The following is a 53,745-nucleotide window of genomic DNA, read 5'->3' as shown; positions in this document are numbered from 1 at the left end:
TTCCAGCCCTCTGCTTACATTATTCTTTGTTCTTACATGTTGACTACTTTTCCCATTAAAACCTTTAGAATATATATATATATATATTTTGTATCTAGTCATTATTTTTTATTTTTTTAACATCTTTATTGGAGTATAATTGCTTTACAATGGTATGTTAGTTTCTGCTTTGTAACAAAGTGAATCAGTTATACATATACATATGTCCCCATATCTCTCCCCTCTTGCATCTCCCTCCCTCCCACCCTCCGCATCCCACCCCTCTAGGTGGTCACAAAGCACCGAGCTGATCTCCCTGTGCTATGTGGCTGCTTCCCACTAGCTATCTATTTTACGTTTGGTAGTATATATATGTCCAATCGTAGTTTAAAAAAATTCCTTGCCGAGACTTCCCTGGTGGCACAGTGGTTAAGAATCCACCCACCAATGCAGGGGACACGGGTTTGAACCCTGGTCTGGGAGGATCCCACATGCGATGGAGCAAATAAGCCCGTGTGCCACAACTACTGAGCCTGTACTCTGGAGCCCGTGAGCCACAACTACTGAGGCCCACAGTCCTAGGCCCATGCTTGGCAACAAGCGAAGCCACCGCAGTGAGAGGCCCGCGCACCACAACGAAGAGTAGCCCCTGTTCGCCGCAACTAGAGAAAGCCTGCCCGCAGCAATGAAGACCCAACACAGCCAAAAATAAATAATAAATAAAATAAATTAATTAAAAAAAACACAACTAACCACCCCATATTAAAAAAAAAATTCCTTGTCTGATAATTCCAACATTCCTGCCATATCTGACTCTCCTTCTGATGCCTGCTCAGTCTTCTTAAAGTAGTTTGTTGTCTTTTTTGTTTGTTTGTGTGGTTAGTTTTTGGTTTGGATTTTTTTTGTTTTTGGGTTTTTTTTTTGCCTTTTAGTATGCCTTGTAATTTTTTGTTGAAAGGTAGATATGATGTACTGGGTTAAAAAACCTACTGTAGGGAATTCCCTGGTGGTCCAGCTGTTAGGACTCTGCACTTTCACTTCGAAGGGCCTGGGTTTGATCCTGGGGAGCTAAGATCCCACAAGCCCTACAGCACTGCTGAAAAAAACCCCAACCAAATGAAAAAATAAACAAACAAACAAAAACCTGCTGTAAATTGGCCTTTAGTAATGTCATGGTAACTGTGGAGGGAGGAGAAGTGCTTATAGTACAGTGATTAGGATTCAGTCTTTTTTTTTTTTTAAATTATTAGCACCTTTAATTATTATTTACTTATTTATCCATTTTTTTGGCTGTGTTGGGTCCTCATCTCTGTGCGAGGGCTTCCTCCAGTTGCGGCAAGTGGGGGCCACTCTTCATCGCGGTGCGTGGGCCTCTCACTGTCGCGGCCTCTCTTGTTGCGGAGCACAGGTTCCAGACGCGCAGGCTCAGCAGTTGTGGCTCACGGGCCCAGCCACTCCGCGGCATGTGGGATCCTCCCAGACCAGGGCTCAAACCTGCATCCCCTGCATTAGCAGGCAGACTCTCAACCACTGCGCCACCAGGGAAGCCCAGGATTCAATCTTTTGATGAGTCTGTGCCTCTGGACAGTGAGCCTCACAAGTGGTTTTTAGCCCCTCCCGCCTCACCTCCTTCAGTGGGTTAATACAGTTGGAGGGGCTGGAGTTGGGTATTTCCCTCCCTTGGGTCAGTTAGGTTCTGATAAGACCCAAGCAGCTTAGGCTGTGGTTAACTAGTTTCTCCTGAGAGCAGACCTTGTTAAGGAAACCAGAATGCTCTGGTGTATTTAAAAATGGTTACCTCTCCTCTTTCCCTGCAGGAAGTATGAGGCGATTTTTCTCCTGTATTCACTGTGAGAACCTGGTCAGGCTCCTGGAGGTAAACTCACAAAAGCGTGGGGAATGCCACCCCCCTCCATGATGGGGTGTCCCTGGAGTTTTTGACTCTCAGACTCATCCACACGGAGCCTCCAGCGATTCATCAGTTACAGTTCAGGTTTTCTTACCCTGGATTGGTCCATATGGAGGTTTCTGCTCTGGTAAGTTGTGATTCTCTGTATTCACCTCTCCTTCCAATTTTGGGGGGCAGCTGTTTGCCCTGTGACCTCACTTTTCAGATGAATCTAGGAAGATTGTTGATTTTTCAGTTTGTTCAGCTTTTTACTTGTTGTGTGGATAGAGTGGTGACTTCTACGCTCCTTACAGCTGCCATGTGTTTTTCAGATAAACAGTTGACTTGTTGGGGTTTTGGAAAAGTGGGAACACAGTAGCCTTGGGGGAGGATTAATCCACCTCCCCTGGAGGAGATGTTGAAGGAAACATTTAATGGAAGACAGTGCAGGTTTTAAAAGAAGGAAGGCAGATTTTTATCTAGGCGTCTGAGACCCACAGGAGTGGGGTTATGCAGAGTTTTTTCAAGTTAAGGATAAGAGATTTAGTTTTTTAAATTTTTCTAAGAGGAGATTTCATTATGGGACATTGATTTCTCAGTTGAAGCTTAATGATAACAGGGGTTCATATAACTGAAATCTGGGGCTTAATAGTGTTGGCATTGTGTTATTTTATTTTATTTTATTTTATTTTTTTTAATAAATTTATTTATTTTATTTATATATTTTTGGCTGTATTGGGTCTCCGTTGCTGCGCGCGGGCTTTTTCTAGTTGTGGCGAGAGGGGGCTACTCTTCGTTGCGGTGCACGGGCTTCTCATTGCGGTGGCTTCTCTCGTTGTGGAGCACGGGCTCTAGGCACACGAGCTTCAGTAGTTGTGGCACGCGGGCTCAGTAGTTGTGGCTCGTGGGCTCTAGAGCGCAGTCTCAGGAGTTGTGGCGCACGGGCTTAGTTGCTCCGCGGCATGTGGGATCTTCCCGGACCAAGGCTTGAACCCGTGTCCCCTGCATTGGCAGGCGGATTCTTAACCACTGCGCCACCAGGGAAGCCCGGCATTGTGTTATTTTAAATGTGCTGTCGTTGGTTAATCGTTAAATTGTTATTGTCTCAAGAAAGTATGGGGCTACCTTATTATCTGGGTGAGTTTCCATGTTTGGAAAGAGATTTGAGACCGAATGTGAGATTTGGAGCTGCTCTCCTGGGCAATATTTCTCAAAGAAATGAGTGAGAAAGCCTGTTGGTTTATTTGCTTGTTTTGTATTATAATCATTACAGTTTTTGATAGAAGTATAGTTGATGTATAATATTATACAAGTTACAGGTGTACAATATAGTGATTCAAAAATTTTAAAGGTTACACTTCATTTATCATTATTATTAAATATTTGCTGTCTTCCTCATGTTGTACATTATATACTTGCGGCTTATTTTTTACTGAATAATTTATATCCCTGAACTCCCTACCCCTATCTTGCCCTTCCCCGCTTCTCTCTTCCCATTGGTAACCGCTAGTTTGGAGAAATCCTGTTTAATAGTTGCTTTAGGGATTCCAAGTTCAGCTCTCCAAATGGAGATGCTGAAGGAACCCCATCAGTTCCCGTGGAAGATGGCCCAGTTTTCGGCTATGGGTAAAGGAAAGCAAATGCTACCTTGCAAGCCATGTATTCAGGATTCAAGGTGCCTATTATCTAAATCTCTAGTCTGATGAGGCTGTAATTCCTTGCCCAATTTACATAAACTACTGGATTGGATTAAACCAGAGGTTCTTAACTGGGGGGCAATTTTGCTTCTTTTCCCTCCCCTGAGGATATTTGGCAACGTCTGGAGAAATTTTTGGTAGTAAAATTGTGGAGGGTGCTACGGGCATCTGGATCCTGCTAAGCATTCTGCAATGCACAGGACAGCCCCCAGCCCCCAACAAAGAATTATCTGGCCCCAAAAGTCAATAGTGCTGAGGTTGTAAAATCCTGCTCAGTGGTATATATCTGAAGGTGGAATTGCTGGGGCACGGGGTATTTGCATGTCCAACTTCACTAGAGAATACCAAAATGTTGCCCCATGCAGTTGTGTTAATTTCCTCCGGTAATTAGTGTTCCAGTGATTTTACAGCCCTGCTCATCCTTGGAATTGCCAGTGCCAGTCTGGTGTTTATAATTTGCATTTCCTTGATCATTACTGAAGTCGAGCACCTTTTTGTGTCCTTAGTTGTCCATCTGGGTTTTCTCTTCCTGAAAGTGCCTTCTCAAGTTTTTTTGACCTCTTCTTTTTTCTCTTGCATCATCTGCTTCTTTCTTATTGATTTGTAGGCATTCTTAATTCTGCAGATGTTCTTTGAAGTTATACATATTATTGATATCTTCTCCAACTCTATGGCTAGTTCATTCATCCTCTTACCGTGTCCTTACGTTTGATACAATCTTACCAATCATTATAGCTAATGGTTTTTCTGTTTTTCTTAGGAAATTCTCTTCCTCATTCTAAAATCATGAAGATATTCTACTATATCTTCAAAAAGTAATATAATTTTGTCATTCTCAACTAGGCCTTTTGGATTTTTGACCTTTTCTACTTTTATTTATTTTCTTTTTCTTTTTTTTTTAAACATATTATTTATTTACTTTTGGCTGCGTTGGGGCTTCACTGCTGCGCACGGGCTTTCTCTAGTTGCGGCGAGCAGGGGCTACTCTTCATTGCGGTGCACAGTCTTCTCATTGCAGTGGCTTCACTTGTTGCAGAGCGTGGGCTCTAGGCGCACGGGCTTCAGTAGTTGTGGCACACAGGCTTCAGTAGTTGTGGCACACAGGCTCAGTAGTTGTGGCTCGCGGGCTCTAGAGCGCAGGCTCAGTAGTTGTGGCACACGGGCTTAGTTGCTCCGCAGCATGTGGTATCTTCCCAGACCAGGCTCGAACCCCTGTCCCCTGCATTGGCAGGCAGATTCTTAACCACTGTGCCACTGGGGAAGTCCTATTTATTTTCTATTTTATCAGTTTATCCTCCAAACTTATCATTTTCTTTGTATCCTTTTTCTTTCTATTAATTTCTTTGGGTTTAGTTTGATGTTCTTTTTCTAAAATTCCTAATATGGAAGCATAAAAATAAACACACTAAAATAATAAAGGCAACTTCTATGTTGAAGAAGAAGAAATTCTGCAAGTCAGAAGAAAATGAAATGCTTCTTTTTAAGTGCTGAAAGAAAAAAACAAAACAAAATAAAATCCTGTTGATGTAGAATTCTATACAGTGAAAATATCTTTCAAAAATGAAGATGAACTTTTCTTTCCAGTGAACATAGAGTAACAAGGACCAGATTTACTCTTTGACTTGAAAAAAACAAAACCAGACAAAATGTATGAAACAATTATTTGTGAGACATTGGACATCAGGAAATGAACAGTGATTCCTGAGAGCTGGGATATTAATGAAGGAACTGTATGCTTGCCCCAGCTTACAGCTTTGGGAGAGTTTTCAGGCTTGGGCATAAAGAGGGCAACCCAGGTGAAGTCCAGTGGACTCCCTGAGTTGAAGGACTGAACCTGAGAGTCCAGGGAGACCAAAGTAGTTGGAGTTCTCAGGACAGAGTGCCAGAGAGGGCTATAATAATAATGATGTCATATAATATCATTTGAAGATAGATTATGATAAATTAAAATGGATACTATGAATCTAAAAGAACCACTAAAATAAGAAAACAAAGAGTTATAGCTAATAAGCAGACAAAAGAGATAAAATGGAATTGCTATAGACTGAATGTTTGTTTCCCCAAAATTCAAGTGTTGAAACCTAACCCCCAAAGTGATGGTATTAGGAGGTGGGGGCTTTGGGAGGTGACTAGCTCATGAGGGTAGAGTCCTCATGAGTGGGATTAGTGCCTTATAAAAGAGACCCCACAGAACTCCCTTGCCCCTTCCACCATGTGAGGACACAGTGAAAAGACCTGCATCTAGGAACCAGGAAGCAGGCTCTCACCAGACACTGAATATGCTGGGACCTTGATCTTGGATTTCCCAGCCTCCAGAACTGTCAGCCACCTGATCTATGGTATTCTATTACAGCAGCCCAGATAGGCTAGGACAAGAATTATAAAAAATATTCAATTAGGGACTTCCCTGGTGGCACAATGATCAAGAATCCGCCTGCCGATGCAGGGGACACAGGATCAATCCCTGGTCCAGAAGGATCCCACATGCCACGGAGCAATTAAGCCCATGTGCCACAACTACTGAGCCTGTGCTCTAGAGCCTGCGTGCCACAACTACTGAAGCCTGCATGCCTAGAGCCCGTGCTCCTCAACTAGAGAAGCCACTGCAATGAGAAGCCCACGCGCCACAAGGAAGAGTAGCCCCCACTGGCCGCAGCTAGAGAAAGCCCACGTGCAGCAACAAAGACCCAACACAGCCATAAGTAAATAAATAAATAAATAAATAAATAAATAAATAAATAAATAAAGTTATTAAAAATATATATATATATATTCAATTAATCCACAAGAAGGCAGGAAAAGATGAAAAGAAGAAAGAACAAATGGGATGAACAGAAAACAAATAGCAAGATGAGAGATTTAAACCCAGCCATATTAATAATCATATTAAATGTGAATGGTCCTTGTATGATTTTATATATGATTACATGGAGGCAGGGGAATTATATGGAAGAATAGATACTAGCCTATTTATATTTGTTACTTTGGAACGTAGGGGCTGAGGAATTAGCTTTCTCTATATATTTGTATGGTTTGATTTGTTACACCGTACGTTTATTATGTTCTTCAAAGAAATTGAAAACATAAAAACCTATCATCAGAGCAGTTAGATTCCCTTGTCTCCAGCTCTATCCAGCATATCCAGGTAAGCTATTACTGCTTATCATTTCCACCCCCAAGATTAAATTTTGTCCTGTAGTGAAATGGGGTAAATGGATAAAATTCATTGCTGTCTATAGTCCAACTCAATGAGGTGGGGAGAGGTTCATTGTTCATGTCACAACCTGCTTCATTTGTTTGGGTGGCGTTCTCCATGATTGCGAATCCTCTCTTATCTCCTACGGCAGAGACTGCTAGTTACCTCCCTATATCTATTCTTTCCTTCTGTAGTAACAGAATCCCTGATTTTTGGCTGGGAGTATTGCCCTCCCAGCATAAAGACGTTTTTTTCCTGGTCTTCCCTGTAGATAGCAGTGTTCATATGACTAAGACCTGTCCAGTGGGATGTGAGCAGAAGTGACTCATGCCTCTTCTGGATTGTGCCCTTAAAAGAAAGGACATTTTACACACTTTTCCCTTCTTACTGCTGTTTGAGATACAGATGTGGTTGATGGCGATCTTGAATCATGGAGAGGAGGAAAATGCCCTAGAGATGGTAGAGTAGTCATTTAGAAGAAGCCTAGTCTTCTAAGTTTCTTAGATGGGCTTATGAGAAATAATTGTCTATGATTTTTTTAAGGCACTATTGTTTTAGTGTCTCTATTACAGCAGTTTCATCCATCTCCTAAGCAATATAACTCCATCCCTTTTTAGTTCTCATTTTATAATTAGGATTGGAATGATCCCCTTCCCCATTTATTTTAAAGTAGTTTCCATGTAATCTCTTTTTTTTTTTTTTTTTGAGCATTGGTTCTTTTTTTAAAAAATAAATTTTATTTATTTATTTATTTTTCGCTGCATTGGGTCTTCGTTGCTGCATGCAGGCTTTCTCTAGTTGCGGCGAGCGGGGGCTACTCTTGGTTGCAGCGCGTGGGCTTCTCATTGCGGTGGCTTCTCTTGTTGCAGAGCACGGGCTCTAGGCGCGTGGGCTTCAGTAGTTATGGCACGTGGGCTCAGTAGTTGTGGCTCGCAGGCTCTAGAGCGTAGGCTCAGTAGTTGTGGTGCATGGGCTTAGTTGCTCCACGGCATGTGGGATCTTCCCAGACCAGGGCTCGAACCCATGTCCCCTGCGTCGGCAAGCAGGTTCTTAACCACTGCGCCACCAGGGAAGCCCAGTTTCCATGTAATCTTGATGTTAGAAGATGATACCTGTAAGAGTTTTATTTTCTCTCTCATCAGAGAAGAAGAGAAAAAATAAATCTAAAGCTTTCTCTTTGGGAAAAAAATAAGCGATAAATCCCTGGTTGTGCTAATCAATACAAAAGAGATACCAATTCTTGGAAAACTCTCTAAAAATACATCTGGAAATTTTAAATAATTCAAAGTAACAGACATGATAAATAACATAGTAAAAAACTTGAAAGTACTGAATTAAAAGACAATTTGGAAGAAAAAAATATATTACCAAAGTTGATTAAACAGGAAAACAACAACAACAATAAAAAGACATAAAACACTCAAACAATTATCCTGTAAAAGGTTCTGTACTCAAAAGGTTCACAAATGAATCTTTCCAGACTTTTTTAAGGAGATGATTTCTATTGTTTATAATTCTCTCTAGAACAAACCAAAAGGTAGAAAACTATGTAGCTGAATCTGCAAAGGACTCAAATCCCTGATGTCCAAACCTCATACAGGAATTAGAAAAAAAAGGAAAAGCAATCCCATGTTACAAAAAAATAAGATTACTTTTTTTCAAAAAGAGCATGAGCTGAACCTAACAGCATATTTTAAAAGTTCTTACAGGTTGTTTCCAATAATGCAAAACATTAATTGATATGAAACTTACTATTTGAACATATTAGTAAGTAGCTTAAATGATCATTTTATAGGTTTTTCAAAATCACATAATGACGTTCCTTACCCCTAACATCCCCCTCCAACACACACACACACACACACACACACACACACACACACACACACAAGATACATGTCACAGAGAATATCTATTTCAGACCAATATTGTATTTGGTGGTTTAAACTCTGCAGGCAGTTCTAGCAACATTGTAAAATAAGAAGTCAAATTTATTAACACTATTATGTAATATAGGATATCCTAAAGTTTTAAGCTTTAGTAACTTTAGCAGTATAAATGTTAGAAGCATATGAAAAGCATCATTTTATTTTTAAATTTTAATACTGTTTTATTTAACTCAGTGTGTCTAAAACATTGTTCCTTCAGCATATAATCATTATGAAGTTATTAATGACATATTTTACATTCACTTTTTTCATATCAAGTGTTCAAAATTCAGGGTATTTTACAATTAAAGCACATCTTATTATTTTTTTTTGCTATTACATGTATTGGGTTGGCCAAAAAGTTCGTTCGGGTCCCCACCCTCCCCCCCCCCCATCTTCACTGGAGTATAAACGCTTTACAATGTTGTGTTAGTTTCTGCTGTTCAACAAAGTGAATCAGCTATATGTATACATATATCCCCATATCCCCTTCCTCTTGAGCCTCCCCATCCCATCCCTCTAGGTCATCACAAAGCACCGAACTGATCTCCCTGTAATGCACATCTTAATTTGGACTAGCCACCTTTCAAGTACTCAATAGTCACATGTAGTTAGTGGCTACTGTATTGAACAGCACAGATCTATACAATCACAAAGGAAAATTTTCTTCCAATAACCTCTGACCCTCCACTTGAAACCCATTACACTTTTCAACAGCTCTAGGAATCCGAAAGTTCTTCTTCGTGTTGCACTGATAATCTGAAAAGCATCATTTTAAGTTTAAATTCCTGTTACCTTCACTTAGTGAATTTTGAATAATAAATTTTAATAGCAAATAATGAGAGGAAAGAATGAGAGGAAAGCCACACAATACAGTAGCTAGTCAAAATAAGCAGAAACTACAGAAAAATATTTACCATTAACTGTATCTTTGAAACTAAATGAAGACCAACCAAATGAAAACAGGCAAGGCTATTTGTTCAGAGCTTGTTAGAGCAAATGAGACAGTCACTGTCACTTGTTTCAGTAGAGACTCAAAGACAGGCAGAGGAATGCGAGAGTTTTACAGTGGAAAAAGGAAGATATCTGGTATGCCCTCTTTGGAGGTTCTTGGTATGGGGAAGCTGAAGGCTGGCTTAGATGCAGGGCATCCTATGAGCTTGGTTAGGGGAGCATGTTTTGCTTTCTTTGGTTGGTCCTAATTAGAAGCAGGTACAAAAACCAGGGAAGCTGTCAGTTATTGATCCAGTCCTGGTCATTTGGAGCCAACTGCTATAAAAGTCACTGTTTAGCTTCCTGGAATGTGACTAGAGATAGTGGTCTGGCTTCCTGGGCTTTTTACTGTAGGTAAGGGGGTTGGTTTCTTGGGTAGGTCACGGAGGTGGTAGGTCAGAATTCTGGTGTTAATTATTATTTTTTTGCCTCGCGGTATGTGGGATGTTAGTTCCCCCACCAGGGATGGAACCCCCGCCTCCTGCATCGGAAGCTTGGAGTCTTAACCACTGGACCGCCAGTGAAGTCCCCACAGTTCCGCTTTTATATGTGGTCTGGCCACTGTCCAGTTCATATATTCGGCATCTCATATGTGTGTATGCATATATATATCGCCATATTCTATCATGAGCTGCAGACATAATACTTAGGCAAGTGTTCCCTGAGACCTGAGAATTATTTCAAGGGTGCCTCCAGAGTAAAAATATTGAGAAAGGCTGCTTCTGATTCCTCTACCCCCAGACGGGGCTAACAATACCTATTTCGGGGATTGTCATGAGGGCTGAAGGGCAGGCATTTTTTACAGAATAACACATCCGACATGGAGCTCCTCAGAGAGCAGACTTTCTGGGACAAGGCCTACAGCTAGGACCAGGTTGGACTTTCAAGACTGGGGAGCCCATAACCTGCCCCTCAAAATGGCGCCGGGATGGAACGGATCCGATCAGATGCGGCGGGAAACCACCAGGGTCACTGCCGGCCCGGCAACACCGTGAAGATGGTGTGTTCATGGCCAGCCCGCAGGTCCATCGGGGCTGCCAAGAGACACGCCTCCTTGCCAATCCACGTCGCCACGCGTGCCCGCCCACGCCAGCCCCTCCGTGGCCGGAAGCGCCTCTGGCTGACCGGAAGTGCCTTGCCGCGGAGGCTGCCGGGAGTTGTAGTTCCACCCCAGTCCAGGGGCGCCTACGCAGTGCAGGGGTGTCCGAGTGTGATCTGCGCACTTCCGGACCCCAGGCTGGTCTTACGGCATCCAGCACCTCGGACCTGGCCGGTTCTGAGGTCTCCGCGGCACCTCGGACTGGTGGTTCCCTCGGCTCCTGGCTGTAGGGAGGGCACGTGTGGCGGAATCCATGGCTGCATAGCCAGGCGGGCCGCTAGGAGGGGGGTGCTCTGTGCGGGGGGGCCGGGTGGGCGGCTCCGTCTGACGTCTTCTGCGGAGGGTCAGGGTTTCTGTCTGGTGTGGGCTGGGGGCCACAGGCTGACTAGGTCTCACTGCTTCTCTGACCTCCCACAGCTCAGCCTCTTCCGAGCCCACCATCCACAGGGGGCTACCGCAGGGTACCCAGTGATAGCCTTGGCCTCAAGGAGCGGGGGACTAGCTCTCCCGCGAATGGTCACCGCTTTTTCCCGACGGTGGATTTGTTTCTGACCTTTGACCTGGAGCTTCTCTGCCCACCCAGGTCCCTGAACTCCACTCAGGCGTCCAGACCTCCTGTGGGTGAGGAGGGAACTGCTGAGGAAAGGCCCCCCTTCTCTCCGACCCTCCCTCACTCCTGCGGACCCTACATCCAGCCAAGGGTAGGCTCTGAGCTATGAGGGCAATTAAGGAAGTTTGTGAAACGATTGTTATTTCAGGGGTCCACAGTGTCAGTATTCATCTAACAAGCCTTTAGAGTGTCTGGGTCAGGCCCTCGGGAAGCACCGGGTCCCATCCGTGGCTGGGGTCCTATGGAGATGTCACTCCTGTGAACAGATGAGGGCCCTCAGGGTGTGGGTGCCCTGGTAGTTATCTCTACTGGATGAATGGACATCCTGGGAGGGAGGGAGGTTCCTACTGGGGGAGGCGGGGCTAAAGATCAGACTTAAATAGGGTCTGCGTAGGTGGAAGGGGGCAAAAGGGTATTCCAAGCGGAGGGAACCGCATATGCAAAGGTAAGAGGCTTAAACCGAGGGGGTACGGCTGGATTCCGCGCTCTGGAGGAGCCTTGAGGTGGTGAGGGAGCAGATCAAGCTAGCTTAAGGGGTGTGGACTGGGTCCTGTTGGTGCCTGAAGTGTTTTAAGCAAGGCAGTGGCGCGGTTATACTTGTTTTTTGGTCAGAATGTATGAGCGGCTGAATAAGGTAGTGAGAGAGGAGTAGAGGCGTCGTATCTCAGATTTGTGAAGCCGTAGCAGCGCCGGGTCTCGGGAGTGAAGGTGCGGTAGTGTGAGCGCATCTGTTTGCAGACAGAGAAAGTTCAGTGTAGTCTGTTCTTTTAAGGCAGTTGGTGAAGAAAGAGAGCAACGTGAGGGTGGGAAGTGATGCAGAAATGATGGAGGATTTGTCTTTCTTTGATTCTTTTTTGTTCAAGTTGGCACAGATTTGAGCTGTGGGGAAAAACTGAAACCGGTACTATAGTTTTAAATCTTGATAAGGTCAAATGTATCAGGTTTTTCCATTATGCCTTGAACTTGGGTTTTATTGAAGGAGTTTCCCCTACTGCAATCCATAGTTCTATATATATATATATATTTTCTACTATTTATAATTAGTTATATTAGGAAATATCTCAAATGCAGCATGCAAAGTAGAAAAAGAAAGAAACCTTTGTGCTTATCATCTAGATTGAGCAAATGTTAAAGGTTTATTTGCTTCAAATTTTCTGAAGAACTAAAACCTCATAAATACTTGAAGGCTTTTTGCATCCTGCCTATTGCATTTTCCTTCTTCTCACTCAGAGGTAACTTCTGAAATTGCTATGTATCCTTTCATGTTTTTATTTACTTACAAATATGAATGTAGCCACAAACAATATATATGCTTGTGTTGTATATTCATTACTTTTGCCTATATTTCTTTTAGATTTTTTTCTTATTTATTTTTAGTGTATTGTCTAGATACAAATCCATTTTGCCTTGTGCACATTGCAAAAATCTTGAATGGAATTTGATTGGACCTAATGTTTCTTTGATGGGTATATTTTTGAGTATGGATCCATTTCACTTAATGTTCTGTAGTTTATTTGGTTTTCTGTTGCTTTGTTAATTTGATTAATTTATATTTTTCTGGAAAGTTGTCCAATTTAATTTCAACTTAATGGCATTATTTATAATAGTCTCGTAATTAAAAGAAAACTCCAGTATATCTGTAATTGTCTCCTTTTTCATGTCCAAAAATTGTTTCTTTTTTGCCTTTTCTTGTTTTCTTGATCAGTCCTGCCTGAAGTTAGTCTATTTCACTAGTTTAAAATACAAAACAACTATTTTATTAGTTGTAATAAATCCTTTCCAAGAATTGAATTTAGTTTTTTCTTTTTAATTTTTCATTTTGGGCACAATTTCAGAATTACAGAAAACTCATAATAGTAGAATGGTGCAAAGAATTTCTAAATACCTTTCATCTAAATTCCCCAAATACTAACATTTTACCACATTTGTATAGGGGGTTCCAGGAACTGGAGGGATTTCAGGGCCAGTTAAGGAAAAAGATGTAAACATGAAGTGGCAGGAACACATACAAAGATTATTTACGCATGCGTGAGGGAGAAAGGGGCCTCTTGCAGCATGAGCCCACCCAGAGGCTGGGGCCCAGGGGCCACTTCCCAGAAGAGAGGAGGACGAGGGAACCCCGGGGGTATCTCTGGGTCAGAGCCACTTGGGGTCTTTATATCCACATGGTTTATAGCTATCAGAAACTGGGTGTGGTTTCACAGGGTGGGTAAAGCATGCAGCTTCTAAATGACTAAAAATGTGCTGATATTTGGACTGTGTTTAAAACATTCACATGTGTTGACATTTGAGTTTGGGGCTGCTAGTCTTTTGAGCTATTGGTCTCAGTCTGCTGTGAAGAAATAAACCACCCAGGGGCCATCTTCGGCTCATTGCTAATACAGTTAGCTTTATCCTGCTTTTCCTCCCCCCTCTATACATATATGTGTGTGTGTAAATACTTCAATGTGCATTTCCCAAAAACAATAGCATTCTGTCACACAACCACAGTATAATGATCAAAATCAGGAGATTAATGTCGATGCAATACCATTGTCTAACCCATGGATCTTAGTCAGATTTTACTAGCTGTCTCAATAATAATTTTTCTAGCTAAAGAAAATCCAGGATCATGCATTGCATTCCCCCCCACATCTCTTTACTTTCCTTTACTCTGGAACAGTTTCCCAATCTTTCATTGTCTTTAATAACATTGATGTTATTGAAGAATACAGGACAGTTATTATAGAATGTTCCTCAATTTAGGTTTGTCTGGTGTTACATCATGATTAGATTCAGGTAATACATTTGTAGCAGGATTTTTTAAAAAATCTGCTTAATTATTTCTTTTATTCTTTTAAAATTTCTTCTCATACTTGTTTTTTTTTTTTTTTTTTTTTACGTCTTTTGAGTTTATTCTCTTTTTCTGTGCTAGCCTCCTGCATTGAATGTCATTAATTTCCAGTTTTAATTTAATGCCTATCTTAGGGCTGTAATTTTCCTTTAAGTATGTGTTTGTAAATATCCACCAATTTTGGTACGTAGTATTTTTGTAGTCGTTGTAAATATTTTTGCATTCTTTTTATTTTCTGATTTTATTACTTTTTGGTTTAGAGAGTGGTATCTATGCAGTATTGATTTTTAAAAGATTTGTTGAGGTTTATATTTTAGCTTGTCAATTTTATAACTATATCAGATGCACTTTAAAAAGTGTATATTCTCTAACTATTGAGTTCATTCTTCTGTCTGATCCAGTAGGTCAAGCTTTTAAATTGTTATTCACATCTTATATATTCTTACTATTTTTTTTTGTATCTTAGATCTTCGTTTCTAAAAGTATATACTAAACTCTTTTTGCTGTGATTGACGATTTGTCAGTTTCTCCTTGTTGCGTCGCGTCAGTGTTCAAGTGCATTTGAGCTGCATATGCATCGTGTACATTTGCTGGGGACACGGACCTAAGATCTAGTTGACTTATGGTCATTGCTTTGTCTCCTTCCAGTGGGTCGTTCTTTCTTGTTTTTTGTCTGTCTCCGAATTTTTAAAATGAATGCCGCGCATTGTGTGTTGGGGACTTCTGCTGGGCCGTTTCAGTGTGCGGAGCTGGGAGGGCAGGAGTTTGGTTGCGACAAGACTGGTCAGCAGTTGCGAGTTGCGCAAGGCAGGCATTTGTTGTCTCTATGGTTACCGTCGGCCTCGGCTGGCGTGGCTCTGTGCTTGGAGCCGGCTGGTTGCTGGGTCCCCCTCCGCGGCCGGCTTCCCCCCCACCCCGCGCCCCTTGACTCTCCTCCTGCTGGCACTCCCGCCTGCTCCTCGGTGCTGGCTGGCCTGCTGGAGGAGGGGCAGGGTGCTCTTTGTGTCTCAGTCTCAGGAGGGCCCTGGGGCCTTGGGGATGCTGCCCGTCCCCGCGAGGTTGGCGGCTCTAAAAGTCTGAGCCCAGGACCTATGTCTGCGCCTCTCCCATGGGGATAGTGTGTGTTTGTTTGTTTGTTTCTTTTTCCTGCCACATGCGGTGGGTCTTACCAGTGCTCTGGGAGCAACAGGGTTTTGCTAACCTTCCCCCAGCAACACAGGGCTTTTGTTCCTCAGGAGAGAAATTTCTGGAAGGATGGGGCTTCCCGCGTTTCCAGCAATGGCAGCCACTCCCCTCCTGTAGGCCTTCACTACCCAGGGAGTCTCCACGTGGTCTCCAGCTCCGCCCTGTCTGTGTTCGTCCTCTATATCTGTATAACAAACAAATCACCACACATTTAGTGGTTTAAAGCAGCTCACAGCTCGGAGGCCAGAGGTCCCGGTGGGATGGCCACGCTCTCTGCTCGGGCCTCCAAGGCCAAAATCAAGGCACTGGACGGGGCGGCCTCTTCTCCGGGGCTCCGGGGGAGAGTCCGCTCCAGGAGTTCGGGGTCAGGCGGAGTGAGTTTCTGGCGGTTTAGGTCGGAGGCCCCTGCGTCCCTGCCCGCTGTCGGCTGAGGGCCTGTCTCAGCATCTTCTCACACTCACGTCTGTCTTCAAAGCCAGAGGCGATGCACCGGCTCCTTCTTGGGTTTTCGCTCTTCCAGACTCCCCCTCTGCCCCCCATCCATTTCCAACTCAGAGGTGAAGTGTCCTGCTGATATTTTGACCTGAGTCTCACCATGTCGTCTGTTTATTTTCAGGTTCTCTTAGTGTCTTTGCAAAGGCTTAGAATCGGACTGTAGCCAGGGCGGCTCTGTCCTGTCTGCATATTCAAGCTTCTTTCTACCCGCTTCTACCTGCAGAGTCTCGGAGGCCGGAGCTGAGCCTCCAGCTGACGGTAAGTCCTCAGCAGGAGAGCAGAGCTGTGGCGATCGGAATAGGTCCCAGTCCTCAAATCCCAGGCGTCCCAGAATAGAAAAATTCTAGTAAGGAAGGTGACCCGGGGAGCAGCCATCTCCTTGCCAAGAGGGATCCCTCTCTCATCCCGCTCCGTAGCTTAGGGCTGAAGTTGGAGGCTCACGATCTGGGGCAGCCCCCCGAAAAGTGCCCCTACAACAGCCCAGGACCCGCTTGCAGGCAGAATTTGGGTGATATCATTGCCTTAGGGGATCATCTAGGACTTGATTTAGGGGAAGGTCTGGTAGGAGGAGAGGGGGGGGTCTCCTTTAGGGTGTGAGAAGCATGAACTAGCAGGGAAGGGACCCCCATGGCTCTGAGGGTGACCCCCCCCAACCACCGATTTCTCTCCACTCATTCGCGTTTACTCTCATTCTCTGCTGTCCATCCAGCTAGATGTGTAGCTCCTCCCATCCCACTGTCACCTCCGCACCTGACTTCTGGTGACCTGTAACCCCACCCCCCCTTCTAGTTGAGTCAAGGCTCAGACGTTGCTTTCTTAACCTAAGAGTATTTCGTTTTTCCTTCTCCTGTTAAAGACGAAAGAAAATGGGCGTGAGAGAGGTGTTCAGAGCCACCCAGCTTACTAGAGGCCGAGCCAGCACTAGCCCCCAGGGCTCCTGTCCGGAGGAGGCTGGGCGGGGCCCTCATCGCTAAGCCCCGCCCCTCCCCACCCTCCACCCCTTCAGACCTTCTCATGGATTTCCTCTCCTCCAGGGGCAGGACTCTGATAGGAGGTCATGGAGAGAGAACCCAGTAAGATGATATATGTATATTTTTATGCCATACTTAAGTATTAAACAATGAGCACGTTTACTGTTGAAAAAATTAGAAAATGTGAAAAACAAATCCTACCGTGTGAAGGTAACCATTGCTAACATTTTGCGTGTTTTCTATAGAATTTTTTTCTTTACATGTTTATGAATACCCATTACATGACGACGAAGCAGGAAATGGAGTAGAGGGTCACAGACCACTGTTTTTGACCCACGCTGTTGGGCCCGCCTTCCTGTATTAGCTTCCTGGGGCCGCCATCACAAGTACCACAGACTGAGTGGCTTACACAACAGAAATTGAATCTCACACAGTTCAGGAGGCTGGAAGTCTGAGATCAGGCTGTGGGCAGGGTTGGTTCCTTCTGAGGCCATGAGGGAGGACCTGCTCCAGGCCCCTCCCCGAGCTTCTGGAGCTCTGCTGGCAATCCGTGGTTTCTGCTGCATCACCCTGACCTCTGTCTCCCTCTTCGCATGAACTTCTCGCTGTGTCTGTGTGTCCAAATTTCCCCTTTTCATAAGGACACAGCCATATTGCGTTAAGATCCACCCCAGTGACCTCATTTTAACTCGATCATCTGCAAAGACCCTCTTACTAAGTAAGGTCATGTTCTGAGGTCCTGGGGGCTAAAACTCTGACATAGCTTTTGGGGGAACACAATTCAACCCACTGTACTTCCCCTCCGGGATGCTATCTCAGGGAACCCCATAGCTGTTGGGTCACTTCAGGTTATAATAGAATTGGCCCCCCTCAGTTGCCAACTGTCTGTGAACATCTTACTCTCATGTCCAGTTTCCAGCTTCTCCCTCCCCCGTGTGGAGCCAGAGGTCTGGGACCTCCCCATGGGAAGGGCATGTGATCTGTTCTGTCTCTGCTCCTCAATTCTTCCTTCTCATTGGATTTCCTTCTTTCTCCTCCAGGGTCAGGGTATGAGGAGGGAAGAGTAGAGGAAAAAATAGCTCAAATTTTCCCCTGCTTGGTGTTATTTGTAGCTCTCACCTGCCTAGTGCTGGCTGCCCTCCACTCCGCAGGAGGCCACGTGATGGCCCTTTGTTGGGGTGCCCAGCCTGGGACACCAGCGGTGGCTCTCTGAAGACCTCCATGCTCTTGGCTCAGTGGTCCTGCCCCTCAGGACCGGCTCTCTTCACCCTGCCAGCAGCCTGCTTCATCAGCGTCCCTGCAGTAGGGCTCAAGCCCACTTAGCTTCCCCACCATCCACTTGGCTCCCCCGGGAACCCTCCCATCCTTGATCCAGCAAACGCAGGCCGTGCAGGTGGCTTCCACCCCTGCGCCCTCCCCTCCCCTGGCTGCCGTGGGGAGCCTCTGACTTCTGAATTCTTCAGCTGGAAAGCTGGCTCCTGTTTCTGGGTTCCTGCATGCCCTAAACATTCAAAGGAGCCCCCCTCTGGGGAGTTTCTGCAGCTGGACATACGCCAGCCTGGGGGTGTAGTTCTCCCTTTTTCCAGGCTCCCTCCAGAACCCATGAACAGTTTTCTTGGAGCACACCCCCTCTTGGCTTGCAAGGGGAGCAATCCCCAACTAGGACGGGAGGCAAGCCCCACGGTACACTCCCTCAATAGACAGCTCTCCTTCGATAATTTCCCTCCCCCAAAGGAAGGAATCTGTTAGGGTGTGTCTGGAAGCTCCTCCTTAGAATTTGGGGTGTTTGGGATTTAGCTAAAATTTCCAGGCACGTGGGAAAAAATCCCATCCATTCTCCTGTTACGCATCTGTGAATCATATGCTATGTATCCTGCTTTTTTCACTTGCTGGTATTGTTGGAAGATCATTCCATGTCAAATATTTATAATATTTTAAGTTGATTCATAGCTTGGCATGCTTTAATTGTATCATAATTTATTAACCAATCTCTTATTTTTAAGCACTTAGGTAGCCTCCAATTTTTAAAAAAAGACACCCTCAGAATTCTTTATGGAGTTTCTGTAATTCTAGAGTTTTAGTGTCTCTGCAGAATTCTTGGATCAAACTCCAGTGTGTCTCTATCCTGAGTAGGAACTTACCTAGGACCAACCTCGTGTCTATTCAGGAGAGATAGGTGTGGGGTCCAGTTGATGCTTCCAGCCACAGTAAATTTGCTCCTGAACCTTCGTGTTCCTGTTCCCTGGGAAAATGAGGAAAGGAGGAGGAGGGCTCAGGAGAAGTCATCAGATCTTGTCCCATATTTGGTAAGTGGCAGAGCCAGACCGGGACCACTTCCTGGGCAGAGATCAGCACAGTTCAGCCAGCCCAGAACAGGTCTTAATAATAAAATTTACTGTCGAGAAACTACAGCTACGAGAGGAGAAGCAAACAAAACTTAGCAGGATCCACGGATAGAACTGAGCGCCCCAGGTTAATCGACCTCCAGTTGCCTTAGCTAAGTGCCATTGAATGGACTCCGCCTTCTAGAACCCATTTTTATATTTTCCTGTGAATTTCCTCAACACCAGGGGCAGGAATGGTGATAGAAGCTTTGGGTTAGAAGATTAGTAGGCTACAGATATTTTTAAAATGATCATTTTAAAGGCATGATCATATATGAAATGCCCATTTGTCATAGAAGAGCTTAGAAAATTCATCTAAGTACAAAGAAAAAAATGTAAAATTGGGCATTATCCAACTATGCAAAGCTAACTACTACTTGCATTTTGTCTTACATCATTTCAGAGACTATTCTGTGTGAGAGAGAGTGTGTGTGTGTGTGTGTGTGTGTGTGTGTGTGTGTGTGTGTGTGAGAGAGAGATCAAATAGTTTTCAACCACCTTTTTCAGTTGCCAGTATACGATCAATAAATTGTCTTCTATGGTTTTATTTTTATTAGCTACATGATGTCTATTTCCCTTTGGTTGTGGTATATTCATTTAACTCATCCTCTATAGTTGGATATTTAGTTATTTCTGTTTTTTCAGAGTTTTACCAGATTGTAATAAATATCTTGGCCACTAAATCTTTGCCCGAACTCATGACTGTTTCTTCAGAATAAATTTCTATTAATTAAATTTCTGGGTAGTGGCAGGGGAGGGTAGTAAATTGCACACTGATTACTGCAACACAGGGATGTGTATTCATTAAGTAGAAAAATAATTCAGGTTCAAGCCTCAAAGTTGGGTCCCCATCACATTCCAAGGTGAGGGCTTTGCTCTGATAAGCGGGGTTCTTGGGAGGAGCCCCCATGCCACCCCGTGCCTGGGGTGTTAGAGCAGTTGATTCTGAGGCTGGAGGCAAGCTTGGCCTCTCATGTCCTCTTCTCCCCCCACCCCAATCTCTGCCTCCACAGGTGTCTGCTTTTCCCAGACCAGCAAGGAAGGACCATGTGCCAGGTGAGTGTGGCATTTCTTTCAACTGCGCTTTTTGTTTTACCATGGATTTCAGGATGCTTGTAAGAATTAATCCAATCAAACACAATGCAAGCAGAAATCAGGATCCGTGAAAATAGGAAGAGAGTGGACGATCAAGGCCATGGGAAAGGCAGTGTGGGGGCAGTACAGAGGCTGTTGGGGTTTATTAGCTGCCCTCTAAATTTATGCGTGACATGCCTGGCACTTTAAAAAGACAGATTCCATCCCATATATGACTTGTGTTGTCTGGGACAAGCATATCACCTTCTCAGGGGAAATAAAGCTTTTTAGGATATTTAGACATTTATGTGATGGGTCTCCATACGTGAGATATAGCAGGCAGATTCCTCAATAATAGGAACATTCAAATAAACACAACAGCAGATCTCCTGTGACTTTTTTTTTTTTCCAGTGTAAAGAGTGGATATTGTGCCAGTGCAGAAATCTGTGATTACAGTTGTTGGAGGAATCCAAACACTTAGGTCTGCATAAACAGCTGTATTACGGTTCACACTGACCTAGATAAACACTGCATGATCTAGAGGAACGAGTGAGTGGTATGTTCTTCAAACTGCTGTTCATAATAATTTTTGACACAGATGGAGCTTAAACAGCTCAAAGCTTCCGTCTTCGGCAGGGGCAGGAGGGAAATTGTGCGAGCTCGCCTGCCTCCTCTCTCCGTGACTTAGACCTTACCCATTGCCCTTGACCTCCCTTGCGTCCTTTCTCACTGGTGGTCATTATCTTTCTTCAGACATCATAATATCATTGTGTTCTGTCAGCCGGTCATTCTCAAATGCCTCTGTTCCTAAAGGGCCTCCCTCTTTACCCCGGGCTCTAGGGTTGCATGAACGTGAAGTGCACTGGTCAGAATCCTGGAAGTTACAAGAGCCCGAAACCCAGCTAGAGCTAGTTGAGGACAAAGACAAAAATCTAGGCAGCACCCCAAACTGGGAAGAGCAGGCATGCAGCTGGGACTGGGAGAGTTCCGCCCAGGGACCCAGATCTCACCAGGTGTCTCTCTTGTTCCCTTGTCCCTGTTTCTGTGACTCCTTTTCTCATGCCGACTTCATCCGTATGGCCAGAAATAGGGTGGCCATCAGCTCTCACATCTCACATTGACAAGTTCTGCCGCAGAATGGGACCAAGTCTCCTTTCATAGGGCCAGTTTGAAAGATCTTTGGGAAAGATTGGGATTGGTCCAGCTTAGTTCAAGGGCTGAGGGGCTGGGTCTGCAGAGGGGCGCTCCCAGGAGCACCATATGCTTGGCGTGGGGAGGAGGGAGGATGTTAGTCCCAGAGGAAGATGAGACCTGGTGGATAAACATTGCAGTTGTCCACTCCAGGAAGGCAAGCATTCACAGGGTGTTGGTTTTGAGCTCAGGGACCTGTCTTTTTTGCTGCAGAATGCTCTATCTACAGGTGCTTTTTTTAAAATTTTTTAATTGAAGTATAGTTGACTTACAGTGTTGTGTTAGTTTCAGGTGTAGGGACCTGTCTTGATGGGAGTGTCTGTGCTTAATAAAGCTAGGACTGTCTGGATATCTGATACCAGGAACATCTGGGGACAGGACCAATCTGAGAGGTTGAAAACCAGGTGGTGACTCCACAGCCTTCTCAGAGGAGAGAGCTGACTGCAACATGAGGCTGTCAGACCTGTATGTGAAGCTGGAGGTTTCATTTGGTGTCTTCTGGGGGAAACTATTGTTTTGTAGGAAACCAAGTCTCACTGGGAGCTTCTCCCTGTTACGGCTATGTGTGATAAAGATAATGACAATAAAACTTATAAAACTATCTGTTGAGCACTTATGTGCCGGTCTCTGTGTTTTTCGTATATTGTTTCATGAATAAACCCGTGAGATAGATATTACCATTAACTCCTTCCCTCATTTTACAGATGAACAAACTGAGGCTAGGGATGTTAAAATCCATTAGGCGATGGAGTTGGGATCTGAATGCAGGCAGACAGACAGACATAGAACTGGGCCCTTAATGATTAAACTGTAGTTTTATCTACCAATAGCAAATTCCCAGCAAAGGAATCCAGTAGTATTGACGTGTTCTAGACATGCATTGTCCACCACGGTAGCCAGTAGCCACAGGTAGATACTGAGCATCCAAAGTGTGGTTAATGTGACTGTGGTTCTGAATTTTTTAATTACATTTCAATTTAAAAACTGAATGAGAGTAAATATTTTTTCAGGAAACACAACTTTGTTTTGCTAGGACTACATTTCACCAAAGTGAAATTGAAAATAGTGTCTGAACTGAGATGTACCTTAAGTGGAAAATACACACCAGGTTTTGAAGATGTGATATGATTAAAAAAAGAATGAAAACTATATCAGTGATTTTAAAATAATTATGATATGTTGGAATTATATTTTGGATAGATTAAAGAGAGATTAAAACTCTTTTTTTTTTTTTTTACTGTTTAAAAGTGACTACTAGAAATTTTTATTTTTTTAAACCACTTTGAGGTATGATTGACATTCAATCTGTACATATTTAATGTACACAATTTGATGAGTTTACAGATAAGTGTACACCCATGAAACCATCACCACGGTTAAGGCGATAAACTTATCCATTGCCTCCAAAAATTCCCCTCCCCCCACCTTTATAACTTTTTTCTTTTGAGGTAGGAGCATTTAACATAAGATCTATCCTCTTAGCAAATTTTTAGGTATACAATACAGTATTGTTAAACGCAGGTATGATGCTGCACGGTAGATCTCCAGAAGTTTCTCATCTTCCATATCTGAAACTTTGAATCCTTTGACCAACCTCCCAATTTCCCCCTCCTCCCAGCCCCTGGTAACCACCATACTACTCTTTAATTCTATGAATTTGACTATTTTGGATTCCTCATAAGAGTGAGATCATTGTGATATTTGTCCTTCTTTGTCCAGCTTATTTCACTTAGCATAATGTCCTTCAGGTCCATTTATGTTGTCACAAATGGTGGGATTTTCTTTCTCATGGCTGAATAATATTTCATTGTTTATATATACCACATTTTCTTTATCCATTCACCCACTGATGGATACTTGGGCTGTTTCCATCTCTTGGTTATTGTGAATAATGCTGCAATGAAATGGGAATGTAGACATCTCTTTGATACCCTGCACTAAGATAATATCATCTGCAAACAGAGATACATTTATTTCCTCATTTCTGATGTGGATGCCTTTTATTTCTTTTTCTTGCCTAATTGCTCTGGCTGGACTTCCAGTACTGTGTTGAATAGGAGAGGCAAGAGTGGGCATCCTTGCCCTGTTCCAGAACTTAGAGGGAAAGCTTTCAGCTTTTCACCATTGAGTATGGTGTTAGCTGTGGGCTTTTCTAAACGGCCTTTATTGTGTTGAGGTAAGTTCCTTCTATACCTAATTTGTTGAGAGTTTTTATCATAAAAGGGTGTTGAATTTTGTCAAATGCTTTTTATGCATCTGTTGAGATGATTATGTGATTTTTATCCTTCATTCTGTTAATGTAGTGAATCACAGTGATTGGTTTTCATATGTTGAACCATCCTTGCATCCCAGGGATAAATCCTACTTGGTCATGGTTTATGATTCTTTTAATGTGCTGTTGAATTTGATGTGTTAGTCTTTTGTTGAGGATTTCTGCATCTGTGTTTATCAGGGATATTGGCCTGAGGTTTCTTGTGGTGTCTTGGTCTGGTTTTGGTATCAGGGTGATGCTGGCCTCATAGAATGAGTTTGGAAGGATTCCCTCTTCTGTTTTTTGGAAGAGTTTAAGAAAGATTGGTACTAATTCTTCTTTGACTTTTTGGTAGAATTCACTCATAAAGTTCCTGGGCTTTTCTTTGTTGACAGTTTGACAGTTTTTTGGTTACTTCTTCACTCTCTTATTTGTTACTGGTCTGCTCAGGCTTTCTATTCTTGATTCAGTATTAGTAGGTTGTATTTTTTTTTAGAAATGTATCCATTTCTTCTAGGTTGTCCAATTTGTTGGTGTATAATTGTTTATCATAGTCCTTATGATCCTTTTTATTTCTGTGGCATGAGTTGTAATGTCTCCTCTTTCATTTCTGATTTTATATATTCCAGTCTTCTCTTTTTTTCCCCTTAGTCTAGCTAAGGGTTTCTCAATTTTATCTTTTCAAAAAACCCTGATGATTTGGGCTTAGTTTGTTCTTTTTCTAAAGGTGCAAAGTTAGGTTGTTTATTTGGTATCTTATTTTTAAAAGTAGGTGTTTATTGCTATAAACTTGCCTCTTAGTACTGCTTTTGCTACGTCTCCTAAGTTTTGGTTTGGTATGTTTTCATTTTCATTTGTCTTGAGATATTTTCTAATTTCCTTTTTGATTTCTTCTTTGACCCAATGGTGTTTAAGAGTGTGGTTATTTAATTTCCATGTATTTAAAATTTCCCCCATTTTCATTACTATTATTGATTTCTAGCTTTGTGAATAATTTCAGTCTTCTTAAATTTGTTAAGATTTGCTTTTATGTCCTAACATATGATCTATCCTGGAGAATGTTCTGTGTGCTCTTGAGAAGAATGAGTATTATGCTGCTGTTGGGTAGAATGTTCTGTATATATCTTTTAGGGCTATTTGGTCTATAGCGTTGTTCAGTTCTGCTCTTTCCTTGTTGGATTTCTGTTTGGATAAGAATGGAGTATTTAAGTCTGCTACTATTATTGTATTGCTGTCTATTTCTCTCTTCTGATTTGTCCATGTTGCTTCACATATTTAGGTGCTTTGATGGTCTGTGCATATACAATTGTTACATCTTCCTGTTGAATGGACCCTTTTATAATTATATGACTTTCTTTGTCTCTTGTGATAGTTTTTGACTTAAAGTCTATTTTGTGTGATGTAAGTATAGCCAGACCTGCTTTCTTTTGATTACCATCTGCATGGACTATCTTTCTCCATCCCTTCACCCAATATGTGCCCTTATATCTAAAGTGAGTCTCTTGTGGACAGAAAATTGTTGGGTCTTGCTTTTTTATCCATTTGGCCACAGTGTGTGTTTTAATTTGAGGAGTTTAGTTCACTTATATTTAAAGTAATTATTGATAGGTAAGGACTTACTATTGCCATTTTGCTAATTGTTTTCTGTTTTGTAGTTCTCTTGTTCATCTCTTCCTCTCTTTGTTGTGGTTTGAGGATAGTTTTGTTAGTGATATACTTTGATTTTTTTCTCTTTATTTTTGTGTACCTACTGTAGATTTTGTTGTGGTTACCATGAGGCTTGCATTGAATATTTAATAGTGTTAACAGTCTATTTTAACCTGATAACAACTTAACTTCAATCGCATACAGAAACTCTACACTTTACTCCCCCCTCCACTTTGTTATGACAGATTTTACTTCCTTTTATATTGTTTCCATTAACAAATCTGAGATAATTATTCTTATACTTTTGCCTTTTAACTTCTAAACCAATATTTAAAATGATTTACACACTAACATTATATATATATATATATATATATATATAATACTCAGTATAAATTAAAATTGTAATTTTGGTCCTTAACTCATTCAGAGAGAGAGAAGAGGAGGGTGAAAGGGAAGGGGAGCCAAGCCCTGTTCTGGGTACGTGGAATCCTTTCTCTGCTTTCCTGTTGTTGCCACCTTAATTTTGACCATATCACATGTTGATGATTATAATTGTACCCAAACTTTATTTTTTTTATTATTATTTTTTGGCTGCACCATGTGACTTGCAGGATCTTAGTTCCCCAACCCGTGCCCCCTGCAGTGGAAACACGGACTCCTAACCACTGGGCTGCCAGGGAATTCCCTATAATTGTACCCGAATTTTATTCATTCTCTCCCTCCCAGTGATTCCCACCTCAGTGATGCAGTGATCTTCCACATCAGTTTGTCTTTGGTAGCTCCCCTTCTTAAATACTGTGATGGAGTCCCCATTGCATGTATGAAAAACCCTTTGTTTGTCCTATGATCTGACCTCTCTCTCTCTCTCTCTCTCTCTCTCTCACACACACACACATCCCCCTTATACTCTATACTGTCATTCCCGACTGTCATATATTTGCAGTTCCTACCAGATTTTCCTTGCCTTTGCTCAGGCCATGCCTCTTGATAGGAATATCCTTCCAACATCAGAACACAATTTATTTTTCATGATTCTGCTCACATGTGACCTCCAATGAAGCTTAACCTGACATCAGGATGTTGAATTTGACTGCTGTCTTCTTTGTGTCTGTTCTGTACTTAAATGTACTTCCATCATAGCCTTCAGTGTATTGTTACCACACAGCAGTCTCTTACATTCATCTCACTCCACCAGACTACAAATGCCCTAGAACAGAAGCAATGTGGCATTGAGCTTTCAACCTCAAGCACCACGCAGAACACCAGTGACATACCTGGTCTTCCGTAGATGCTTGTTCACTGAATGGATGGATGGATGGATGAATGGATGAACAGAGATCCAGAAGTGAGATATTTTCTAATGATCTTTTTTTTTCTCTCCCACAAAATGTCGTACAAAGTTAGGGGCATGCTAAGCTTCCTATATAACTTAACATGGGGAAACCTGACCTCCGAAGGTGGTAAGATCCATCTCCTCTACACCTTTGCCATAATACTCTGTGCTGAGCACTCTAGATTAATCAGGAGTGTGCTGTTCCAGGGGTCGTTATCATTCAGAGACGTGGCTGTGGGCTTCACCCGTAAGGAGTGGCAGCAGCTGGACCCTACACAGAGGACCCTGTACCGGGATGTGATGCTGGAGAACTACAGCCACCTGGTCTCCGTGGGTGAGGAAGGCTTCCTGTTTCCCCCCTGCCCGCCGCTCATGTCTGAGCTCCTTTCTTTTCTCAGTTACGTAAGACCCTGTTAAGTACTAAAAATGTTTGGCCTTGGGTTTCAACCATCAGTAAGTCTTGTTCTCATCTCACCTGGATTATTTGTGAATTTTCCTCCCAAGTGAAATAGCTATTCTTTGGCTGAGATGTAAATGTGCATTAGGCAGCCTGAGCCTTCTGCTTCCTTGGATGGCCCAGGTGGCTCAGCATAAATCTTGTAACTATTTCTTATGAACAGGCTGTCAAGTCACCAAACCAGCTGTGATCTCCAGGTTGGAGCAGGGGCAAGAACCGTGGATGAAGGAGGAAGAGATCCTCAGATGGAGCTTTCCAGGTGAGAGAGAACCAGCCTGGAGGGGGACAATGGACATGAGATTCCAGGAGGTCACAAAGCAGAACCTCAGATTTTTTTTGTTTCACACATCTGTGTTAAAAGCCTTGGATCTTTGCAAGCAGCTATGGACATCTGACCCAAGACCTTGAAATGCCCAAATGATTCCTGCTACCTGCATACCTCACACATCACTGCATGATTACTCTCCTTTCCCTGGATTTTAGAGAAAGACATATTCTTTTAAAGTTTATCCATTCATTCTATTCCGCTGCCCCCTTCTAAGACCTTGCTTTCTCAGTCTTTCTCTAGAATCTTCAGGCTTACGCTTGTCCCCATGGTTATAAAACAGGCTTTCTCATGCTTTCAGGGGTTCATAGATTTGTCCTATTTTAAAATAACTGTTATTTTGTGCCACTCATTTTTATTTTAGTTGTCTTTTCTTTCAATGCCTTAAAAATTATTTTCTACCTTTTATATGACTTTAAATTCATCTTCTTTCAAGACCATGTAACATGTCCCCATTTTGTCTGATACGTTATAACTGAAGTTTTTCCCCCATCTCAGTGTGATCCCACGGGGAGCTGAGCCTTTGTTTTATTCATCTTCATTTCTGCAGGACACACATAGTATATATTGACTAACCCCCTCTACTGTCTAGGACAAGGATCCTTTATCAAGCATTTGTTCAGGGCAGTTGTTATTAATCAGGGGTGCACACCAGACTCACTGGGGGAGCTTTAAAAATGCCCCCTGGCTGGGTCCCAACCCAGAAAATCCTGCTGGGGAAGATCAGTAGGCATTGATTTTGTCTCTTAGGAATTCAGCACTGGGGCTCAGGGAACATAAATATTTCTAAACACAGGAGTTCCATGGTTCCACTGCGTATTAGTGCCCAAGGTGAAATAGCGGGGTATTTGTGGTTTAAAATGTAATTAAAGAAAAAGCAAATAAAGATCTAAGCATAGGATGAAGAATCCAACAGTTAAGATTCTCCAAGTAGATTCCACAGTGCTGTGGAAACCAACTTGCCCAAGGAATGTCAGTATGGGTTTAGTGGAGGGGCTGATCTGCAGGCATATGGGAAGGGGACACGTAGGGTTGTGTTGTCGGCCAGATTTGGTTTTAAGGAACCAAATGAAGAAAACGGTCATCTGAGCAATCAGAGCACAACAGGGAATCTTCCCGGAGCAAGGATGGCTTGCATTCGGGTCTACGGTACTTATCTTGTGTCCATACACTGGACATCGTAAAGACCACGTAGATCCATGTGAGAATAAATCGCTGCAGAATGGACCTCTGACTCTAGGAGAATTCCTTTAACGGTTAAAGAACTTGATGCTTTGAGAAAATTAATTTGATATACAGAATGGAGGGGAAGTTAAGGTGGGAAGGGCACAGGAAGTGCAGGTGAGAGAAAAGCCTATTTGCAACCTAGGAATAAAGTGAGGGGAACTCACACTTCGTTCAGCCCGAGTCCTTTGCTCATATTTCCTAAACACCCTTCTCCCTAGAGTCCCCTGAAAACTCTGGTCTGTCTTCAGTCTTCGTTCATAATTCCTAAATACGCTTATCTCCGATGGGACCTCCTTATTATGTCTTCCCCTTACCTAGGGATGCTAGAGCTAGTACCGGCCTGTGATGGCCAATGGTGGCAGAATCCTCTGGCTCTGCATTCTGTAATGTCATCTTGAAATTGGTCACATTGGGGAATGCTTTCACCATGGAGATTGGTAATTGGTACAGATCGGGGTTTCTTTTCCTCTTGGTGACCTGGTTCATCAGCACATCAATGCCTTGAGTCCACTATCCTCTAGTTTTTCTCTTGTGTGTGTTTTCACCTTCTTCCCAATTTAATGTGTGGACTTGATAATAGCAGAGCTTACATATATTCACCATCAGGGTTTTATCTGTTTCCATTTCTCATTTTTTTTTCTTTTCAGAAGCCAAGGGAGTAGGATTATGATTATGATTATTTAATCTGGGCAATCAGGTTTGAAACCACAAAGTTAATCCTCCTTCCAAACATTTCTGAAATAGTTTAGTTCTACGATGTGATCCTGGAAAGATAACACGTTTGTGTCCTTATTTATTATTTCCCTAGAAGTTTTGCAAGTTGATACCCAAGTAGATAGACAACGGGAACACCAAGACAAACTTTTGAAGCAAGTTGCACTCCTAGACAAGAAAAAATTGACCCCAGAAGGGCACAACGCATGTAACACAGTTGAAAAAAACACCTGTCCGAACACAAACGTTGTTTCTTCAGGACAACAGGTCCCTAAGTGCGAGTCGTGTGGAGCAGCCTTGCCGGGTAATGCAGGCGTTACTCCTAACGCGTACCTTGCAAGAAGGAGATTTGAATATGATGCACAGGGGAACTTATTTCTCTATTCTAAGCTGGAAACTCCACATTCTGGGGCACACCCACGTGAATGTAACCAATGTAGAAATGCTTTAAGCCGTGACCAAGCCCTTAATGCTGATCAGAGAACCGACAGTAACAAGAAACCCCACAAATGTACCAAATGTGGGAAAGGCTTCTCCCATAAATCAGAACTCATCACCCATCAGAGTGTCCACAGGGATGAGAAGTCCTCTGGATGCAACGACCAGGGGGATGGCCTGAGGGAGGAGAAGGTTTGCCTCAGCAAAAAACGTCCGGGAAATCACACAGACGAGAAACCCGGTGGAAACGGCAAATGTGGTAAAAAGCTCTCCCCAGAAACAAGCCTCTCCATACCCGAGGCCATTCTGGCTGGAGAGAAGCCTTATAAGTGTTCAGACTGTGAGAAAATCTTCTCCCACAAGTCACGTCTCATTGAACACCACAGATCCCACACAGGAGAGAAACCCTACGGCTGCGAAGAATGTGGGAAATCTTTCTCCCGGAAGTCATGCCTCATTATCCACTACAGAATCCACACAGGAGAGAAGCCCTATGGCTGCAGCCAGTGTGGGAAAGCCTTCTTCCAGAAGTCACACCTCATCCTTCACCAGAGGACTCACACCGGAGAGAAACCCTACGAGTGCAGCGAATGTGGGAAGGCTTTCTCCCAAAACTCCTGCCTCATCATACACAAGAGAACCCATATGGGCAAGAAGCCCTATGAATGCTCTGACTGTGGGAAAACGTTCTCCCAGAAGGCGAACCTCATCAGACACCACAGAATTCACACCAGGGAGAAACTGTACGGATAAAGTGACAGAGAAGGTTTTCATCAGGAATTCCCAACACATCTAGGAATGAAAACCCTGTGGATTTTGTGAACGTGGAAAATCCTTCAGCAAGAAGTCCAATGCCACTGTGGGCAGACCTTTCTACCAATTTGGAGAACTAGGAAATGCTTATTCTCTTAAAACTAAGGATAGAAGGCTAATGATGCTCTAGAGGGATCTATTTTTATAGGATAAACTTAACTATGAAGTGTATCTGTGTCTACATTAACTGTGGCTATTGAGCTCTAAGTGAATAATTTAAAACATTAAGACAACAGATTGAATAAGCCACAGAACAATCCCAGGGGTATGTGGGGACTATGTTCCTGGAGATGCTACATAAACAGAATTTTATTTTACTTATTTTTGAACTGCATTTGTAGTTGAACATAATTGTGAACTTGTAGACACAGATACCATAGTATGTAGGATGACATCTATCAAGAGTTTCCACACTAAATTACACCCTTTTGTCTTTAATATACGTTATAACTGGGATTTACTACTCAACCGGAAGTCCATACACCGTACCACATACCATTTGGTTTTTTGTTTGCCGGCAAGTATTACAGAGCCCCCCTGGATCTGGAAACCAGCAATTTCATGACATCCCCTGATCTCTCTCCATCAACTAGTTTATAAGTCACGTTAAATGAGTAAGGTTGGGACTCCCTTTTCTGGCAGTATAGTGGACCACCTAAAGTGAAAAACGTTCCACTGTAAACCACTTGAAATGATGGACAATAACAGGTAACATTCTTTTAAATGCATAATTCAGCTTGCAAGAAAATCAGTGAGGTTTCCAGGTGCCAGTTCCAGAGGGAACTGAAAAGTGTGTGAGTTGATGCTGTAAGCTGCCCTGTAGGTTTGTTTACCCAGAAGCTTGGGTGTTAAAAGCTATAGGCAGAAGGCTTGGCACTGAAATACCTCATAAATTGAGAAATTTCAAAAGCCTGTACATACAGGGAAAGGATGGACCAGAGAAAAACCTGCTCATTTGCTCAGGAAGCTTGCCTGTCTCTCCCTGGGCTCTAGTAGGGAAGGAATTTACCCTGATGATTCACAAGCCGTGACCTGCACCTCTTATGAGTTAGAATTGGGAATTTGCCCTATTCATATCCCGGTTGAAAAACTGAACAATTAACATAGAAATTTGTCCTGGTCTTTGAAACAACTTTACAGAAGCAAACACAAACTATTCTTGGAGGAAGACACCCTCAACCTGTGTTTCTCAGGGTTCTGACATACAAACCCAAGATGAGTTCATAATCCAGAATAATAAAATGTGAAGAACGTCAACAGACATTTTAACAAAATAAAAACCTCAAGCCTTTTAAGGTGATAGAAAAATCTGAAATTCTATAAAAATGACTGTCTTGAAAAATGATGAAAAACAAAAAATCAAAACTGCATGAAAGCAAAGACGCAAAGAAAGATAACTGGCTTATTTGGAAAAAGAACCACATAGGGTGTCTAGAAATGAAAAATATAGTCACTGAAATTTAAAACTCAATGTTAAAATATTCTACATGTCAAACAGTAGATTATACTCAGCTGAAGAAAATGGGAACAGGAAGGCAGAGCTATAAGCCAATTCACAGAATTCAGTATATAGAGAGGTGGAAAATGTGAAAGAATGGGGGAAGAGACATAAAAATGAGAAGAGCAGGGACTTCCCTGGCGTCCAGCGGTTAAGACTCCAAGCTTCCACTGCAGGGGGCATGGGTTCGATCCCTGGTCAGGGAACTAAGATCCCGCACGCTGCAAAGCACGGCCAAAAAAAACCCCAGAAAAAAAACAAACAAAAAAAAAAAAGAGAGAGAGAGAAGAGCAAACAGGAGCTCCTGAAAGACAAAATGAAAAAACGGAAGAAAAGTAAATATTCAAAGATATATTGGCTCAGATTTAACAAAAGATGTGCATTAACATGCATATGTGTGTGCAATATATATGTATATATATATGCATATATAGACATGCAATATATGCCTAGCTGAATCACTAAAAATAAGTTCACATCTAGATGTACTCGATGTATACCCGTCCAGAGTTTAGCCCATCAGAGTTTAGCTAAGCTGCTCTCTAGTATTGCTGCCTCGTCATCCATCGTGTTTGGTCAGATGGCTGCAGGGACCTTAAGCTGACACTAGCCCCTTGTGCAAGGACATGCCCTATAGCAGCCGCTCGGCCACAAGCAGATGTAAGTCCCTGGTGTGACTGTCCCGCAGCCCTTGTGATCAGTAGCTCACCTGCCTCCCAGTGCCTGTAAGCTTTATGCGCCCCTTAGCCAGGACCCCCGTGAGCTTACCAAAACCCTGCTCTTTGGGTTTGGATTGACCGATCTGGTCCTAACCTAGAAACCCCAGAGCACTCCCCCCCGTGGACCCTAATAAAGGGATGTGTGCCAAGTCCAGTCCCTGTCTGCACTCCGCCTTGCCCTCCCCTGGGGCCCCTCCAGGCATGCTGTGTGCTTGGTCCAGGCCCTGTGAGTAATAAACTTGCCTATTTCGATTTCTCCGTGGTCTGTTGCTGAACCCACTCATCGTCCTGCACCCTGCGCTCCACTTAACAAGTGTTAATTTCACGAAGTCTTCACAGATGGGAACAGGCTGGTAGAGTCTTGCAATTGGCTGGTGGAGAAAGGCCTTTGGCTGGCCAACAGGCTGTGGAAGTTGCCACCCCGCGGAGGGTGAACTCCCCCAGTGGGTGTTAGACTTTGGGTGTATTTCCCCACTCCAGGCACAGACCCAGCTGCCGACTGTTAGGCGACTTGGCCACGGTTTCCGAAAGGTCCTGTCGGGGCAGGTGAGGGCTGAGATGCACCCTGCCACGAGCACGCAGCCACCACCGACTCACCAAAGCGCTGGTTCTAGGCTCCGAGGTCCCAGCTCCGGTGATCCTGCTGCCTCTGCGCTGGTGGGGGTGAGCCCGATCCTAGTGAGGCTGATTGGGACACCCTGAGGGGAAGCAGCCGCCTATGAGTCCGGCTGCCTGGGATTCCACTGCAGACCTTTATGGTAACATCCCCAAGGCCAAGTCAGTTGTCAGGGTGGCAGGTAATAGAGAATTAGAAGCTGAAACTTGAAACTGTATTGCATCTTTGAAAGTTGCTGAGTGAGTGAATCTTGCAAGTTCTCATCACAAGAAAATAAAATTTGGCAATTACATGAAGTGATGTTCACTACAGTCGTCACGGTGATCATTTTGCAATGTACACAAATCGCAAATCATTGTGTTGTACACCTGAAACCAATATGATGTTATGTGTCAATTATCTCTCAATAAATAAATAAATTGAAACTTGAAACTTGATGCGTCTCAAGACTCAAAATATTTTGAAAGGCTTTGTACAGCAGGAGGGAGAGAAAAGGGGCTAGTCAGCCGTTGAAAGTGTCTAAACCTGGCCCGGAGCTGCTACTCCCCACCACAGAATTCGGCCAAAGACCCAAAATGCCACGCCATGCGGGATTTTAGTTCCCCGACCAGGGATCGAACCCGTGCCCCCTGCAGTGGAAGCGTGGAGTCCTAACCACTGCCAGGGAATTCCCTGCATAACCTTTTAAAAGAACCTGGGGATGGAGGGCCACCATCAGCAGATGCAGGCTGGGCCTCTACCCTGACTTACCTCAACGCCAAAGCAGCTGCAGCCACCTGTGCTCAGCAACCTGACAGCTCCCACCAAGGCTCCCCACCAGGTGGTCAAATGCAAAGGTTTCTTTGGTTGTGGTCATCACTCTCAATCATGTACAGTGTGGATAACAGGATTGCTGGTGGCCCTCAGGCCTCACCCGGTCTCAGGAGATGCGCTGGAACAAATCAACCACAGATACCAGGCCTGTTAGACTGCCAGCCCTAAGTGTCTCTTGAGTGAGGACTTCCTCATAGCTGTAGGATTTGGGGAGGAATTGACGGGGGGCTTCCTGTGTGCTTCAGGGCACCGGCCTCAGGGAGAAGCAGAAGGTAAGAACGAAGACGGCACGGACAGATGGACAGAGACCCCCTTTCACGAGATTTCTTTTTTTTTTTTTTGTCTCTTCCTCCTGTCTTTCTTTTTTAAATTGAAGTATAGTTGGTTTACAATGTTGTGTTAGTTTCATGTGTATAGCAAAGTGATTCAGTTATACTTACGAATCTATCCTTTTTCAGATTCTTTTCCCTTATAGGTTATTATAAAATATTGAGTATAGGGACTTCCCTGGTGGTGCAGTGGTTAAGAGTCCGCCTGTCAATGCAGGGGACACGGGTTCAAGCTCTGGACCGGGAAGATCCCACGTGTCGCGGAGCAACTAAGCCCGCATACCTAGAGAAAGACCGCGCGCAGCAACAAAGACACAACGCAGCCAAAAATAAATTTAAAAAAAATTGAGAATAGTTCCTTGTGCTATACAGTAAGTCCTTGTTGGTTGCCTATTTTATATATAGTAGTGTGTATCTGTTAATCCCAAACTCCTAATTTATCCCTCCCTCGCTTTCCCCATTGGTAACCCTAAGTTTGTTTTCTGTAATCTAGAGATTATCATACTAAGTGAAGTAAGCCAGACAGAGAAAGACAAATACCATATGATATCGCTTATATGTGGAATCTAAAAAAATAATGCAAATGAACTTATCTGCAAAACAGAAACAGACTCACTAGATTTCTGAGGCAGCTGATAGTCATTCTGGTGTCCCACGTTGCCTGCACAGATCAATTCTCCCCAGTCTTCGAATCAGTTTTCGTAGACGTGCGATTTCTCCAGCCGGGAGGTTAGGTAGGCAGTATTTACCGGCACAGATCCTGGCTCTAAGAATTCTAGTTCCTGACCGATCCTTTAGGAGGCATTTTTAGGAAAAGTTCCCTCTCACGGAATCTGGGAACCTGGCCTTGGGGGTACAAGCAGAGCTATCAAGTTTTCCGAACGCAGTTTATTATGTCAAGACACAAACGCGTTGCTTCTAAGGCTCCCTGCATTGGAAAGTTGGGTCCAAGCTGCCCAGCTGGGGTTTTTACAGCCAGCTCTGATGCTCTAAGACCCCAAAGAGGAGTCAGTCTTAGAGATTCTTGTCCTTGGCAGGACTCGAGAGCTGTGTCCCCGCCCTACAGCCAGTGTGTGCAACCCCAAAAGAACTCAGAGCTTGTCTATGGCTTATTCCTCCAACAAACGTTTATTAAGAACTGCCAGGGTCATGGATCTTAAAATGTAAGAACAGGATCTGCAATCTGGCTTTATGGTGCCCACAGCCTAATTGTGAGTGGGGAAGTGGGGAAGTGGGGAAGTGGGGGAGTGGGGGAGTGGGTAGGTGATTGGGAAGTGAAGCAGATGCTAAAATTACATTTTAGAGTGACAACTGTTGTAACAGAGGAGGAAGGAAAGGGTGCCGTTTCAGTCCATTCGGGCTACTACAACAGAATACCATAGAGCTGGAGGCTTATAAACAACAGAAATGTATCTCTCACAGTTCTGGAGGCTCGAAGTCCAAGATCAAGGTGCCGGCAGCTTCAGTGTGGTGACAACTTGCTTCCGCGTTCGTAGACAGCTGCTTTCTTGTTGGGTCCTCACAGGACAGAAGGGGCAAGGGAGCTCTTCCGGGCCTCTTTCATAAGGGCACTAATTCCATTCAGGAGGGCTCCACCTTCATGACCTAATCACTTCTAGAGACCCCACCCCCTAATAACAAACTAATAATGGGGATTAGATTTCAACATGTGAATTTGGGTGGGGACACCTTCAGTCTACAGCAGGTACAGTATCTAGACTGATCACTGAATAATACAAGGGATTTTCATAAGTGGAAACAGAGTGTACCAGGGGCAAAAAGCAGCATGAGTGAAGGCATGATGATTTGAAGGCTTGTCTTACTTTGTGAATAGCTTGAACCAGGCACAGTTCATTTCACGTACAACAAACTACACGGATCTTAAGGATGCATCTCCGTGAAGTTCTGCACATACATACACCCATGTAACCACCACCCAAGTCAAGATATAGAACGTTTCCAGTACCCAGGCAACCTCCCTGTACCCTCTGCCAATTCAAACCCTTCCCCCAGTTAACCGCTATGATGACATCAACCGCCACAGACGAGTTTGTCATTGGCCTTTATTTCAATGGAAGCATCCAGAAGTGTTCTCTGTGTCTTGCTTCTTACACTCAGTATTACATCTGGGTGGTCCTTATTTTTTTGCCAGTAGCAGTAGTTCATTCTTTTTCATTGCTGTGTAGTATTCCATTGCATGAATATGCCACAAGCTGTTTGTATCTATTCTATGTTCATGAACGTTTGGATAATTTCCAGTTTTTGTCTATTATAAACAGTGCTGCCATAGACCCCTTACTCACTCCTCTTCAAAAGAGTCTGTGTGGCTACGATTCAGAGCGGTGGTTCTCAATCAGGGGTGATTCTGTCCCCAGGGGATGTTTCGCAATGTCTGGTGACACTTTTGATCATCACAACTTGGATGAGGGAGCGGTGTGTGCTACTGGCATCTCCTTGGTGGAGACAAGGGGTGCAGCTAAGCACCCTACAATGCACAGGACAATACCCCCCCCCCACCAGAGAGAACTCTCCAGCTCAAAATGTCAATAGAGGAACTTCCCTGTGGTCCAGTGGTTAAGACTTCACCTTCCAGTGCAGGGGGTGTGGGTTCGATCCCTGGTCGGGGAGCTAAGATCCCACATAGCTCACGGCCAAAAAACCAAAAACATAAAACAGAAGCAATACTGTAACAAATTCAATAAAGACTTTAAAAATGGTCCACATCAAAAAAAAAAAAAAGTCAATAGAAGCAAAGAACCAGGCTGGAGCCTGATTTTGGAGTCCTTGTCTGCTGCACCCAGGTTGTGTCCAGTAGGCTTCGGGGAGTCACAGAAGGTTCTGGAATGTGAGGTTTCCATCCGGGGGTGGTGGAGAGATTTCAGAACAGACTCCACCTGGCATCCAGCATTTGGTGACGTCAGCCTGGTGGACGGCGCCTGGTGTCCTGGGGCCGACCACCCGCTGCAGTGCCCCCTGCATGTCCCGGTTCTGCAGCGTGTAGATGGCTGGGTAGAGCAGGGGCGTGAGGTTGATGTAGATGAATGAGACCAGGCTGTCCTCCTCCAGGGAGTGGCTGCTCAGGGGCCTGGCGTACATGGCCGTGGCACAGCCGTCGTGGAGCATGGCCAGGCCACCATGAGATGGGACACCACCGTGTTGAAGGCCTTGCGGCGGCCCGCGGCCCCAGCAACCCCCCAGGATGACCAGCAGCACCCTGGCGTAGGAGAGAGGATCAGCCCAGAGTCAGCACCGGCAGCAGCAGGCAGGCCGCCAGCAGGACGCGCTCCTGCAGGTCCCGGTTCCCAGAGGCCAACACCAACACGGCCGGGAGGTCGCAGAAGACGTGGTGGACTAAGCCCCCATGGCGGAAGGGCAGCTGGAAGATGGCTGTGGTGAGGCCCAAGGCCAGGAGAGAGCCCCCGACGCAGCAGGCGGCGAGAAGGCACCAGCAGAGCCCCGCAGTTGTGAGCCGAGGGCGGCCCAGGGCCATGGCCGCCAGCAGCAGGCAGCCGGAGCCACAAAGAGGCCCACCTGGGCGGCCCCCAGGCGGCAGGAGGAGGCCGGCCAGCGCGTGCAGAGTCAGCACCGGCGTGTAGGCCGCCTCCTTGGCAGACAGGGCCCCCAGGAAGAAGTACGTGGTGAGTGCAGGGCGGCGTCCACCACAGCCAGGCCCTGGATCAGCAGGTTTCCTGCCAGCGTGGCCAAACAGAGTGGCAGGAGGAGGGCGAAGGGCAGCACCTGGGGCCCCAGGGGCCGCCCGGAGAAGCCCAGGATTACAAACTCCTGTGGGGCGGTCCAGCTTGACGTGGGCCAGTGGCTCGTGTCGGGGCCTGGCGGAGGATGGACGTACAGCCTGGAGAGGAGCGTCAGGGCCTCTGCCTCTCGTTGGCCCGGAACCCTGCGCCCAGCCTTCCCTGGCCCACCCGTAGCTTCCCCTCCCGCCACCCTTCCCAGGGCTTCAGCGCTTTCTCCCCAGTCCAGTATTTTCTACCCCTCATCTCCTGCAGCCCAATATCTTTCAGGAACTGAGCTGTTCCGAGCGACTGTCCTCTCTCCCTTCCAGCCTCCTGTGCCCCGTGCATTCCAGGGACCCAGGTGTCTCCGTCACGCCTGTCCACCGCCCTGAAGTTCTGGCCAGCCTTCACACCAGCCACACCAAGGAGCCTGGCCTCCCGGGTTCCAGCCTGTAGTGATGACAACGGTGGGGTGGGGTGGGGGCTGAACCCCAGAAGAGGGCTGAAGGGGTCCCCATTTCTGCTGGCCGACCCTGAGTAGCACTAGCGTCTCCGGCTCACAGAGGCTCCGCCTTCTTCCCCTGCACTTGGCACCCCTGGGGGAGACCACAGCTCCCAGCTCTTCGCAGATAGACTCGTGTGCTCCTCTCCTACCTACTCCAGCCTTTGTTTTCTCTCGTATTTATTTTCCATTTCTTCCTCTTGGCTGGATTCGGGACAAACCAATGGTACTCCGGGGCCTGTGCCTCTTGGGCTCAGTTACAGGGAAAAAAATGACCAGGGAGGATGGTCCCCGCCCTCCACGTTATGCTGAGCAGCCAGCCACCTTCCTGAATGACAGCATCCTCTTCCGTGACTTCAGCCCTACATCTCTCTCACGACCCACTCCCTTCTCTTAGCTGCATTTCCACCGACACTTCCAATCCAACCAGTTCTGAACTAAATGCATTCTTTCCACCCCAAACTTCCCCTCCTTCTGTGGGAGGAGCTTGCCGAGTGCCAAAATTGGAAACCAGGAAGGCACGGCAGGTGAGTTCCCTCTCCTGCTCCTTCAAGTACAACAGGGTACAACAGGCTGGGCACACCTACAGCCTCCAGAGGCTCGTTTCGCCCATGACTCCTGCTTTCTCTTTCCTGAATGACCGCAGCAGATCCTACCTGGCCCTCCTGCTCCCAGCTGCTTCCGTCTAACCGCTTTTTCATACCACCGCTTTTTTGTACCACAGGAACAACCCTTCTAAAGGATGGATACCAATTCTTTGCTTAACTCTCCCTTCCTTACCTTCAGGCTTAAGTCCAAAGTCCTCAGCACAGCACGATGCCCAGCTTCACATCCTGCTCGTCGGATCCCCTGGAGTTCCAATATTATCTACCTAAAAAAATGGGAAGTTCTGTTCCTCCTCCAAGGCGGAACTTACAAGCCACATCCCGGGTAAAGACTCCTGTCCCCCAGGCAGGCTTCGTGTCATCCTCTCATTCCACGGTTATTATGGCAACGCCACTAAATTCAGCCTCCTGGAACCAAAGATCTGAGTCGCACTTGTTGTTCGCGGAATGACCGTAAGTGAAGGAGTTACTCAATCCTCATTTCTCCCACATATATGCCACCTCTCAGTGTCCCTATTATGTCCCTAACCTGGGTTTCTGGCCCTGGAACCTCAGAGGCCCCGCCCCTTCACAACAGCCAATTGCCCCAACTTCTGTGGGCTCCTCCCCTAAAATGCTCCTGGGCATTTAAAATCCACGTTGCCGTCAATCTCAGATGGGGTACATGCAGTCAATCATCTTCAGGGTCAATGCCCCCCCCAAAACACCCTACTAGAATCATGTTCATCTCCCCATCCAGCCATCAAAGGTCAATTGTCCTGCCATCCCCTTAATTCACTCAACAAGAGACACATTCTTCTCTCTCTCCGTACACTCTGATCCTGAAAATGTCACTCCTTCGAAAGCTAATTCAAGCTGACCTTTCCTAAGGAGCCCTACCCGGCTGGGGCGAATCACTGCTTCAAGGCACTTACACGCATAACAACATAGCGGACATCCATCGACACACATCAAACTGCCAGATCAGGCTGATGCTGATGCTGATGTGGACATTCCAGCATCCCTTGAGCTGTCCCTTCATAGTTAACCGATGGTTCCTCTCCTCCTGCGCTGAGGTCATGTTATAGAATATGCACCAATAGCCGCTGCGCTGTGAACCATGAAACCCTTGACCATCCACTAGCCGGTCACGAGGCACCACTGCCTGTTTCCTTACCTGTAACGTAAGAGAGTTGGACCAGATGACCTTGAAAGTTTCTTCCAGTTCTGATATTTTATGATTCTATCAAAAGTTGTGTTTGTGCTTATGCTTTTACTCCCAAGCTAAACCATTTTCAAAGGATAATTTGATGTTTTAGGAGTCTGTAAGGAAGCTGCAAGAGGTCAGTTTAATTTAGAATCAGTAAAGGAAACAGCAGATGTCGATTTATGGATCTTAGAAGGGCCTTAGGCCAGTGCACATATCAACACAGCCCTTTCTAGCTACACCTGTGGGTTTGTGCGTCTATTTTCACACACGTGCGCAGTGCATTTTTGGATGTGTTCTGTCTCATCATTCAATTTTGGGGGGCAGTGCTCAGATAATAGGGATGTTGGGGGGCTGAGTAAGGAGGTTTGGTTTCCGGTCCTGTCTGTGATACTGCCCGAGTCACCTCTTTTCTCTGTGGCTCCCGAAAGCACCCCAAGATACAACGGTCTAGTTCCTCTGTCCTCTTGCAGCCAGGATGGCTCAGGGGCACACACCGGCTTTCCCGTCTCAGCTCTCACTGGCCAGCGGAGAGAGCTCGGAGAGAGTTTTTAACCTTTGACAGCATCAGCAGCCTCCCCGACCCCAGAGGATGGTTTTAATGATGGAGAGAAATAATGTGGGGCAGGTGTCTGGCCCAGCACCCCCTGCTTTAGGAGGTGTTACTGAATGAAAAATACCAAAATATCAAGACATGCTTAGTCCTTTTGCTTGTTTCCTGCTGCCTGTGTATTTGGTACATTCTGCCCTGGATGGAGAGTCACCTGGAGAGATCGAATAAGCAGTGGAGCGAGGAGAGGCCATGTGTGGACCAGCGCGGCAGCACTCGCCATAGGTCAGCAGCACCTCTCCTGTCTGCTCTGATTCCAAGACCCAGAACGCCGGCAACCTGGCGCCTGTGCCTCTCTTCCCCAGCCCCTCGCCCCGGCTCTCCCACCATCGGCTCCTGTAAAGCGGTCCAGAGACGCTGCCTCTGCCTCTTGCTCTTCACCGGCACTGCCCCACAGGCCTCCACACCATTCCCTCTACACACCGATGGGAGCCAGGGAACAGCATCGAAACCACCACCACTGCGAGGCCGCTATCACTGCTATTTGTCGAGTCCTCACGAGGGGCAGGCGTGTCCCCAGTGCTCTGCGTGCACAGTATTATTTAATCTTTGCGATCCCACTATGGAGCTGTAGGCGTCATCATCACGGTTAATTTACAGGTGAGGAAGCCAAGACTTGGAGAGACTGACCCGCGGAAGGCGTCACCCAGCATCCCCCTGAATCAGGGTTTGTCCCCAGGTCTGGCTGGTTCCAAAGTCTGTGCTCTTAAGTGAGGGAGCCCGCTCTTCTCTGGGTCTCTCTCACCTGTCGGTTCCCCCCACCCCCAAATGAGGGGAAACAGAAAGGGATTGAAGAGAGAGGAAGCAGCAGACTCAGAGGCAAAGAGGCAGGAACAGAATGAGATGCACGACCAGAAATGGGAAGGGCCGCACCTGCTGAGGCGGCAGATGGGTTGGCGGTGAAGACACCTGTTGCTCGGCAGCGTCCCCAGCCCAGGTGGTTCACCAGGCTCTGGGCTGACAGAGAGACAGAAAGAAAGAGAGGGAAAGGAGGAGAGAGACAGAGATAGACACAGACACAGAGAGAGAGAGAAACAGAGAGAAAGAGAGGGAGGGATGGAGAGAGACAGAGACAGACAGAGAGAGACAGAGACAGACAGAGAGAGACAAAGACAGACAGAGAATCCCCTACATCCCCCCAGCCTTCTGGACCTCAGACTCCCTCCTCCCAGGTTTCCTCTCTACTGCAAACGTGGATTTGAGTTGGTGAATTCTAGCAAGAGCTCTGCACTCAGCCCCTGCTACCCACACCCACAAGGCACCATCTTCTATGGCGTCCCAGGAAAAAGGAGACCAGAATGTGGAGATTCATTGAGAGGAGACATCCAGACCCCAAATTCCAGCCGAATTCAACCCTTAGCTCCTCAGTTGGCTGGGTGCATTGCCCACCCTCCGATCCTGGAGGGAACAGAGTCTTAGCAATGACTCCTGAGAAGGGAGAGATCCAGTCTGGGTTGAGGAGAAGGTGGCTTGAATTCTGGTTGGAAGAAGTGCAAGTTCCAACCATCACAACATGGACCCAGCTTACCTTTCTGGCCTCACCCTCACCTTACTGGCAATCCGCAGAGCAACCTGCATGTGCCCCGGTCACTCCTTTCTCCCTGACCTCACGCATCCTTCTCCATGTCAGAATGTCCTTTCCCCACCTGGAAGTCTACTCATTCTTCAAGACCGAGATCAAACACCAGCTTCTCTGTGAATAAAAATAATAAAGTAGCAGTGTGGACCGTAGAAGCGTAGTCTGTGGAAGCCCCCAGACTCCACTACCTCATTCCCCCTCTTCTCCCATCATCTTCCAGCTTCTGTTCCCAGGGACTCTCAGTAAGAAAACAGTCACTTAATAGGTTTCCCAGGGCCCACTTAAGGGTCGGGTGGGATCCAAAGCCCCACGGCTTCATTAATAATCTTCTCCCCCCACTGTGGTACCTAAGGAACTTGATGGTCTCAGTAGGCTGGGGGCTGGAGGGGAACTTGGGACCCTGACCTGGGATATCCTGGGAGATTCTGAAACTTCTGGGCAACGGGGATAGGAAGCCACTGCCCTCAAGTGAGAAAGAGACAGTCTGCAGCAAGAGCTGGGGGTAAACTTGAACCTGGGGGAATGAACAGCACAAAGCAGGTTGGGAGACAGCTCCCTGGAGAGAAGAGAGGAAAGTTCCTGCTCTCTCCACATTTCCCCAGAGTTTGAACCAAGGGGTGGCCAGGAGACTGAAGATCTCAGGAAGGACTGACTGGTGTAGTTGGTGGGGGTAAACATCCTCATCTTCATCCTCACCATCACCATCACCACCATCATCACATGTTCAGCATCAAAAGTGCTGGAAAACAAAACCCAACAACACAGACTTCTGCGTTCTCATTGCCTATTTGCAGAGAAAATCATAGCATTGCAGAATATACGGTTTCCTATTCTGCTGTTCCTATTTAATATTGAATTATACACATTTTCCACGTTGCTACAGATTCCTTGTAACTGTCTACTTTAAGTGTTCATTTTATTTTTTTTTAAATACCTGGTTCAAATTTCAAAGGGTAGAAAAGTATAGTCTGTCGCCAAGAACCCTGACTCCAAACTCACCCAGAGGCAACAGATTTTTATCAGGTTCGTATTTCTCCCTACAGAGATATTCTAGGTACATACACATGCGTGTGTGTGTGTGTATGTGTGATTTGCTTTTTAATTGACAAAATATGAGCACTGTCCCCAAACTGTTATGTATATGTCCTCTTTCATTTAGTAGCACATCTTGGGAATCATTCTATATTGGTAAATTTTTAGTTTACTGAACACTTAAGTAGTGTAAAGTAGCTACCAGACCCTGCTCTATGGTGATACAAAAATACGGATCCATTCAATCCTCACAATAAAGATGTGAGGATTATTATCCCCGTTAAAGCATAAAGATGTGGAGTAACTTTCCCACGTTTGCACAGCTACTGAGTAGGGAGGTTGGTTTTGGACTTAGGTGTGCGCGCAAGCTTTTAGCTACTCTGCCATGCAGTCTCCGACTCTCTTGTAGGGACTCAGCGCAACGAAGAGTGTCCTTGTTCTTTTATCGCGTTGTATCACATGCCATTTTATCATCTTGCCATAATTTATTTAACAAGTCCCTGCTGAAGGACCTTTAGGTGGTTTCTGGTCTTCGGCTATTACAATTGATACTGCAATTAACTATCCTCATCCATATGGTATTTGGCACCTAGGCAATTAATAGTCAAAGGATCTGTGCATTTAAAAATTTTTAAGTTATTTTGTTAGTAACCGACGTTTTATTCTCCATAGTTATTGTAGTGCTTTGTGCTCCCATCTGGAATACATGAAAATACCTGTTTCTCTACACCTTCACAGTGCTATTAGATTGTTTTGTCATAGATAATTTGGTAGAAATGCAGTGTCTCAGTATAATTTTAATTTGTACTTCTCTATGAGTGGTTGACCTTTTCATGTTTTTTTAAAATTTATCTATTTAATTTATTTTTAAATTTTTGGCTGCATTGGGTCTTCGTTGCTGCATGCGGGCTTTTCTCTAGTTGCGGCAAGTGGGGGCTACTCTTCCTTGTGGTTTGCAGGCTTCTCATTGCGGTGGCTTCTCTTGTTGCGGAGCACGGGCTCTAGGCACACGGGCTTCAGTAGTTGTGGCTTGCGGCTCTAGAGCGCAGGCTCAGTAGTTGTGGCGCACGGGCTTAGTTGCTCTGCGGCATGTGGGATCTTCCCGGACCAGGGCTCGAACCCGTGTCCCCTGCGTTGGTGGGTGGATTCTTAACCACTGTGCCACCAGGGAAGTCCCTCCCCTTCCTCTTGAGAGCACACACACACCACCAGCGAAGTCCCTATAAGTAGTTTTTAACGTACATATTAAAGGAATAAAACTTTGTAACAGAAATTGTGGATCTTTTTCCTGGTTTGCTATTTGTCTTCTGATGTTGTTTACAGTGGGTTTTGTCATGGAGAATCGTGTCATTTCAATGCAGTCAGATTTATCAATATTTTCTTTTATAGCTTCTGAGTTGTGTGTCATACCTGAAAGACTGCCTATAATCAAAATGAAAACTTGTTTGCCTATGTTTTCTTCTTAAACATTTATGGTTGATTTTTAAAAAATAAAAAAATAGTTAAATGTTTAATCCATATGCAATTTATCCTATAAAATGAGGTATATGAATCCAATTTTATTTTATTTTTACCAGATGTTAGCCATCATTTAAAATATACATTACAATTGATATATAATAGACCTACAGAAAAGTGCACAAAATAATGGTAGAGTTGAGTGAATTTTCACAAAGTGATAAAATAGAACATTACCAGAATTCCAGGAACCCTCCTCATTCCCCTTCCTACCGTTGCCCTCCCTCTTCCCTAAAGGAAAACAGTATTCTGTTTTTTAGCACGTTATATTAGTTTTGCTTGTCTTTGAACTCTAAAGTACATATTCTTTTGTGTCTGACATCAAAGAAAAACTTAAAGACAAATAGTTAACTATCAGCATGCTGTTTACTTGTGTACAATGGAGACCAAAACCATGGGTTGACTTCTAAGTAACTAAAAAAAACCCACCAAAATTTTAATAAAAGAGAGAGAAAGGGGAATTCCCTAGTGGTCCAGTGGTTAGGACTCTGAGCTTCCACCACTGGGGGCCTGGGTTTGATCCTTGGTCAGGAAACTAAGATCCTGCAAGCCAGATGGCATGCCTGAAAAAAAAAAAATAGAGAGAGAGAAAGGAAAGAATAAATGCTACAGACAGTCTTGGAACAGTGATTCTTGTTTGCACTTTTTTTTTTCAGGTACACTGATTAGCTGTAAATTAGCAAGGAAGTCAGAACAATCTGTCTTTAGATGGATTGATGAGTGGTATCAGAGAAAACAATTCCAGTGGCTTGTAGATTCACCAGAAAATCTTCAGAGTTTAGCTGTGGAGAATAAGGACAAGCTATCTTTCTGTAACACCTTACCTGCAATAAAAAATTACCTGGTATGCAAAGAAGCAGGAAAATATGATCCATAATGAGGTGAAAAATCAATCAGAATCAACCCAGAAACAACACAGATGATAGATTTAGTAGACAAGGACATTACAACAGTTACTATAACTGTATTCCATATGTTCATGAAGCTAGAGGAAAGATAGGACATGTTTAGGAGGAACATGGCATATATAAAAGAAGATGAAAAATGAAACTTGTATAGGAGAAAACAACCATGTCCTAGTGACAAATACACTGGATGGGATTAACAGTGGATTAGACAATGCAGAAGAGACTCGTGAACTTGAAGATATTGCCATAGAAACTATCCAAAATGAAAAGAAAAAGGAAAGAACTAAATAAATTTCAAAATGTAATAAAAATTAAATCCACAGATCCAAGAAGCTCAACAAACCCCAAGCACAAGAAATATGAAGAAAACAATGACACAGCTTTAAATCAGTGACAAAAAGAAAATATAAAAATATCTAAATAAAAAGATACATGATACACAAGTAATAAATATAGGAGTGACAGCCAACTTCCTGTCATAAACAATGCAAGGCTGAAGACAGTGGAGTAACATCTTTAAAGCACACACACAAAAATCTGTACCCAGTGAAAATACCTTTCAAAAAAGATGACAAATTTTTAAAAATGTATGGATGTAAAAAAGCTGAAAGAATTCATTACCTGCAGTAACTCTTCTAAGATGTGTTGCAATTGATGTTGGCAAAAATATCTGTAGAGCAGAAAAAGGCTTAGCCTGACAAATGTACAAAGATTGTGAAAATATAAGTCAAACCCATAGCCAATAAATACTCAACAGTGAAAAGCTGAAAGCCTTCCCACTAAATTCTGGAACAAGACAAGGATATCCTCTCTTACCACTTCTATTCAACATTGTATTGGAAGTCTTAGCCACAACAATCAGACAAGAAAAAGAAATAAAAGGTATCCAAACTTGAAGGGAAGAGGTAAAATTGCCATTTTATGAAGATGACATGATACTCTATATAGAAAACCCTAAAGACTCCACACAAAAACTATTAGAACCAATAAATGAATTCACAAGGTAGCAGGATACAAGATTATTATACAGAAATCTGTTGCATTTCTTGATACTAACAATGAGATATCAGAAAGAGAAAGTAAAAAAAAAAATCCCATTTAAAATTGCATCAAAAAACACCTAGGAATAAACCTGACCAAGGAGGTAAAAGATTTATATGCTGAGAACTATAAAACATTAATAAAGGAAATTAAAGATGATTCAAACAAATGGAAAGATAGCCCATGCTCTTGGATTGAAAGAATTAATATAAATTAATTCTTGTTAAATGGCCATACTACTGAAAGCAATCTACAGATTTAATGCAATCCCTATCAAAATACCCATTACATTTTTCACAGAACTAGAACAAATATTCCTAAAATTTATATGGAACCACAAAAGACTCAGAATTTCCAAAGCAACCTTGAGGAAAAAGAACAAAGCTGGAGGCATAACCCTCCCAGACTTCAGACAGTACTACAAGACTACAGTAATCAAAACAGCATGGTATTGACATAAAAACAGACACATAGATCAGTGGAACAGACTGGAGAGCCCAGAATTAAACCCACACACCTATGGTCAATTAATCTTCAACAAAAGAGGCAAGAATATACAATAGAGAAAAGATACTCTCCTCAGCAAGTGGTATTGGGAAAGCTGGACAGCCTCATGTAAATCAATGAAGTTGGAATATTCCCCCACACCATATACAAAAATAAACTCAAAATGGTTTAAAGACCTAAAAATAAGACATGACACCATAAAACTCCTAGAGGAGAACACAGGCAAAACAGTTTCTGACATAAATCGTAGCAAGTCTTCCAAGACAAAAGAAATAAAAACAAAAATCAACAAATGGGACACAATCAAACTTAAAAGCTTTTGCACAGCAAAGGACATCATAAACAAAATGAAAAGACAACCTATGGACTGGGAGAAAATATCTGCAAAAGATACAACCATCAAGAAGTTACTTTCCAAAATATACTGACAGCTCATACAACTCAATATCGAAAACAAGCAAACAAATAATCTAATTAAAGTCTACGGTTATTAATTGCATTATTTATCAGCAGGTACTTTTTGAAAAATATTTCAACCTATCATGTTATAAAACAGTAGTGTCAACTGTGAACTTCATCGGCTCTTCTGAACTTCATGTTCTTTGAAAATATTCTAACCTGTAGTTGTTCCTTGCTATTCATAGAGGCTAATTCTTCAATCATTTCAAACTTGGCACTGGCTTTTCAAACAAATCAATGAACTGAGCATTATTAGCAACAACTATCAACTCATCAAAAGACAAGGAAAATCCCTCAAAATCACTTGTCTTGTTTTAAAATTGACTATTGATGTTGCTATCAATGACCTCAATTTTTCAAAGACCAAAAAAACTAAAAATTTTAGAACGTGTTTATTTTCTCTGTACATATTTTTTCAGCTGCCTCTATTAGGATTTAATTCACTCACCATTAGTAAGTGGTTTTCCTTGCTTGGCGAATAAATGGGCCACTCAGAAACTTAGTTTAGCTGCAGCCTCATTTTAACTTTTTATTTTTGTGAAGAAATTCTGGTGTTAAGTTATTCTCTTTAAAACTTTCTAATTTTTCTTACTTATGCTTCCTGTGAATTGGGAACACTGCAATGAGTGTTTAGTCCGGTAATGTCGATGTTATTGTATTTAGCATAGCCACGGTGTCATTACATAATAAACACAATACTTTGACACCTAAATCAATAACAAAATAATCTTTGCTCCACTAAGTCTTAAAAGTATTTAAAATATACTTTTCTTGTTTTACAGACTGGATCTATATCCCAGGAGCCACTGGGATATAGTAAGCATAACCACATTCCCGGAGCCACCAGCGACATAGAAAACAGGACTAGGTCCCCGGAGCCACTTGGGAAATAGGAAACATGACTATATCCTGAGCTGTTTTTTTAAAAACTGTTGCGGTACAGTGATACATATGGCACTCAAAATGCTATTGAGTTATACAGATGTTTTTTGATGGGGTTACTCCTGATAAACCCATCCTAAATTGAAATTATTGTAAGTCGAAAATGTGTTTAATACACCCAACCTACTGAACATCATAGCTTAGTCTAGTCTACCTTAAACGGGCTCAGAACACTTACATTAGCCTACTGTTGGGCAAAATCATCTAACACAAAGCCTCTTTTATAATAAAGTGCTGAATAGCTCATGTAATTGATTGAATACTATTCTGAAAGTAAAAAACAGAAGGGTTGTACGTGTCCAGAATGGTTGTAAGTGTATATTGGTTGCTTACCCTCATGACTGCAATTGCGTGGCTGACTGGAGCTGTGGCTTGCCACCACTGCCCAGTCTCACGCTGCATGTTGCTAGCCTGGGAAAAGATCAAAATTCAAAATTCTGCTGAATGTGTATTGCTTTCACACCATCGTAAAATCAGAAAATTGTAAGTCAAACCACAATACGTCAGGGACCATTTGTAACTTACAAATAACATCTTAATTTAGGGACTTCCCTGGTGGCGCAGCAGTTAAGAATCTGCCTGCCAATGCAGGGGACACAGGTTTGATCCTTGGTCCGGGAAGATCCCACATGCCACAGAGCAACTAAGCCCGTGCACCACAACTACTGAGCCTGCACTCTAGAGCCCGTGAGCCACAACTGCTGAGCCCGAGTGCCACAACTACTGAAGCCCGTGCGCCTAGAGCCTGTGCTCCGCAACAAAGAGAAGCCACCGCAATGAGAAGCCCGCGCACCGCGACGAAGAGTAGTCCCCGCTCGCTCCAACTAGAGAAAGCCCGTGCACAGCAAAAAAGACCCAACACAGCCAAAAATAAATAAATAAATTTATTTTTTAAAAAAATCTTAATTTAAAACAGTCTAGCTTGGATTACTACCAACCTAATTCGACAGTACACAAAAACACTCCTACAATATACCTGCCCCTCCTTTGTGCTATTTTTGTCATACAAATTACATCTTATAAGCCCATCAACACAGGTTTTGTAATTTCCTTATTTGAACATATTTTTAATGGCTTATTTAAAATCTTTGTCTAGAAAATCCAACATCTGGGCTTTCTCGGGACCAGTTTCTATGAACTGCTTTTTTATTTTCTGTGTATGAGCCACACTTTTCTGTTTCTTTGCATGTCTCCCCCCCTCTTTTTTCATAAAACTGAACATTTTAAATAATATACACCTCTAGTAATCAGATTCCCTTTTCCTTCCTCAGTTTGTTTTTGTCCTTTGTTGTGCTGATTTTCTTTGACTAATTCTATAAAATCTGTATTCCCATTTTCTTTAAAAAAACAAAAAACTCCAAACTGTTGTGCCACATGGCATGTAGGATCTTAGTTCCCTGACCAGGGATTGAACCCACACCCCTGCCTTGGAAGCTCAGAGTCCTAACCACTGGACTGCCAGGGAAGTCCCTAAAGTCTGTATTCTTTTTGTGTGAAGGCTCTGCTCAGTTATTTTAGCTTTCAGTTAATGATGGGACAGAGGTTTCCTTACATGCCTTAAACCAGTAAGTCTCCCAGGCTTTACCAAGGGGCCCCTGTGTGTTAGGACCACCTTCAAGGCCCCAGCAGTCGACAACTCTGCCTTAGCTGGCACTCCCTGCTTCCTGAGCAGCTCAAGGCCAGCCAGATGTGAGAGATTAAAGCTGTCTAAGGTTTTTCTTGGGCATATGCAGAGTCCTATGCATGGGCATGATCTTCTAGATCCCTGGCAAAATACATCAGATCCTTTCAAAGCCCCACACAGGTTTCTCATTCCCGAAATTTTCCTTGTAAGTTTTGTGGCCAGCCTCTTGTTTGCCCTAACTGATATCACCTCAGATAGCTATAATGTTAATCAATGGCCACTGATTGTTTTTGACAAATGCCCAGGGGATAGACCTTTGCTCTCAGAGTGAGCTCTTAATCAGGGCAAATAAAGACAATTCCTGTGAATGGAGCTTTCCAAGGCATCGCCATACAGGTCAAATATTGACAGCGTTCTAGGGATGAGGCTTTTCAGGAGCTTCAAACCCATTTGGTCCCCTCCAGTGGCAACTAGGCTGCTGGTTTTCACAGCTACTGTGTTTCTGCGGCCATAAGTTTTCAAGGCCGCCACAAAGCTGGGGAGAGGGGGATGGAAATAGTGCAAGTTAAAGTGCCCCAAAGTTCACTGTTCTCATAGATATTCAGCCATTTTCTTGAAAAAAACTCCAAATTGTTGCAAGCCTTTGGTTAAATTCCAAAGTTCTGGAAAACCATTGATAGATTTTGACAATTTTTGCCAATGTTTTTGTTGCTTTTATAAAAGATTTTCAGAGGTCCTTATTTTTCCATTTCTGGAAGTGCTCATTCCCTCAAATTTACCCTTGATTCAATAAGTAAAAAAAATTAAAATATTTTGCTTTGGCAAAAATATTGGCAAAAAATTTTTTAAGTCTCTAAATCTGGAGTGGGCCAGTGGGGTTTCTCACACACAGCTGGTAGGACTGTAGCTTTCTGGAATGAAACGTGGTACCTGTCCCTACAAACTGGCCTCTCAAATTTCACGTTTGCCTGGTGGAGCCCTTTGGGTCAGAGACTTTATTAGATTAGAGAGGGAGCATAGTCCTCCCAGCCCGGAGCACAGAGGAAGGGCTTTTGCCAAATGGGTCAACGTGGAGAGATGCTGGGAAAACGCAACTCCACACTTTGCCACCAGAGGGTGGGGCTCTGCGCTGTTCATGGGTTAGGGGGTGGGGGAGTGGAGGCACCTCCTCCAGGGGTCCTCAGGAAGCCCCCAAGGAAGGCTCTGGAAATTTATTAACAGGGTTCATTACTCAACGTCCCCCATCCCCCAAAACCAGAGACACATCGTGCCCTGTATGCCCACAAAAGCCAAACCACAAAACACCTTTGGCCAGTAGTTTGGCCCTGTGATCAGCAGATGCCAAATCATCTATGATAACATCTATAAATGTAACATCTACAAATATAAAAGTTGGTTAGCACACCCCTTCTTCACTTGTCCAGGCTCCACGCTCCCATCAAACATAGAAGCCCGGGACTTCCCTGGTGGCGCAGTGGTTAAGAATCAGCCTGTCAATGCAGGGGGCACAGGTTTGAGCCCTGGTCCAGGAAGATCCCACATGCCGTGGAGCAACTAAGCCCGCGCGCCAGAACTACTGAGCCTGCGCTCTAGAGCCCGTGAGCCACGCCTACTGAAGCCCGTGCGCTTAGAACCCATGCTCTGCAACGAGAAGCCACCGCAATGAGGCCCGCGCACCGCAATGAAGAGTAGCCCCCACGCAACACAACTAGAGAAAGCCTGCGTGCAGCAACGAAGACCCAACGCAGCCATAAATACATAAATAAATTTATTTAAAAAAAAAACTTTATGAAACAAACATAGCAGCCCAAGAGGATGGGGAGCCCCCTCTTGTGGGAGGTGCTACTCCTGTTCCCATTTTGCAGATGGGGAAATGGAGACCCCGCATTTGAGAAGGGAGCAGTCACATCTCAGCAGAGACTATGTTGGGGGAGGACGGGAGCCAGGTGTCTGTGCCTGCACTCTGTCCTCCATTTCACACCCATCCTCCAACACCGGACCTTACGCTGCTTCTCCAGAGTCAGGGTTGGACGGGGTCAGCCTGCTTTACTCCTGAACTGTGAATGTTCTCCAGCTGGAGGGGCCTCCTTGGGCTCCCAATTCTTCCCGACGCTTCCCAGAGGGACACCGCCACTCTCCTCAGCCCCCAGCCCAGTCCATCCCTTCCAGGGGCTCTAGAATTCTCTCCAGGGAAGACTGACCTGGGGGTGACACAGGGGTCTCCTGGACACAGGTCCTGAGTCTGGAACTCTCACCTCCATCTCCGTCTGTCTTAGGGCTGGTCCATGGCATCAGTGAGAAGAGGGTCCACTCCTTTTGAAACTGAGAGCAGTCATCAGATCCATTAAGCTATAACTTGCTTAATAAATACTGAACTGTACTGACGTCAGCATCAAGCTTGCTTTAACTGTTGCTACAAAAAACTTTCATGTCCTCCAAGTGGCCTAAACAATAAGATGTTTGCCCAAGTTGTTTTTCAGGAACTTGAAGTCAGCAGCGTCTAGTTCGAGCTTGAGCCGGTTAAGACTGGTTGAGACCACTGACACCCCCCCACCTGGGCATGCGCGAGCAGCAGATGTGTGGCTTTCTGACGTCAGAGGGTCGAGAACTCCACCCTCAGAACGTGCTGGAGCCGCCCTTTTCCTTCCATGAAGAAGCCTGTAGCTTAGCTTAGCCTGCGCGGAACTACAGTTACCTCACAGTTTTCTTATCTCCAATCACCTTTCCCCAGGTGACTCCCCACGTGGCAGCTTTATTCCGTAAATATCCTGAGCCCCTCCCCTTCAGGGAG

At 44.3% G+C, this 53,745-nt stretch overlaps 1 protein-coding gene and 1 long non-coding RNA gene across 13 annotated transcripts; one reads left to right on the top strand and one right to left on the bottom strand.

The window, feature by feature from the left end:
• Window positions 1-1,947: 1,947 nt before the first annotated feature.
• LOC137749763 (zinc finger protein 300-like) lies at window positions 1,948-33,951 on the top strand. 12 transcript variants are annotated; one of them, XM_068524000.1, is made up of 8 exons: window positions 10,873-10,984; window positions 11,364-11,481; window positions 16,025-16,161; window positions 16,760-19,180; window positions 20,272-20,314; window positions 26,966-27,092; window positions 27,379-27,474; window positions 29,576-33,951. In XM_068524000.1, the coding sequence occupies exons 4-8, from the start codon at window positions 19,125-19,127 to the stop codon at window positions 30,670-30,672; spliced, it is 1,419 nt and encodes a 472-aa protein (XP_068380101.1). In that variant the 5' UTR covers window positions 10,873-10,984; window positions 11,364-11,481; window positions 16,025-16,161; window positions 16,760-19,124; the 3' UTR covers window positions 30,673-33,951. The 12 variants fall into 12 exon arrangements, 10 of the variants coding, with proteins under 10 accessions (XP_068380105.1, XP_068380101.1, XP_068380100.1 ...); XM_068523999.1 differs by having other exon boundaries at window positions 10,873-10,987; XM_068524001.1 differs by having other exon boundaries at window positions 10,879-10,962.
• Window positions 33,952-42,886: 8,935 nt separating this feature from the next.
• LOC137749768 (uncharacterized) lies at window positions 42,887-53,417 on the bottom strand. The gene is made up of 3 exons (XR_011070278.1): window positions 53,156-53,417; window positions 43,577-43,662; window positions 42,887-43,037 (listed from the first exon to the last, which is right to left on the bottom strand). It is a non-coding gene; the product is annotated as an uncharacterized lncRNA (long non-coding RNA).
• Between the last annotated feature and the right edge of the window lie 328 nt (window positions 53,418-53,745).

The sequence above is a fragment of the Eschrichtius robustus genome, chromosome 16 (assembly GCF_028021215.1).
Source record: "Eschrichtius robustus isolate mEscRob2 chromosome 16, mEscRob2.pri, whole genome shotgun sequence".
NCBI classification, from domain to species: Eukaryota; Metazoa; Chordata; class Mammalia; order Artiodactyla; family Eschrichtiidae; genus Eschrichtius; species Eschrichtius robustus.
Note: the sequence above shows the minus strand (reverse complement) of the source record. Positions and strands in the feature narration are given on the sequence as shown.

What these genes read in the sequence shown, in the direction of transcription:
- LOC137749763 (XM_068523997.1), top strand. Translation starts at nt 26,729, where the DNA reads ATGGATGGATGGATGGATGAATGGATGAACAGAGATCCAGAAGTGAGA. An exon ending in CAGCCACCTGGTCTCCGTGG is followed by an intron (nt 27,093 to 27,378) that starts GTGAGGAAGGCT and finishes TCTTATGAACAG; the next exon opens with GCTGTCAAGTCACCAAACCA. An exon ending in CCTCAGATGGAGCTTTCCAG is followed by an intron (nt 27,475 to 29,575) that starts GTGAGAGAGAAC and finishes TTATTTCCCTAG; the next exon opens with AAGTTTTGCAAGTTGATACC.